Here is a 72,089-nt window from a genome sequence, read left to right on the forward strand (position 1 = left end):
AAGATCATAAGAAGTATCATTATCTTCCACAATTATATTTTCATGAGGCACAATAGTAATAGGAGCAACACTATTTGGGAGAGATATCTTTTTACCTCTCTTCCTTTTTCTTTTCTTCTTATTCACCACATCATGTGTGGGTTCAATCCTCTTTTTGGAGCTCCTTATTAATGAGATTAGTTGAATAGGAGGCTCCACCTCATTACCTGATTCGTCATAAGAAATAATAGGAGGATATTGGGAAATCTCTTCCGTTTCATTAGTATTCTCTTCATCTTCTATTTGTTTTCTTTCCTTTATGTAGTTGGCAATATAAAAATTTTCAATACAATTCACCACACAATACATATAAATTTCCTCTAGATCAAAATTAAGAACTCTATCAAGGGAAAATTTTGGAATATCCTTAGTTATACGTTCCATTTCTTCATAACCCAAGAGCAAACTAAGTTCATTATGATGTGCAAGGGAAATCAAGTCATCACAATTTTTGGACACGATACGATCATGAAACAATTTGCATTGGGTATTGAAATGATCATGTTCATTGCAAAGCTCACAAGTATGGCCAAGATAATTTAAATTTTCAGCACATTCATCTAGCCTTTCTTGCAACAATTTAGTTTCTAAGTACTTATGCCTCTTGCAATATCTATCTTCCCTATTTGGTGTGTACTTACAAACCCAATGTACTCCACAAAAATTGACATGTTTATAGGAGACATTTTCATCATAACTAGTGCAATCATCATTAGTATCATGGATATTCAAAGAATTCGTACTAACAACATTGCAATCATGCTCATCATTCACATATTTTATGCCAAGCATTCTATGTTATTCTTCTTCTAGCATTTGAGCACAATTTTCCTTTCCATCATACTTACGAAAGATATTAAAAAGGTGAAGCGTATGAGACAAACTCAATTCCATTTTTTTGTAGTTTTCTTTTATAAACTAAACTAGTGATAAAACAAGAAACTAAAAGACTTGATTGCAAGATCTAAAGATATACCTTCAAGCACTCACCTCCCCGGCAACGGCGCCAGAAAAGAGCTTGATGTCTACTACACAACCTTCTTCTTGTAGACATTGTTGGGCCTCCAAGTGCAGAGGTTTGTAGGACAGTAGCAAATTTCCCTCAAGTGGGTGACCTAAGGTTTATCAATCCATAGGAGGCATAGGATGAAGATGGCCTTTCTCAAGCAACCCTGCAACCAAATAGCAAAGAGTCTCTTGTGTCCCCAACACACCCAATACAATGGTAAATTGCATAGGTGCACTAGTTCGGCGAAGAGATGGTGATACAAGTGGTATATGGATAGTAGATAAAGGTATTTGTAATCTGAAAATATAAAAAACAGCAAGGTAACTAATGATAAAAGTGAGCGTAAACGGTATTGCAATGCGTGGAAACAAGGCCTAGGGTTCATACTTTCACTAGTGCAAGTTCCCTCAACAATAATAACATAATTGGATCACATAACTATCCCTCAACATGCAACAAAGAGTCACTCCAAAGTCACTAATAGCAGAGAATGAACAAAGAGATTATGGTAGGGTACGAAACCACCTCAAAGTTATACTTTCCAATCAATCCGTTGGGCTATTCCTATAAGTGTCACAAGCAGCCCTAGAGTTTGTACTAGAATAACACCTTAAGACACAAATCAACCAAAATCCTAATGTCACCTAGATACTCCAATGTCACCTCAAGTATCCGTGTGTATGATTATACGATATGCATCACACAATCTAAGATTCATCTATTCAACCAACACATAGGACCTCAAAGAGTGCCCCAAAGTTCCTACCGGAGAATCACGACGAAAACGTGTGCTAACCCGTATGCATAGGTTCATGGGCGGAACCCGCAAGTTGATCACGAAAACATACATCAATGAATCACGTGGTATCCCATTGTCACCATAGATACGCACGGCCAGACATACATCAAGTGTTCTCAAATCTTTAAAGACTCAATCTGATAAGATAACTTCAAAGGGGAAACTCAATCCTTTACAAGAGAGTAGAGGGGGAGAACACATCATAAGATCCAACTATAATAGCAAAGCTCATGATACATCAAGATCGTGCCAAATCAAGAACACTAGAGAGAGAGATCAAACACATAGCTACTAGTACATACCCTCAGCCCTGAGGGAGAACTACTCCCTCCTCGTTATGGAGAGCACCGGGATGATGAAGATGGCCACCGGAGAGGGATTGCCCCTCCAGCAGGGTGCCGGAACGGGTCTAGATTGGTTTTCGGTGGCTACGGAGGCTTCTGGCGGCGGAACTCCTGATCTATTGTGCTCCCCGATCGTTTTAGGGTATATGGAGATATATAGGCGGGAGAAGTACGTTAGGGGGGTCACGAGGGGCCCACGAGGGTGGAGGGCGCGCCCAGGGGGGTTGGGCGCGCCCCCCTACCTCGTGGCCTCCTCGAAGCTTCCCTTACGTGGACTCCAAGTCTCCCGGGTTGCTTTCCTTCCAAAAATAAGTTCCGTGAAGTTTCAGGTCAATTGGACTCCGTTTGATTTTTCCTTTTCTGCGATACTGTAAAATAAGGAAAAAACAGAAACTGGCACTGGGCTCTGGGTTAATAGGTTAGTCCCAAAAATCATATAAAATAGCATATAAATGCATATAAACATCCAAGATTGATAATATAATAGCATGGAACAATCAAAAATTATAGATATGTTGGAGACGTATCAAAGCCATCTAGCTAATAACTACGGACCCGAAGGTCTACAAAGAAATACTCGCGCATCATCGGAGAGGCACCAATGGAAGTGGTGAACCTGTCAGAGTGATGGGCCACGGGTAGCCTAACCCGAGTCCCTGAGCCTTTCAAGACATCGGGGCTGGCTGCGCCTCCCAAGACATCAAGAAGAAGCACCGCCTTCTGGTGGCCGGCTGTCCTGACCGGCCGGCTACTAGAAGGTGGCCAAGCTCAATAAGGCGGCTCCAAGATAGGCAGACTTCTTGCAGGCGGCCTCCAAAGAGGTCGGCTCCTTGCCGGCAGCCCACAGCGCTCTCAAAGTTTGTGTAACACCCCGGATGTAATTTACCTTAATTGTATTCCAACTCTTGCTGTTTCCGGCACTAGGTTATTTTATTTTCTCGTTGTCGGGTTTTTGTCTCCGTGTGTTTTCTCTTTGTCATGCATCTCATATCATGTCATCATGTGCATTGCATTTGCATACGTGTTCGTCTCATGCATCCGAGCATTTTCCCCGTTGTCCGTTTTGCATTCTGGCGCTCCTATGTCCTCTGGTGGTCCTTTCTACCTCTTTTCGTGTTTGGGGGTTAAACGTCTTCGGATTGGACCGAGACTTGTCATGCGGCCTTGGTTTACTACCGGTAGACCGCCTGTCAAGTTTCGTACCATTTGGACTTCGTTTGATACTCCAACGGTTAACCGAGGGACCGAAAAGGCCTCGTGTGTGTTGCAGCCCAACACCCTTCCAAATTGGCCCAAAACCCATCTAAACCTCCTCTATCATCTAGAGCGTTCGATCACGATCGCGTGGTCGCAAACTGCACCTCATTTGGAGCTTCCTAGCTCCCTCTACCTCTATATATAGACCCCCCATTTCTAAATTCCGGATCCAAAACCCCCCTAACCCTAGTCCATCGGCCCCGCCGCCGCCGGACAATGTCCGCCACCAAGCGGACAGACCACCGCCGCCAATCGTTGCACGCCACCTGTCGCCGCCTCCTCCCTCCCGCCGCTGGCCCGGGCAAGCCCGCACCGGGCCCTACAAGCCCATCAGGGCGCAGCGCCCTTCGGCCTCCCGCGACGCCCGTGCGCCGCCCTCACAGCCCTGCCTCGACGCGCCGGCGAGCCGCCGCCTCGCCGCCCCCGATGCCACTCCGCCGCCCGCCGGCGTCGCGCTCCACCGCCACCGCAAGCTCCGGCGGCCGGAGTCCGTAGCCTCCCCGCCTCGTCACCGGTGCCGTCCCCAAGTCCGGCGAGCTCCACCGCCTCTCCCTCGGATCCGGCGATCCTCGACAACTCCGGCGCCGATCCGACGAACCTCGACCTCCATGAAGCTATAGTACCCCGGATCTGGATCTGGGACGAGAGTTGACTTTTTCCATCCGAACCCTAATTTGTATGCAATCTTCATCATGCCATAACTCTGCATCCGTAGCTCCAATTCGTGCGTGTAGCATATCAAAATGTTCGTCTCAACGAGTACATCATTTCATCTCATTGCATCATTTTCATTTGATCTCATCTTGATGCCCGAAATGCTGTTGGAAGAGGACTATGTGACGATTATGTTAGATCTGTTTCAGCAAATGGCCTTTTGTCATTTTGGCCATGATTAATGTGTGCATTCTATGATCCTGAGCTCTACATGTGTTTTGTAGAATGCCATACCATCTTTAAAGTGGTGTATGCCATGTATTTTTGTGATCTTTGTGGTGACTAGCACAAGCATGCAAAGTAGCTTACTCAATGATCCTGATTTCAGGGACTTAGTTTTCACCAAGTCCTTGTCCTGTTTTTTATTTTTATTTTTATGCCATATGTTCATGTTGTTTCCTAGTGATCTGTGTCTCTTTTGAGCATGATCAGTAAGGATGTTTTGTAGATAATGTTGTGCTCTATCCATCCATGTCTTTGTTTGCTATTATGGAGCACCCTAGCTTGAGTCAATCGAGCTCTACTTTTGCGATAAAATGTTCCTGGCAGATTGTTAACATGTTTAGCGATTTTGCCGAGCTTGTTGTAGTTGATCCGTGCATGCTATGTTGTTGTTATTGCCATGTATTCTTAGATTATCATGCAATGCCTCGTGGTGAGTGCATAGAGCTCGTGAACATGCCTACTTGTTAACTGTTTTGCCACGCTCCAGTTTTTCACCAAGTCTGAATCTGTTTATGTTTTTGCTATCTTCACATGCTTGCAATTGTATTTTCTGATCCCTTTTGGCTTATGGTCCCTAATGGACTTTTGTTATATGATTTGAGTAGCTTCATGCCATGCCTTGATTTGCCATGATATGTTCCTGTAGCATGTAGTTATCATGCTCTAAACATTGCTTCCTGATGATAAATTCCTGACATGCTGTTAATTTCACCAAGTCTGAAACCTGTTATCTTTTGCACTTTTGCCATGCTTGTTTGGACCTGTTAATGAGTGAATTATTCGTAGCTCAGTGTTCATCTTTTTTCAAGCATCATGATTGGATCCCTTCCATGTATTTTGTTGTTACGTTTGAGTGCTCTAGCATATTTATCTTGATGCATTTAGTTGGTCACTTGCTGATTATCGCAGACCAGTGCCATATTTGTTTTGCTTGCCATTTCCAAACCGTGCATCCAATTCCGGTGATCTTTATATCGATTTCAACCGAAATCAACTCCCCTTTCCAGTGGAACTCTTGGTTTTCCAAGTTGAGGCCAGGTTCAATCATTCCTTTCCTAATCTTGCATATGCATCACATACCACATCCCGCATACCATACCTTGTTTGCATCATGTTGTTTGAGCATTGCACGTGGTTGATTGTGTTCCATTTGCTTGTTGTTCTCGCTTGGGAAGATCCGAGAGATGAGTACGTGAACGAGGAGCCCGTTGAGTACGCTTTCGAGAATCAAGGCAACTCTGAGAACTTTGTAGGCAAGATGACCATACCCTCGAAATCACTTCTATCTTTGCTTGCTAGATGCTCGCTCTTTTGCTATGCCTATGCTACGATACCCACCACTTGCTTATCATGCCTCCCATATTGCCATGTCAAACTTCTAACCCACCATGTCCTAGCAAACCGTTGTTTGGCTATGTTACCGCTTTGCTCAGCCCCTCTTATAGTGTTGCTAGTTGCAGGTGAAGATTGGAGATCGTTCCTTGTTGGAACTTGTTTATTGTTGGGATATCACCATATTATCTTGTTTATCTTAATGCACCTATATACTTGGTAAAGGGTGGAAGGCTCGGCCTTATGCCTCGTGTTTTGTTCCACTCTTGCCGCCCTAGTTTCCGTCATATCGGTGTTATGTTCCCGGATTTTTGCGTTCCTTACACGGTTGGGTTATAATGGGAACCCCTTGACAGTTCGCCTTGAATAAAACTCCTCCAGCAATGCCCAACCTTGGTTTTACCATTCGCCACCTAGCCTCTTTTTTCCCTTGGGTTTCCGGAGCCCGAGGGTCATCTTTATTTAAACCCCCCTGGGCCAGTGCTCCTTTGAGTGTTGGTCCGACCGAGTAGACTGCAGGGCCACCTCGGGGCAACTTGAGGGTTGGTTTTACTCGTAGGATGTCTCATCTGAGTGTGCCCTGAGAACGAGATATGTGCAGCTCCTATCGGGATTCGTCGGCACATTCGGGCGATGTTGCTGGACTTGTTTTACCATTGTCGAGGATGTCTTGTAACCGGGATGCCGAGTCTGATCGGAATGTCTTGGGAGAAGGAATATCCTTCGTTGACCATGAGAGCTTGTGATGGGCTAAGTTGGGACTCCCCTGCAGGGATTTGAACTTTCGAAAGCCGTGCCCGCGGTTATGGGTAGATGGGAATTTGTTAATGTCCGGTTGTAGATAACTTGAAACTTAACTTAATCAAAATGCACCAACCGCGTGTGTAACCGTGATGGTCTCTTCTCGGCGGAGTCCGGGAGGTGAACACGGTGTTGGAGTAATGCTTGATGCAGGTTGTTCTAGGATCACTTCTTGATCATAGTTGTTCGACCGTGCTTTTGCCTTCTCTTCTTGCTCTCTTTTGCGTATGTGAGCCACCATATATGCTAGTCGCTTGCTGCAGCTCCACATCATGCCTTTACCTTACCTATAAGCTTAAATAGTCTTGATCGCGAGGGTGTGAGATTGCTGAGTCCCCATGACTCACAGATTACTTCCAAAACCAGATGCAGGGACCGATGATACCGCTCCAGATGATATGACCGAGCTCAAGTGGGAGTTCGATGAAGACTCTCGTCGTTACTATGTGTCTTTCCCAGATGATCAGTAGTGGTGCCCAGTTGGGGCGACCGGGGACTTTGTCGCATTTGGGGGTTGATCTTTATTTTGGTTCCGTAGTCGGACCTTGAGTGTATTGGATGAATGGAATGACTTATTAATGTATTTGTGTGACGTGGCGAGTGTAGGCCAACTATGTACCTTTCCCCTTTATTTATTTACATGGGTTGTTGTGAAGATTACCTCACTTGCGACATTGCTTTCAATGCGGTTATGCCTCTAAGTCGTGCTTCGACACGTGGGAGATATAGCCGCATCGAGGGCGTTACAGTTTGCGCCCCTATTAAGAAGACAAGACAGGGTAGGGCCATAGTCTAGCCCATCACCCCCGTATCCAGGGCCTGGCATGGTCACACTTCTCCGTACAGGCGGAGATCTCTGCCTGGCATGGCACTGTTGCCACTCCATCCCTGACATCACTGCTGGCAGGTGGAGCCCTGTTCCCACGACGACCTGTCGGTATGGCCTGCAGGCGGTGGGCCCTACTGGGCAGCGTGAGCCCGGAAGACGGCGGAAGCCTGACCAGTCGGACCTGAGGGAGGCCGGCTCCCAGCAGGCGGCCCGTTCCTTCCTCGGGGCCCGTGCATCATTAACCAGATGAGACCCAGAGTGGCTACAATGATCTCCCACTAGGCGGTGGGACTGTAGCCACACTCCCTTGACCAAGCATGCATCATTGGCATCGCGGCTACAGTAATCAGCAGCCGTCAAGACCCGCGAGCGGCGGGAGCGGCCTGTCGGCTCCGTACTAGACCATTCGGCGGGGCCCACCAAGCGGCATGCCCTAGCAGCCGGCGGAGAAGCCGGCGACTAGAGACACTGACAGCCGGGACCTACACCCGGCCAGATTACCATTGTACCCCTGGGGGGTAGGCCTATATAAACCCCCCGGGGCACCCATGCAATGGGCTCCCAACCTGTTAGAACTAGACTCATACCTAGAGGAAGGAGAGAGCGTGCCTGACTTCTTCTACCTCTAGCATACAGCTTGAGGAGCACCATTTGTACTCACTAGTGCCATAGTGATCATGCGAGCACCCCACAGAGCAGGACTAGGGGTGTTATCTCCAAGGAGAGCCCCGAACCTGGGTAAAGTGCGGCGGCGTTCGTGTCTACGCCTCATGCCGCTTCCAGGCAGCGACGACGTTCTACTCGCTCCCACCATGATAAGCCATCCATTGGCATATGTCGCACCCAACCCCCGACATTTGGCGCCCACCGTGGGGCAAGGTGTACCGTCTCCCGGAGACCAGTTCTGGATGGGAACCTTGTTCCTTCCTGGCGAGCGCAGCCAGCCCGGCATGCCAGACGGCGTCTGCGCCGACGCGCTGCACGACGCGGAGGTTGCCTGTGCGGCGAGCTGCCTCGTCGATCTTGTTGGCGGGATTCGCCTCTCCGACGAGCCCGCGTCTGATGCGGGCACAGAAGGCCCCGAGAGCCGCCTTGTTAGCCTCCTCGATCAGCTCCACGTCGCTAGCAAGCCTGCTGCAGACTTGGAGTCGGTTGGCTCCACTGAGCCGATGCTTGTTGACTCCGACACGGCGTCGCTTGACGCGTTCCCCACCAACGTGGTGGTCTATGACGAACCGCTTCCTCGCGCAGATAGCGGCGGAAACACCGTCACTGAGGTGCTCGTCATCAGCCACGGCGAGCACTCTGGCGGAGGTGGCCAGGATCCGTTGCAGGCGGTGATGCAAGACCTGACCGCGCCCATCCCGGAAGACGCTGACACGGAGACACTGGAGGCACACCGTGTCCAGCTCGTCGAAAGCGCCAATCGGCTGGCCAACATGAGACGCCTTTCGGAGGCCTACCGGCGTGAGGTGGACCGTGCTGTCAGCAGCACGCCGGCTCCTGTTGGGCCTAGCCGCATTGGCCCGATCCGGCAGCGTGGCGCGACCATCGCCAGCATGTTTGGGATAGATCGTCCCGTCTACGCCACGCCTGCAGAGAACATACGAGCTGCCCAGGCGGCAGCACACGAGCTAGACAAGCTCGAGGACGACGAGCGTCGCCACATGACGGAGCGCGTCCAGTGGCTCCTTGACGCGGCTACTGAACAACAAGAGGCCGGTTGCCGCATTGAAGCGCCCAACCGGCGAAACGATGATCCGCCTCCTCGCCGAGACCAAGGCGCGACATCCCAGACGCTGACTGGTGGCGTTCGCGATAGGAGATACAAGGAGCCGGCTGCCAGCCGCAACTGGACTCGCATCACCATCGAGCGCGACCAAGACGGCCACCCAAGAGCTGTGCGGCGACGAGATGACTGTCCGCCTTCCCCTCCCCGCAGGGAGAGGCACATTTCCCTGCCGCCTGTTGACCACCTGACACTCGGCGACCGCCTCGGTCGATGAGAGGGAGTCGGAGAGAACGACGCCCGCCACCGGATCGACCGCCTCAACCAATCCCTGTCACTAGAAGAAGAAGACGAGCTGGGTCCACCTTGTTTTGGATCCCGCATCAGAGATGAGCCCTTCCCCAAAGGGTTCATGCTCCCGAGAGATACGCCCAAGTACACTGGCTCCGTGAAGCCGGAGGACTGGCTGGTCGACTACTCCACAACCGTCAGCATCGCCAACGGCAACAAACGTGTTGCCGTGAAGTACGTTCCGCTCATGCTCCAGGGCACAGCCCGGACGTGGCTGGACAGCCTGAAGCCCCGCAGCATCAACAGCTGGGTTGATTTCACTGAAGCCTTCATCCGCAACTTCACCAGCACGTGCAAGCGGCCGCCCAAGCCTTGCCAGCTCTCCTTATGCGTCCAAGGCCCCAACGAGTCAACTCGTGACTACCTCACGCGTTGGGCCGAGCTGCGCAACTCCTGTGATGGCATGCATGAGGTGCAGGCCATCAAGTACTTCACTACCGGGTGCCGAGAAGGCACCCTCCTCAAGCACTAGCTTCTTTGCGACGAGCCGGCGACCCTCGATGAACTGCTGATCATAGCAGACAAGTACGCCACAGCTGACTCCTCCATGAAGGCGGAAATCCAAGTTGACGCATCTGGCAAAGTGGCTCCTCAAGCTCCTTGGACTCCGGCTGGAGACACCAGTCGGCGTCAGCAACCGAATGACAACAAGCGCAAGGCCACACAAGATCAGCAGCCGGAAGGGCAGCCTCCACCGAAGCATCAGAAGGGCGGCAAGCCCAACTGGTTACCCGCCTTCTCGTACGAGCAGACTCTCGATGCCCCCTGCAAGTTCCATAGCGGCGCGAAGCCGTCCAACCACACCACTCGGAAATGCCACTGGCTCACCAGGATCACCAAGGGTGATGGACTCCTGCCTCCCCCGCCTGCCGGCCCACCGCCTCCTCCTCCCCAGCAGCCGGTGGTTCGGCCAGTCGGTGCCATCCAAGATGAATACCCTGAAGAGCATGGAGCTTATGTCGTGTTCACCAGCGTGGCTGACGATAGGCACAACAGATGGCAGCAATGACAAGAAGTAAATGCAGTCACATCAGAGACCCTCGAGTTCATGCATTGGTCGGAGAAGCCCATCAACTGGAGCAGAGCTGACCACCCGGAGGTGATGCCCAATCCCGGTTCTTTTTCCATGGTTTTGGATGCCACTTTCGCCACAGAGAGGCGGGCTGCTCGCTTCTCCCGAGTCCTGATAGATGGCAGCAGCAGCATCAACATCCTCGACCGAGACACTATGGAGAAGTTAGGAATCAGACAGAGGCAGCTTCAGCCCAGTCGGACTGTATTCCATGGCATAGTTCCTGGCCTTTCCTGCTCACCAATCGGCAAGACTCAAATTGACGTCCTCTTCGGAGACAAAGAACACTTTCGCCGAGAGCTAGTCTGGTTTGAGGTGGTGGACCTTGAGAGCCCTTATCATGCACTGCTTGGCCGGCCTGCTCTGGCCAAGTTCATGGCGGTCCTCCACTATGCCTACCTCAAGATGAAGATGCCAAGCACCAAGGGAATCCTAACCATAACTGGGGACTACAAGAAGTCGTCCGCTTGCGCGGTAGATAGCAGCCGGCTAGCCGAGTCCCTCGTGATCGCGGCTGAAAAGCGGCTCCTTAACCGGGTTGTGGCAATGGCAGGCAAGCAGCCGAAAATGTCACCCAACCCCAGTCGGAAGCTGAGGGCTCGTTCAAGCCGGCCAAAGAAACAAAGAAGATACCCTTGGACCCGGAGCACCCGGATACGCACGCTGTCATAGGTGCGAACCTTGACAGCAAATAGGAAAGTGAGCTCATCGATTTCCTCCGTGAGAATTGGGACATCTTCGCATGGTCTCCTAAGGACATTCCGGGTGTTCCGACGGATTTCGCCGAGCACAAGCTACATGTCCAACCTGATGCCAAGCCAGTCAGGCAACCCTTGCACCGCCTGTCGGAAGAGAAGAGAAGAGTTATTGGAGAAGAGATTGCCCGGCTTCTAGCAGTCGGCTTCATCATGGAGGTGTTCTTTCCCAAATGGTTAGCCAACCCAGTCCTTTTGCTGAAGAAGAATAAGCAGTGGCGCATGTGTATTGATTATACTAGCCTCAACAAAGCTTACCCCAAAGACCCATTTGCTTTTCCAAGAATTGACCAAGTAATTGACTCCACAGCCAGATGCGACCTGTTGAGCTTTTTGGATGCATACTCGGGGTATCATCAGATCAAGCTAAACCTGGTCGACAGGCTGAAGACCGCCTTCATCACGCCATTCGGAGCCTTCTGTTACCTGACCATGACGTTCGACTTGAGAAATGCCAGTGCCACGTTTCAGCATTGCATGCAGAAGTGTCTCCTCGAGCAACTCGGCAGAAACGCCCACGTCTATGTGGACGATGTTGTGGTGAAGACGGAGAAGCGTGGAATGCTGCTAGAAGACCTCAAGGAGACCTTTGAAAACTTGCACCGATTTCAGATCAAGCTCAACCCGGAGAAATGCATCTTTGGAGTACCAGCCGGCCAGCTTCTTGGCTTCCTGGTCTCAGAGCGCGGCATAGAGTGCAACCCTGTGAAGATCAAGGCCATCGAGAGGATGGAGGTGCCCACCCGACTGCTGGACGTGCAAAAATTCACCGGCTGCTTGGCATCCATCAGCCGTTTCATCAGTCGGCTGGGCGAAAAGGCTCTTCCCCTGTACCAGCTCATGAAGAAGACCACTTTTTTGGAGTGGAAAGACAAGGCGGATGAAGCTTTTCTCCAGCTCAAGAAGATGCTGACCACTCCGCCTGTCCTGGCGGCTCCGACTACTAAGGAGCCCATGCTTCTCTACATTGCCACCACCAGCCGGGTGGTCAGCACAGTCATAGTCGTGGAACGCAAGGAAGAAGGCAAAGCACTACAAGTCCAGAGGCCGGTGTATTACCTGAGTGAAGTGTTGTCCGCCTCCAAGCAGAACTACCCGCACTATCAGAAGATGTGCTACGGCGTACACTTCGCCACCAAGAAGCTGAAGCCATACTTTCAAGAGCACCCAATCACTGTTGTCTGCACTGCTCCTCTCGCTGAGATCATTGGAAGCCGAGATGCTTCGGGCCGAGTGGCCAAATGAGCCATAGATTTGGCCCCCTACACCATCTACTACCAGCCTCGCACCGCCATCAAGTCACAAGCACTGGCCGACTTCCTCGTTGACTGGGCCGAGACCCAGTACCTACCGCCAGCGCCAGACTCCACCCATTGGCAGATGCACTTTGATGGTTCCAAGATGCGCACCTGTCTGGGAGCCGGCATCGTCTTCACCTCTCCCAAAGGCGACAAGCTTAGATATGTGCTGCAAATCCACTTTGCCGCCTCCAGCAATGTTGCTGAATACGAAGCACTCATTCATGGGCTCTGGCTTGCCAAGGAACTCGGCATTCGCCGGATCCTGTGTTATGGAGACTCTGACTTGGTGGTCCAGCAGTCGTCAGGCGATTGGGACGCCAAAGATGCAAACATGGCAAGCTGCCGGTTCCTCGTCCAGCAACTCAGCTGATACTTTGAAGGGTGCGAGTTCCTACATGTGCCAAGAAATGACAATGAGCAAGCAGATTCCTTAGCACGAATCGGCTCCACCCGGCAAGCAATACCAGCCGGCGTCGCCCTGCAACGCCTCCTTAAGCCGTTTGTCAAGCCATCGCTAGAGTCATATTCCATCTTCGTGTCGGCTCCTCCTGAAGCAGTCAGATCTGACTTGAGGACCTCAGCAGCCGGCGCGGGGAATTCGGCAGGCGGCCCGAGGACTGCAGCAGCCGCGCCCGGCCCGGGGACTTCAGAACCCGGCCCGGGGACTGCAGCAGTCGGCCCGGGGACTTCATCAACTCAGCAAGCGGTAGCTGACTCCAACCCGCCGCCTCCCGGCCCAACCGCCCTTGTGCAAGTTGCAGTTTTGGCAGTCGAAGAAATAGCAGCACCTTCATGGGCGCAGCCCATCCTCAACTTTCTGGTGAACAAAGAGCTGCCGACTGATGAGATCTCGGCCCAGCAAGTCCAACACCGGGCAGCAGCATACACCATTGTCAATAGAGAACTTGTGAGGCGCAGTGTCACTGGTGTGTACCAGCGCTGTGTGGAGCCAGAGCAAGGTCAAGCAATCCTCAAAGATATCCACCAAGGCGAGTGTGGCCACCACGCGGCTTCAAGGGCACTTGTTGCCAAAGCTTTCCTCCATGGGTTTTTCTGGCCGACTGCTCTAGAAAACGCCAAAGACTTGGTCTAGAAATGCAAAGGGTGCCAGAAGTTCCGTTCCAAGCCACATTAGCCGGCTTCTGCACTCAAGACCATCCCCATTGCCTAGCCCTTCGCTGTCTAGGGGCTGGATATGGTGGGACCATTCAAGACAGCACGCGGCGGCATGACTCATATGCTTGTCGCGGTGGACAAATTCACCAAGTGGATAGAAGCAAAACCAATCAAGAAGTTGAATGGTCCGACTGTTGTGACTTTCATCGCCAACATCACCATCCGGTATGGCATACCACACAGCATCATCACCGACAACGGCACAAACTTTGCCAAAGGCGCCTTGGCCCGTTTCTGGGTGACGCAGGGCATCCGACTGGACTTAGCATCTGTTGCCCATCCGCGGTCAAACAGCCAAGTGGAGCGGGCGAACGGCCTCATTTTGTCCAGCATCAAGCCCCGACTGGTCGAGCCTCTGGAGCGCTCGGCCGGCTGTTGGCTCGACGAGCTGCCGGCCATCCTCTGGAGCCTGCGCACAACTCCGAACAAGTCAACCGGCTTCACTCCCTTCTTCCTCGTCTACGGTGCTGAAGCCGTCATCCCGACGGACATAGAATTCGACTCCCCTCGAGTCACCATGTACACCGAAGAGGAGTGCTACCTCTTTTAGCACTGCGTTGGTTTTCCCCGAAGAGGAAGGGATGATGCAGCAAAGTAGCGTAAGTATTTCCCTCAGTTTTTGAGAACCAAGGTATCAATCCAGTAGGAGGCCACGTGCAAGTCCCTCGTACCTGCACAAAACAAATAAATCCTCGCAACCAACGCAAATAGGGGTTGTCAATCCCTATAAGGCCACTTACGAGAGTGAGATCAGATAGATAAGATAAAGATAATATTTTTGGTATTTTTATGATAAAGATGCAAAGTAAAATAAAGGCAAAGTAAATAGCAAAGTAGTAGGAGAACAATATGATGAAGATAGACCCGGGGGCCATAGGTTTCACTAGTGGCTTCTCTCGAGAGCATAAGTATTCTACAGTGGGTGAACAAATTACTATTGAGCAATTGACAGAATTGAGCATAATTATGAGAATATCTAGGCATGATCATGTATATAGACATCACGTCCGAGACAAGTAGACTGACTCCTGCCTGCATCTACTACTATTACTCCACTCATCGACCGCTATCCAGCATGCATCTAGAGTATTAAGTTAAAAACAGAGTAATGCCTTAAGCAAGATGACATGATGTAGAGGGATAGACTCATGCAATATGAAGAAAACCCCATCTTGTTATCCTCGATGGCAACAATACAATACGTGCCTTGCTGCCCTTACTATCACCAGGAAAGGACACCGCAAGATTGAACCCAAAGCTAAGCACTTCTCAAATTGCAAGAAATATCAATCTAGTAGGCCAAACCAAACTGATAATTCGAAGAGACTTGCAAAGATAACCAATCATACATAAAAGAATTCAGAGAAGATTCAAATATTATTCATAGATAGACTTGATCATAAACCCACAATTCATCGATCTCAACAAACACACCGCAAAAAGAAGATTACATCGAATAGATCTCTGCAAGAGAGGGGGAGAACATTGTATTGAGATCCAAAAGGAGAGAAGAAGCCATCTAGCTAATAACTATGGACCCGAAGGTTTGAGGTAAACTACTCACACTTCATCGGAGGGGCTATGGTGTTGATGTAGAAGCCCTCCGTGATCGATGCCCCCTCCGGCGGAGCTCCGGAACAGACCCCAAGATGGGATCTCGTGGATACAGAAAGTTACGGTGGTGGAATTAGGGTTTTGGCTCCTTTTGTGATCGTTTGGGGGTACGTGGATATATATAGGAGGAAGAAGTACGTCGGTGGAGCAACAGGGGGCCCACGAGGGTGGGGGCGCGCCTGGTAGGGTAGGGCGCGCCCCCTACCTCGTGGCCTCCTGTTACGTGCCTTGGCGTAGGGTCCAAGTCTCCCGGGTCTTATTTGTTGAGAAAATCACGTTCCCGAAGGTTTCATTCCGTTTGGACTCCGTTTGATATTCCTTTTCTTCGAAACCCAAAAACAGGCAAAAACAACAATTCTGGGCTGGCCCCCCGGTTAATAGGTTAGTCCCAAAAATAATATAAAAGTGGATAATAAAGCCCAATAATGTTTTAAAACAGTAGATAATATAGCATGGAGCAATCAAAAATTATAGATACGTTGGAGACGTATCAAGCATCCCCAAGCTTAATTCCTGCTCGTCCTCGAGTAGGTAAATGATAAAACAAAACTTTTGATGCGGAGTGCTACTTGGCATAATTTTAATGTAATTCTTCTTAATTGTGGTGTGAATATTCAGATCTGGAAGATTCAAGACAAAAGTTCATATTGACATAATAATAATAATAATAATAATAATAATAATAATACTTCAAGCATACTAACTAAGCAGTTATGTCCTCTCAAAATAACATGGCCAAAGAAAGTTATCCCTACAGAATCATATAGTCTGGCTATGCTCCATCTTCACCACACAAAATATTTAAATCATGCACAACCCCGATGACAAGCCAAGCAATTGTTTCATACTTTTGACATTCTCAAAACTTTTTCAATTTTCACGCAATACATGAGCGTGAGCCATGGACATAGCACTATAGGTGGAATAGAGTGGTGGTTGTGGAGAAGAAAAAAGGGAGAAGATAGTCTCACATCACCTAGGCATATCAACGGGCTATGGAGATGCCCATCAATAGATATCAATGTGAGTGAGTAGGGATTGCCATGCAACGGATGAACTAGAGCTATAAGTATATGAAAGCTCAAAAAGAAACTAAGTGGGTGTGCATCCAACTTGCTTGCTCATGAAGACCTAGGGCATTTTGAGGAAGCCCATCATTGGAATATACAAGCCAAGTTATATAATGAAAAATCCCCACTAGTATATGAAAGTGATAACATGAGAGACTCTCTACTATGAAGATCATGGTGCTACTTTGAAGCACAAGTGTGGTAAAAGGATAGTAGCCTTGCCCCTTCTCTGTTTTTCTCTCATTTTTTTATTTGGGCCTTTTCTCTTTTTTATGGCCTCTTTTCTTTTCTTTTCTTTTTTATTTTTCTTCGGAGTCTCATCCCGACTTGTGGGGGAATCATAGTCTCCATCATCCTTTCCTCACTGGGACAATGCACTAATAATGATGAACATCACACTTTTATTTATCTTACAACTCAAGAATTACAACTCGATTCTTAGGACCAAATATGACTCTATATGAATGCCTCCAGTGGTGTACCGGGATATGCTGTATGTCTGGCCACAGGGCGGAGATCGCCTGGGTGCCGACGCGTTGAAGATGGCGCAGCATCCGATGAGCCGGCCGAAGACGGGCCTGGATGCTGAGAAGTTGTTCACTAAGGGTCCGGGGGGCGTTGGCAGCAATCTGCGCACCTTCCGCCCTCCGTCTTCACGATCCGCCTCGATGGCTTGATTGGCGGCGTCAGAGTGACCAGGGAAGAAGTCTGCTCAAACAGAAAGCAGGAGAGCTAAAGTTAGAGATAAGAAGCTGGTTCGGTCAAGCAGCCGGCAGCTTGAAGAAAGAAAAAAGAGGGAAGCTTACCGTCAACCATGTCTTCAATCTTGCCGAAGCCGGCAGTCAGTAAAACCTCCTTATCGGTCTAGGCAGAGCGTTCGGTCTCGAACTCAGCAAGGAGACCGGCCTCCTTCTCCTCTGCCTCCTTCTAGGCTTTCTTGAGAAGCTCTGCCTGCTCCGCCAGTTGCGTGACCAGCCGATCACGCTCCTCGGCCAGCTTCCTGTAGTCTTCCTCCTTGGCACACAGCACGGTGTTGGCTTCACCCAGCTGCTGCTGCAGGGCCGCGTTGGCCTCTGCAAAAAGAGAGAAAGAAAAAGGCATCAGTAGCCAACAGAGAATAAGAACAGTTGCCGGGGAGATCCAGCCTGACCGCTCAGCAGTCGGCCCGAAACTCGGGGACTACAGCCCGCGGGTGCGCCAGCACGCCCCCGCAGAGAAAGAAAACATGGACTTACTCCGGCTCTCCGACAAGTCGACAGCCCGTCGGTCTAGCTCTCGGACGTTAGAGTTGAAGGCGACTGCGCGGAGGTTGTGATAGTCCTATAATGAAGATAGCATATGAAGTTAGTACTCGGAGCTCGCCAATTAAAGTTTCGAGCCGCCTGCTCGGCAGCCGGCCCGAAACTCGGGGACTACACCTAGTGGGTGCGCTAGCGCGCCCCCACAGAGAAGTATAAGAAATACAAGAATCAAAGATGAAGAAACATACCTGGATGGCTGCTCGTGACTCCAAGAACGCCTGGTTGCACCGCTTCAGGGCCTCGGCTTCGGCTCGAAGTTTGCCTTGGACGTCCAGGATCACCTGGTTCAAAGGGCCCGTCCCGCCTCCCTGCACCCAATCGGCGGGCACGACGCTGGTCGCCTCGGCGTCCAGGATCGAAGAGCTCGCGGCACCGACTTCCAACGGGCGCGGCGCCGAAGCCGCCTTTGAAAGCCGGTGGAGCGATGGTGTGCGGACCTTGGGAGTTGGGCCCATCACCATCTCGCTTTTGGCTGGTGGCGCTGGCGGGTCAGCCGACTGCTTGTCCCGCGTTCCCTCAGATGGCGGTGGTTGGGGCACGACTACGTCCGGCATGACGATGTCGCCGCCTTCCCTCTCCATGATCAGGTGATCATCGCCGGCACCCCCAGTCGGTGCCACAAACTCTGGCGGTGGCGACGCGGAGTTCAGGGGGACGACGAATAGCGGCTCCTAGCGGCATGCGGCCTCTTCAAGACGCTTATTCGCGGCGGCATCGGCCTCGGCCTCCGCCAGCTTCTTCAGCGCGGCGGCCTCCGCCTTGTCTGCCTCCGCCTTCTCCAGGCGGGCGGCCTCCTGCCCCTCACGTGCCTCGCGTGTGTTTCGTTCCTGCGCCTCCCGGAGGTCGGCCGCAGGATCGATTAGCCGGCTAGTGGTGGAGGCCTCCACCGGCCCGATAACGGAGGCGGCGGCCGACTTCTCGAGTGAGAGTGGAGCCCTAAGTCAAAAAGACAAGGAGAGGAGGCTCAGATAGAATCAACAAGAAAGGAAGGCATGGGAAAAAGATACTTACGCCGACACCATGGGAGGCGCCTTTGAGAGTTTCTAAAATTTGGCAGCCTTCACGGCGGCTTCCTTCCGCCTGGTTGCGGCAGTCGGGTTCCGGGCCTTCTTCAGTGCGCTGTCGAACAAGGCAACGCCCTGTTTACGCTTTCGTGTACCACCCTAGGCGGTCGGCTCGACAGAGGGCCCGCGTCCGCCTTGCCGGCGCCTCGTGAAGGGCGCGGCTCCTCCTCCTCAAAGTCGTCTGGCCACGTCTCGACGCAGCCCCCCTCTTCGGAGCCGCCTACTCCGTAGACGCCGCCTGTGGCGTCATCTTCCAAGGCGGCCGCCCCCAAGTTGGGGTCGTCCGCGTCGCTCACAGATCGGTCCGGCAAGTAGGGGCCGCCCGCCCCCACGATGGCTGCCGCCGCCTCGGACATATAGATCTGTTCCAAAAAGTAAGAGGCCGACTGGTCAATACAACAAGACGGAATCAAGATGAAGCACGGAAGAGGGAAAAGGTTGAAGAGCTTACGGCATGCGGCGGGTCCGCACGGGAGTACGACTGCTTGCCGAATCGCCAAGACCCCTCCATCTTGAGGTCGGAGATCTCGTTCACCAAATTGGCCACCTCGGCAGCTGGCATCTCCTTGGTACTCAGCCGGCACGGGTCACGGTGCCCGCTCATCCGGCTGATCAAGTGAGGCCGGCCTTTGAGGGGAAGAACCCGGCGCGCGACAAAGGCGACCAGCAAGTCAGATGCTTTGAGGCCATCGGCTTCGGTCAGCACCCGGAGTCGGTTGATGGCGGCGGCGCCGTCTGCTGACACAGGCTTCGGCTTGTAGCCCCAGTTGGCCCGAGGCTCAGCCGGTGGGCCGGCTTCGCAGGACGGCAGGTTGATGAAGTCGACGGCCGGGTTGACGTTCTCCACGTAGAAGTAAGATTGTTGCCACATCTTGACCGACTGTGGAAGCTTGATGACGGAGAAGACATTCTGCGGTGACGGCCGGCGCACCGCGACGAAGGCACCACATTGGGCCGCCTTCTCCCTGGCGGAGGTGCCCAACTTGGTGTAAAAGAACGCTCCCCACAACTCGATGATGGGGAGGATGCTGAGGTAGCCTTTGCACATCGTGACGAAGGCGGATAGAAGCATCACAGTGTTGAGCGTGATGTGATGAGGTTGGAGATGGTAGAACTCGAGGAACGAGCAGAGGAAGCTGCTCGCCGGCAGGCCGAAGCCGCGGATGAAGTGCGAGCGAAAGACGACTCGCTCACCCTCCCCCGGCGCCGGTGAAATCTCCCCCGCTGGAGGCACGCGCACCTTCACGTAGCCTGCACCGAGAAGGCGCCGCGTGTCGCGGAGGAAGGTGATGTGCTTGTCGTTGACGTTCGACCCGTCCCAATCTCCTCCCCGCTCGCGCGCCATGAAGAGCTCGACGAGGCAAATGGCGTGACAAGGGAGCTGAGGATCGAAGCAGGGCCAAGAGGGCTCGGGACGGAAGAGCTCGACGGAAACTAGCGGCGGCGGCACTCCGGTGGAGCTCGGGGGCACTGCGGCGAGAGGAGGAAGAAGAAGACGAGAATGGGGCAAGATGGCGCGCGAGCTCCGCCACTTCCCATCCGTCCCCTACTTATAGCCAACGGGCTATGATGCCGAGGGTCGGGCATGGGATCGTGGGATTAACTGTGCCCACGACCCCATGACCCCACGTACCCACAAGTATAGGGGATCGCAACAGTTTTCGATAAGTAAGAGTGTCGAACCCAACGAGGAGCTAAAATCAGAACAAATATTTCCTCAAGTTCTATCGACCACCGATACAACTCTACGCACGCTTGACATTCGCTTTACCTAGAACAAGTATGAAACTAGAAGTACTTTGTACGTGTTGTTGGATAGGTTTACAAGATAATAAAGATTACGTAAATAAAAAGTAGGGGCTGTTTAGATAAAGACACAACTAAGTTAGGTTTAGTAGAGAGCTTGTTGTCACGAGAAAGTTATTTGTCCCTAGGCAATCGATAACTAGACCGGTAATCATTATTGCAATTTTATATGAGGGAGAGGCATAAGCTAACATACTTTCTCTACTTGGATGATATGCACTTATGATTGGAACTCTAGCAAGCATCCGCAACTACTAAAGATCATTAAGGTAAAACCCAGAGCATTAAAGCATCAAGTCATCTTTATCCCATACGCAACAACCCCCTTACTCGGGTTTGTGTTTCAGTCACTCATGCAACCCACTATAAGCGAATCATGAATGTATTGCAACACCCTACAGCGGGGATCCCTCACGCTTGCGCGACACGGAGAGCACCATAGGATAGCACCAATAATAAAACATGCAACTCAAACCAATCTTGAAAAATCAAATAGCCCATAGGACCAAACGGATCTACTCAAACATCATAGGATAGCCATACATCATTGGGAAATAATATATAGCATTGAGCACCATGTTTAAGTATAGATTACAGCGGGTAAGAGAGAGGTTACACCACTTCATAGAGGGGGGAAGAGTTGGTGATGATGGAGGTGAAGTTGTTGGTGAAGATTGTGGTGATGACGATGGCCCCCGGCGGCACTCCGGCGCCACTGGAAGCGAGGGGGAGAGAGCCCCCCTCCTTCTTCTTCTTCCTTGACCTCCTCCCTAGATGGGAGAAGGGTTTCCCCTCTGGTCCTTGGCCTCCATGGCATGGGAGGGGCGAGAGCCCCTCCGAGATTGGATCTGTCTCTCTATCTCTCTCTGTTTCTGCGTTCTCAGATTCTTCCCTTTCACCGTTTCTTATATTCCCGGAGATTCGTAACTCCGATTGGGCTGAAATTTTAACACGATCTCTACGCGGATATTAGCTTTCTTGCGGTGAAAGAAGGGCATCAACCGCCTTATGGGGTGGCCACAAGGGTCAGGGGCATGCCTGCCCCCTGCCTCGTGGCCCCCTCGGGCATCGTCTCGCATGGATTTTTCTTCCCAAAAATCAAATATATTCCAAAAAAATCTTCACCAATTTTTATCCCGTTTGGACTCCGTTTGATATGGATATTCTGCGAAACAAAAAACAGGCAACAAACAGGAACTAGCACTGGGCACTGGATCAATATGTTAGTCCCAAAAATAGTATAAAAAGTTGCCAAAAGTATATGAAAGTTGTAGAATATTGGTATGGAACAATCAAAAATTATAGACACGATGGAGACGTATCAGCATCCCCAAGCTTAATTCCTGCTCGTCCTCGAGTAGGTAAATGATAAAAAAGATAATTTTTGATGTGGAATGCTACCTAGCATAATCTTGATCACATATCTAATCATGGCATGAATATTAAGATACGAGTTATTCAAAGCAATAGTCTATCATTTGACATAAAAACAATAATACTTCAAGCCTACTAATAAAGCAATCATGTCTTTTCAAAATAACATGGCCAAAGAAAGTTATCCCTACAAAATCATATAGTCTGGCTATGCTCCATCTTCTCCACACAAAATATTCACATCCTGCACAACCCCGATGACAAGCCAAGCACTTGTTTCATACTTTTGACGTTCTCAAACCTTTTCAACTTTCACGCAATATATGAGCGTGAGCTATGGACATAGCACTATAGGTAGAATAGAATGGTGGTTGTGGAGAAGACAAAAAGGAGAAGATAGTCTCACATCAACTAGGCGTATCAATGGACTATGGAGATGCCCATCAATAGATATCAATGTGAGTGAGTAGGGGTTGCCATGCAACGGATGCACTAAGAGCTAAGTGTATGAAAGCTCAAACTGAAACTAAGTGGGTGTGCATCCAACTTGCTTGCTCATCAAGACCTCGGGCGTTTGGGGAAGCCCATCATCGGAATATACAAGCCAAGTTCTATAATGAAAATTCCCACTAGTATATGAAAGTGATAACTCAAGAGACTCTCTATATGAAGAACATGGTGCTACTTTGAAGCACAAGTGTGGTAAAAGGATAGTAACATTGCCCCTTCTCTCTTTTTCTCTCATTTTTTTGGCTTTTTGTTTTGTTTTTTTGGTGGGCTTCTTTGGCCTCTTTTTTTTATTTGGGCTTCTTTGGCCTCTTTTATTTATTTTTAAAGTGTGGAGTCTCATCCCAACTTGTGGGGGAATCATAGTCTCCATCATCCTTTCCTCACTGGAGCAATGCTCTAATAATGATGACCATCACACTTTTATTTACTTACAACTCGATATTACAACTCGATACTGGAACAAAGATATGACTCTCTATGAATGCCTCCGGCGGTGTACCGGGATGTGCAATGATCTAGTGTAGCAATGACATCAAAAAACAGACAAGCCATGAAAACATCATGCTAGCTATCTTACGATCATGAAAAGAAATATGATAATGAATGCTCAAGTCATGTATATGATGATGATGGAAGTTGCATGGCAATATATCTCGGAATGGCTATGGAAATGCCATGACAGGTAGGTATGGTGGCTGTTTTGAGGAAGGTATATGGTGGATTTATGGTACCGGCGAAAGTTGTGCGGTACTAGAGAGGCTAGCAATGGTGGAAGGGTGAGAGTGCGTATAATCCATGGACTCAACATTGGTCATAAAGAACTCACATACTTATTGCAAAAGTCAATTAGCTATCGAAACAAAGTACTACGTGCATGCTCCTAGGGGGGGTAGATTGGTAGGAAAAGACCATCGCTCATCCCCGACTGCCACTCATAAGGAAGACAATCAATAAATAAATCATGCTCTGACTTCGTTACATAACGGTTCTCCATACGTGCATGCTACGGGAATCACAAACCTCAACACAAGTATTTCTACTAATCCACAACTACCCACTAGCATGACTCTAATATCACCATCTTTATATCGCAAAACTATTGCAAGGAATCAAACATATCATATTCAGTGATCTACAAGTTTTATGTAGGATTTTATGACTAACCATGTGAATGACCGGTTCCTGTCATCCCTCTAAATAGATATAAGTGAAGCGAGAGAGTTTAATTCTTTCTACAAAAGATATGCCCACGCTCTAACAAATATAAGTGAAGCAAAAGAGCATTCTACAAATGGCGGTTTTCTATGTAAAGAGAAACAGGCAATCAAACTTCAAATGATATAAGTGAAGCACATGAAGCATTCTATAAAGCCATACTCAAAAGATATAAGTGAAGTGCATAGAGAATTCTATAAATCAACCAAGGACTGTCTCATACCAGCATGGTGCATAAAATAAAAAGGAAAACTAAATGCAAAAGACGCTCCAAGATTGCACATATCGCATGAACGAAACGAATCTGAAAACATACCGATACTTGTTGAAGAAAGAGGGGATGCCTTCCGGGGCATCCCCAAGCTTAGATGCTTGAGTATCCTTGAATATTTACTTGGGGTGCCTCGGGCATCCCCAATCTTGAGCTCTTGTGTCTCTTCCTTCTTCTCATATCGAAACCTTCTCGATCATCGAACACTTCATCCACACAAAACTTCAACAGAAAACTCGGTAAGATCCGTTAGTATAATAAAACAAATCACTACTCTAAGTACTGTTGCAAACCAATTCATATTTTGTTTTTGCATTGTGTCTACTGTAGTATAACTTTTTCATGGCTTAATCCACTGATATAAATTGATAGTTTCATCAAAATGAGCAAACTATGCATCAAAAACAGAATCTGTCTAAAACAGAACAGTCTGTAATAATCTGAAAATTCACCATACTTCTGATACTTTAAAAATTCTTAAACAATTAGGAAAAATAAAAAATTTGTATATAAAGACATTTCAAAAAGAATCAGAACCATTTAACGTTCCATCTAAAAATTTAAAATCACGCACTACAACCAAAGTTTCTGTCCTGCACCATACAAACCATCAAGCAAATGTAAACATCCTAAAGGCAAACCTTGGCACATTATTTTTATAATACAATGGAATTGTACAAGGGGATAATTATTTTTGTTGAAAAGTTTCTGTAATCAAGATTCACAAAGTTGGCGTGAGCATGAACAGAGTTCAAGGAGCTCTCCCACTTCAACAATGCTTGTCTTTCTCACTTTCACTTTTCTTTTTGAAAAAGTTTTGGGTTCCCCTCTATTTTATTTTGTTTTTAAACTATATAAAAGCACTCAACATAAATAAATGACTCTCTAAAACTTCCGGGTTGTCTCCTTGGCAGCGCTTTCTTTAAAGCCATTAAGCTAGGCATATAGTGCTCAAGTAGTGAATCCACCCGGATCCCAAGGGATATCAAAGACAATTTTAATTAGCAATGATTTGTAATTTAGTAGTGAGCACAAAGTAACATGTATCATGTAACAACGAAGTCTAACTCTCTTCCTATGCATCGGCATGTCATAAAAGAACAATTCATGCACACTTAGTAAAGGCCAATGCATAGTATAAACAGTTTCTTGCAATTTTATCATGTGGGAAACATAAAGAGGTGGAGATATAGTTCCTCTCTCATAATAATTGCAAGTAGGAGCAGCAAGCACATGCATTTTATATTCATAAAAATCATCATGTGCAACGGTATAAGGCAACCCATCAATATAATCCTTAATAAGGGTAAACTTCTCTGATATAGTGTAGTTGGGAGAATTCAAAAAGATAATAGGGCTATCATGCGTGCGTGCAATAGCAACAATTTCATGTTTAACATAAGGAACTATAGCAAGTTCATTTCCATAAGCATAATTCATATTGGCATCTTGGCCACAAGCATAGCAAGCATCATCAAAAAGGGATATTTCAAATGAATCAACGGGATCATAGCAATTATCATAGTATTCATCCTTCGATAAGCATGAAGGGAAATTAAACAATGTATGAGTTGAAGAGTTACTCTCATTAGAAGGGGGGCACAGGTGATCAATCCGCTCTTCCTCCTTTTGTTCTTTGCTCTCCTCATCTTTTTCATCCAATGAGCTCACAGTTTCATCAACTTCTTCCATAGATTCGTGCAAAATATTAGTCTCTTCTTGGACAGCGGAGACTTTCTCAATAAGTGCATTAATATCGGAATTGTATTCATAATTCTCATAACAATATTTAAGGATAGCTAAATTTTCAGGTCTATAAACCGAATCTTCAAACTCTTTAAACATAGATTCAATTTCATAAGCACCCATAAAAGCAACAAATTCTTCTATTTGTTCCACATCATAGTAATCATATATACCATTAGCATAAGAAGCTAAGGTTTCATTATCATTAAATTCACATGAAAAGGGAAGGTGTGGAGCCTTCATCCTAGAGCAACAAGTATAATCATATCTCAAGCGTAGTTGCCGAGCATACCAATACAATATATGAATTTGATCCCATAATAGTTTCCCTTTTTGTGTCAAGCGATAATCCCTAAAGTATTCACATTGATCCAACGTTACTCCTATTACATAATTGAATGGAGTTTTCTCAGGATTATTAAAGTAGTACATAATATCTTTCACATAACCAGCATCGAGGGTTTTAGGAGGTTCCCCATCTCCATGAGCAGAAAGTACACCTAATTTTTTTGGTATTTCGTGTTCCATATCCATAACTAAAGATAAAGAACAACTAAGAACAGCAAATAAAAATTACTTAGTGATAAAGCAAACAAGCACACACGAGAATATTCACCCCACGCTATTGCTCCCCGGCAACGGCGCCAGAAAAAGGTCTTGATAACCGACAAGTATAGGGGATCGCAATAGTTTTCGATAAGTAAGAGTGTCGAACCCAACGAGGAGCTAAAATCAGAACAAATATTTCCTCAAGTTCTATCGACCACCGATACAACTCTACACACGCTTGACATTCTCTTTACCTAGAACAAGTGTGAAACTAGAAGTACTTTGTAGGTGTTCTTGGATAGGTTTACAAGATAATAAAGATTACGTAAATAAAAAGTAGGGGCTGTTTAGATAAAGACACAACCAAGTTAGGTTTAGTAGAGAGCTTGTTGTCACGAGAAAGTTATTTGTCCCTAGGCAATCGATAACTAGACCGGTAATCATTATTGCAATTTTATATGAGGGAGAGGCATAAGCTAACATACTTTCTCTACTTGGATCATATGCACTTATGATAGGAACTCTAGCAAGCATCCACAACTACTAAAGATCATTAAGGTAAAACCCAACCATAGCATTAAAGCATCAAGTCCTCTTTATCCCATACGCAACAACCCCCTTACTCGGGTTTGTGTTTCAGTCACTCACGCAACCCACTATAAGCGAATCATGAACGTATTGCAACACCCTACAACGGGGATCCCTCATGCTTGCGCGACACGGAGAGCACCATAGGACAACACCAATAATAAAACATGCAACTCAAACCAATCTTGATCATCAAATAGCCCATAGGACAAAATGGATCTACTCAAACATCATAGGATAGCCATACATCATTGGGAAATAATATATAGCATTTGTCGGATTTTGGGTTCTGGCAGACCCTTGAGGTTCGAACACTGGGGTGCACGCGGAGATTTTGCCTTCTACCTACCTGCACCCCTCCGCCTCGCTAAGATCTAGGCTAAGGAAAGAACAGCACAAGAAACACAGGGTTTATACTGGTTCGGGCCACCATTGTGGTGTAATACCCTACTCCAGTGTGTGGTGTGGTGGATTGCCTCTTGGGCTGATGATGATGAGCAATACAAGGAAGAACAACCTCGCGAGGGTCTATTCTTGGCTGGGGCGATGAACTGCTGGGAGGAGTTCAATCACCCTTCTCTCTCTCTCTTCTCGATTCTCCCTCCGATTTGATCCTCTCTCCCCGGTCTCCCACCCCCTACCCTGGGGGTGGCTAGTCCTATTTATAGGCAAAGGCCCTGGGCCTCTTCCCAAATATTGAGCGGGAAGGGCGCCAACAATTGGCCATTTTGAAGGGGAACATCTGGTACACTTATCCTGACTAAAGTTGGTCCTCGCCTGCCAAAGACTCTGGTGGTGACGCTGGCTTGGGCTCCACAATGACTTCCTCCTTGCCGTTGGACTGGTCTTGGTCTCGTTGCACCGAAACGGGTGCCTTTGCTTGATGCTCTTGCCTGCGCTTGCTCCCTTTGCACCAAAGAGGAAAGGAGGACACTGCACGGCTGGCGCCCGCCTGGCGCCTTTGGTCGTCATGGCTTGCATCACGGGCACCTCGTGAGGTACCCCGCCTTGATCTCTCCACCTCCTCGCGAGCCAGCCTGATGAGGCCGTGCCTGAGGAAGCCCCGTGTCGTCCGCCCTGCAAGGCTTGGCCCCTCGCGAGGGTCTTGGGTCTGTGTTGATGAAGATGGGCCATGCTGGGCCCCTCTTTGAGCCACGCCGCAGGCCGCAGGCAGGCAAGTCTGGGGACCCCCATTCCCAGAACACCGACAGTAGCCCCCGGGCCCAAGGCGCGCCCAGACTTGACCGTGCAGGGAGGCGAAAGGGCAAGAGCGAAGCGCCGCGGGCCCTAACAGCCTGCGGCCTTGGGCGCCGCATGGCGGTTGATTGGACGTGAGCGCCTTAGCAACCACGCGAGTTGATAAAGGAGCGGCATCTGCCTAGGCTTTGCTTTTTGCTTTCTCCGGTTGCTGCTCAGATCCCCTTTCTTGCGCCTCTCCTTCCTTCCTCAAAAATTTCCAGATCTACTCCGACCGCGTGACCTAGGAAGCCATGGCGCCTCGTCAGTCCCCGGCCGTAGCTTGGTACTCGTCTGCCCTGGACTCGCCGAACGTGTCGGAGGCGAGCCTCGCCCGGTTGCGCCGGATGGCGGCGGCGCGGGGCACCGACGGGGCGAAGGTGTTCAAGGCCGGCTCCGCCACCCCTGAGGGCCAAGGGAGCACCTTCTATCCGTTCTTCGTAAGCGCCATTGCTGCTGGCCTGGTGCCTCCCTTCTCCGAGTTCTTCTTCTCTGTCCTCAGCCATTATAAGCTATAGGCTCTGCATCTCCACCCCAACTCCGTCCTTCTCCTGGCAATCTTCGCCTATTACTGCGAGGCTCATGTAGGGGTGCAACCCTCGGTGGCCTTGCTGCGCCACTACTTCTACCTCCGGACCTCTCGCGGTCCTACTTCCGCGTGCGCGAGCTTCATCACGTATGGTGGCGCCATTGCCATTTCGAACCCCGGGAAAAGGATTGAGGGCTTCAGGAGCAAGTGGTTCTTGGCGGATGCTGGGCGCATCCACCCTCGGCTGATCTTGCCCATGGAGCAACCTACGAGCTCCAGCGATTGGGGTCGAGCGGAGCTCGCAGACCCCCGCGCGAAGCTGGTGTTGGAGAAGATGGACGCAGATCTGAGGCCGGCCAACATGGTGGCGGCGAAGCTGACCGGCGCGTCGCTGCTGAGGGAATTCCTGGAGCACCAGCTGGCTCCGCTTCGGCAGTACTCACTTCCGATGTGGAGGCCCCATCCGAGCCCCGCGGCCTTGGCTGACGGAGATCTGGCAGCGGTCCTCCAATCCCTGGTCGGGGGTGACGTGGCGAGGTTGGAGGGCGCTCCTACGCCCTTGTTCCTCCGCGACGACTGGGAGCAGGTAGTGGAGTCCATGCCCGTCTTCAACGGGGACAGGCCCGTGCCCATGGAAACTCCCGGGGAATCGGTGGACGTGTCCTTCGACGACTCCAGCGAAGAGGAGGAAGGAGGGGAGCGGGAAAAAGGGCCTGACTCCGAGGCGACTGACGGAGAGTCGAGGGCTCCCCTCCCCCGGTGCAGGTCCCGCGTTCTCCGCCTCTCTCCGAGCGATGACGACGAGGATGATGACGAGTAGGACAGCGGGAGCTTGCCCCCGATCCCGAAGAAGGACAGGACCGGGCTGATCTCCCACGGGTCTGCCCCGGCCCCAAGGCGGACCGCAGACGCGCCTTCCGCTTCCAAGCTTCCCGAGGTTGACCCTTCCAGCCGGCTTTCAGGCTTCAAATTTGGCCGGAGGCCGCTTGAGCTCACTGGCGACGACCCATAGGCGATTGATTCTTGTCTTTATTTCTTGTTCTGCTTCTAAGGCTTGACGTCCGCATCTCTTGGATAGGCTGGTGCCCGCAGCAAAGAAGCAGAAGGGAACTCCTGAGGTTCCATTCGTGGCAACGCCTCTGCCCGCGAAGGAAGGTGACCACGGCGCGCGGGTTCTCCTGCCCGGTCGTCCTCGCGAGGCCTGGCTGAGCCAGCTGGGGCGAGCTCAGCCCCCATGGCCCAAGTGACTCCTGAGGTGCCTTTGCCTGCTGCCGCCACTACAGTCATTGGGGCGCAGCAGGCTCCACCTCAGGATGCTATGGTCGCGCTGCCGCCTTCTCCTCCTACTCCACCGGCTGCTGTCTCTCCGACTGAAAGTGCAACTATCCCTAGGTGGTTTTGGTAATTCATAACAACATATAGCTCATTGAGCTAATGCTATTCCAAGATAATTATTTCAGGAAAGCTCAATGATTGGCATGGCATGGATGTGAAAGTGGAACCCTCAAAATGCTAAGGACAAAGGATTGGCTCAAGCTCAAAAGCTCAAGACTCTTCATTTTATATTTTAGTGATCCAAGATCACATTGAGTCTTTAGGAAAATCCAGTACTATCAAGGAGGGATGAGGTGTTGCTTAATGAGCCTCTTGCTTCATGTGCTTAGTGATATGCTCCAAAACCCTCAACTACTTTCCCATATCCACATATGACCTAAACCCTAAGCTAAACTCGGTCCTACCGATTCTTCCTATCCGGCGCCACCGAGTTTTCATTTGTCATAAGCCACTGCCAAACCCTAGCAATTAGGTCCTACCGATAGGGATCTCGGTCTCACCGAGATGGGGTTGCAAACTCTCTGTTTCCCTTTCGTAACTTTTCGGTCTCACCGAAAGAGCGAATCGGTCCCACCGAGATTGCAATGTAAATTCAGTGTTTCCCCTTTGTAACTTTTCGGTCTCACCGAAAGAGCAAATCGGTCCCACCGAGTTTGCCTGACCAACTCTCTGGTTAGCTAATTACCAAATTCGGTCTCACCGAGTTTGTGTAATCGGTCGCACCGAGATTACATTATGCCCAAACCCTAACCATATCGGTCCTACCGAGTTGCATGTCAATCCCACCGAAAATCTCTAACGGTCACTAGGTTTACATTTTCGGTCCGACCGAGTTTATTGATCCGGTCCCACCGAGATTGGAAAACTGTGTAACGGTTGGATTTTGTGTGGAGGCTATATATACCCCCTCCACCTCCTCTTCATTTGAAGAGAGAGCCATCAGAACACATACACCATTCCAACTCATATGTTCTGAGAGAGAACCACCTACTCATGTGTTGAGACCAAGACATTCCATTCCTACCATATGAATCTTGATCTCTAGCCTTCCCAAGTTGCTTTCCACTCAAATCTTCTTTCCACAAAATCCAATCCTATGAGAGAGAGTTGAGTGTTGGGGAGACTATCATTTGAAGCACAAGAGCAAGGAGTTCATTACCTACACACCATTTGTTACTTCTTGGAGAGTGGTGTCTCCTAGATTGGCTAGGTGTCACTTGGGAGCCTCCGACAAGATTGTGGAGTTGAACCAAGGAGTTTGTAAGGGCAAGGAGATCGCCTACTTCGTGAAGATCTACCGCTAGTGAGGCAAGTCCTGTGTGGGCAATGGCCATGGTGGGATAGACAAGGTTGCTTCTTCGTGGACCCTTTGTGGGTGGTTGCTTCTTCGTGGACCCTTCATGGGTGGAGCCCTGTGTGGACTCGCGCAACCGTTGCCCTTTGTGGGTGGAGCCCTGTGTGGACTCTCGCAACCGTTACCCTTCGTGGGTTGAAGTCTCCATCAACGTGGATGTAGGATAGCACCACCTATCCGAACCACGGGAAAAACATCCGTGTCTCCAATTGCGTTTGAATTCTCCAAACCCTTCCCTTTACATTCTTGCAAGTTGCATGCTTTACTTTCCGCTGCCAATATACTCTTTGCATGCTTGCTTGAATTATGTGATGATTGCTTGACTTGTTTTAAAACAGCTAATATCTGCCAAGAACTAAAATTGGGAAAAGGTTAAGTTTTTATTTGGTCAAGTAGTCTAATCACCCCCCTCTAGACATACTTTCGATCCTACAAGTGGTATCAGAGCTTTGGTCTCCATTTGCTTTGATCTCCATAGCTTTTGGTGGTCATAGCCTTGGTTTCACAACCTAGGAGAGTATGGCGTCTAGCGAGGGAAATTATCACCATAGAGGTCCCTACTTTGATGGTACTAATTTTGCTAGTTGGAAGCATAAAATGAAAATGCATATTCTTGGACATAACCCCGCTGTTTGGGCTATTGTGTGTGTTGGTTTGCAAGGTGACTTCTTTGATGGGAGAGAACCAAACTGTGAAGCTACCGCGGATGAGTTGAAGATGTTGCAATACAATGCTCAAGCTTGAGTATTCTATAGTCTCACCTAAATAGCTTGGCGTAATCATGGTCATAGCTGTTTCCTGTGTGAAATTGTTATCCGCTCACAATTCCACACAACATACGAGCCGGAAGCATAAAGTGTAAAGCCTGGGGTGCCTAATGAATCCAAGTTGGATGTGCTTCAAAGCCAACTTGACAAGTTCAAGATGAAGGATGGTGAAGGTGTCGCTGAAATGTACTCTAGGCTTGCTCTCATCACAAATGAGATTGCCGGCTTAGGAAGTGAAGAGATGACCGATAAATTCATCATCAAGAAGATTCTAAGAGCCTTGGATGGAAAATATGATACCGTGTGCACATTGATCCAAATGATGCCCAATTACAAAGATCTCAAGCCAACGGAGGTGATTGGAAGAATTGTTGCTCATGAGATGTCACTTAAGGATAAAGAGGAACTTCACAACAAATCAAGTGGTGCCTATAAAGCCTCATGTGAAGCCCCTACATCATCAAGTGAGAAACAAGACTTCAATGAAGAATTGAGCTTAATGGTGAAGAACTTCAACAAGTTCTACAAGAGTAGAAGCAAAGATAGAAGCTTCAAGTCAAGGTCCTACAATGACAAAAGATCTTCTAGTCGAGAGCGAAACTGCTACAGTTGTGGAAGACCCGGACACTATTCCAATGAGTGTACGGCTCCCTACAAGAGAAGAGATGATTCTCCAAAAAGAAGAAGCAAAGAATCACCACCAAGAGAGAGAAGGAGTAGAGATGATCATTATGAACGAAGATACTCACGGAGAAGCAAGGATTCGGAAAGGAAGGAAAAATCATCAAGGAGCTACACAAGACGAAGACATCAAGCTCATGTTGGTGAATGGGTATCCGGCTCCGACTCCGACAGCCACTCCGAGAGAAGTTATCACTCCGACTCCAAAGATACTCAAGATGAAGGTGTTGCCGGTCTAGCACTTGTGTCAACCAACTCCTACGACATATTTGACTCACCAAATGAAGGAATTGGAAGATGCTTCATGGCCAAAGGTCCTAAGGTAACACACCCCGAGTATGTTGATTTCAATAGTGATGAAGATGACTTGTTAGGTGATGATTTGCTTGTTGACAACTCTAGTGATGAATACTATGATGAAATGTCAATTAAACATGCTAATCAAGATAAAACGAATGACAATGATAAGGAGAAGATTGAGGCCCTAACTAAAGAACTAAACACTCTTAAGTTAGCTCATGAAACCATCTTCGAAGATCATCGAGAACTTTTAAGAGCTCATGAGAAATTACGCTTTGAAAAGCTCAATCTTGAGCAAGAGCATGAGTTCTTAAAATCAATCAATGATGATCTCCGCAAGAAAAGTTCTTCTTACATTGCCAAGCGTTTACTCTTATCCACTTACATGCCTCAAGTCAAGTCTAGTAACAAGAACAAGAAAGATTCTTCCTCTAGTAGTAACAATGATCATGCTAAATCCAATATTGTTACTTCTAGTAGCTCTCTTGATTCCACTAATGATTCTCTTAGCCAAGTTACACTTGAGCAAGAAAATAGTTTATTGAAGGGAATTATAGAGAAAGGAGTGTACAAAAGCCTTGCTGGGAGTAAGCAATTCGAGGAAATTGTGCGCAAGCAAGGAATGCACCGGAAGAATCAAGGTGTTGGTTTTGAACGAAAGTTCAATGCCAATGGAGTTGAGTGGGAAGAAGATCAATACCCCAAGACAAAGTTTGTCCCTCAACAAGAGAAGTATACTTCTTTCAAGGGGACACAAGCTCAAGATGATCTTCCACCACAAGACTACAAGCAAAAAGGCAAGGACAAGCTTCAAGAGGAAATTGATGCATTTGAAGAAGCTCCAAAGACCTTAGTCAAGTGGATTCCCAAGACTACTTCAAGTTCCACTTCATCAAGTACGACTACAACTCCAAGGATTCCCATCAAGATGATGTGGATCCAAAAGAAGAAGAACTAGAGAGTTCTTGAGGGTGACTCCGCCAACATACTTCACTCTTATCATTTTGGCAAGAACAAGTGCAATCAACTTCCACATCTTGCACTAGTTCAAGGAGTCACAAACCCTCTTGTTGGTAAGACAAGGGACAAGGTAACCTAAAATTTTTCATGGACATCATCTTTTGTGTGCATCACTCTATGTCTATGGACATCCTTGTTTGTTCCTTGTGGGACTAACCCATGTAGGTATTGAAAGTGCAATTCACTCAAATGGATAGCTCCAAGTGATCTACATCAACATTGAGCATCCACATCTTCAACATCTACATGAAGTCATCATCGACAAAACCCAAGGTTAGTTCATCCCTCTTAGGGGGGATATCACATCTAGGGGGAGCTTTACTCTAAGACTTGAGCTAAAGCAACTCTAAAGATGTGAACAAAACAATGCTTTATGTAAAAGTGGTAACCCCACTTGAGCTTAAACGATGAGTATGACCTATGATCAAGTGTTCTCACTTGACTCCTAAGTCAATATACTCATATATAGATGACCTTGTCATCGCAAATTGCTTGATAGATGCTAGAATTGGTTGTGCATGCCTTGCCACATATTTCATTTGCCATCTTATTGTGTGAGCATGCTGGTTGCATATTTTACTCATTCGAGGACATCCACTTGTTGTTTTGATTGTTTGGTTTTATCTTCTTTTGCCAAGTGGATGGACAAGAATGCCTAAGAACCTCCTCTAGCTATCTATGCTTTTCTCGTCTCAAACTCTATTCATGCTGCATCACAAAATTTGATCAAGTCAGATTCGAACCACTCTGTGTGAGGAGCGCTCGGAGTCCCCGATTCGTCATAGACTTAAACTTCCGAAACCTCTTTATGATTCTCGGTCTGACCGATACTCCACTTTCGGTCCTACCGAGATCATTAAGTTGATCTAGGTTTTCGATCTCGGTGCAACCGATTTGAACATTTCGGTCACACCGAGTTTCAGTAACTGCTTGCAGTTATGAATCTCGGTGCCACCGAGTTGTTCCACTCGGTCACACCGACAGGGTCGGGCTATATATAGTCACGGGCAAAATTTGGAAATTTCTCCGAACCCCTTCGCCCGCGCGATAGCCTGCTCTGCCAACGTGGTCTCCGAATCGTCTTCTCACCGCCAGCCGCCTCCAGTCGCTGGTCTCCGTCGCCGTCAACGGGAATTCTGCCCCGACGTTGCCGCCGTAGCAAGTCTCCGCCGAACTAGGGTATGGACTTGATCACAGTGCTATTCCCCGTCCGATTCCTAGCACATTGTGTTCTTCATGATTCTTGCCACGATTGAAACACTCCTATCCAGTCAATGCGCCCGTAGATTAGCTTTGATTCGAAAATTTTAGGGTTAGGTTTCCGCCGAAACCATCTCGGACCCACCGAGTTGAAAAACTCGGTCCCACCGATTTGGCTTATGCCATTGCACAAGTGAGACTCGGTCTGACCGAGAATTACTTATCGGTGTGACCGATTTTGGAACTCTGTGAAACCCTAGCAGTCTCGGTGCCACCGAACTGTGACTCGGTCCAACCGAGTTGACCAGTTCAGGTGCCAAAACTGCTTCGGTATCATCGAGTTTAAAAATCGGTAGATCCGAGATGATTTCAGTGGGAAACTAAAACTAAGTTTTTGGATCATTCTTTTGCAAAAATCTCTGCATTTTGTGATGCTCATCTTTTCTATATCATCTATAAACTGTTCACAGGGTCAGCAGTCAGAGTGCAGCATGTCTGATCAAAGTGATAGCCAGAATATGTCAGAGCAGCAGGTGCACATGAGTGAGGGCACTAGTCCCTCCAGCTCTTCTGATGAAGGCAGCAGGAGCACTCCTAGCAATTTGCCAAAGGCTGCCACGAGACAAAGGAAGAAGAGAACTTCAGACTCTGAAGATGAAGATTATGTGGCAGAGGAAGAGGCCACTTCCAAGAGAGTTGAGCCAGCTCAAGGCACAAAGCCAGGGCTGAAAATCAAAAGGCCAGCAGGCAGGCAGCCAATGTCAAAGGCCAGAATGTCAACTGAGAAGCCCATAGAGCCAGTTGCAGCTGAGGGCAAGAAAAGAAAGGAAAGGGTGAAGAAGACTGTGGCTAGAGTGCTTGGCAAATCTTCCATCATGGAAGAGGAAGAAGAAGAAGAGGTAGCTGCACCAGCACCCAAGGCACCCAAGCTAATGGGAGATGCCATAAAATCAGGGGGAGCTGCTTCCAAGGCCAAGCCAGCTCCAAAGCCAAAGCCAAAGAGGAACACAAGAAGCATTCTGCAGCTGAGAAGAACAAGGCCCCAGTTCCTGAGACTGTTGCTGAAGAAGAGGATGAAGAGCAAATTCTGAGAAAGCTAAAGCCCAAGATCCCAGACCACAACGATGCTCATCCTGTGGCTGAGGACAATGAAGCTCAGGAGAGATTCAGGGCTGAGGAAGTGGAGAGAAGCAGACCCATATGCTTCAAGGAGAAGGACAGCAGTTGGACTACAGGTTTCACACCAAGGAGCAGCAGGATTTCTATGAGACTGTTTTGCTTGATAAGAAGCCAATGTCTGTGATATGAGATGGGTTGATTGGCAATACATTAAGGACAATGAAGAGTACTACCCAGGAGTTCAGGACAGCTTCAAGGCGTGTGGAGTAGAGGACTTTGTTGGGCAGAAGCTCACAAAGTGGAACGAGGAACTCATCATGCAGTTCTACTCCACAGCTCACTTTTATCCAGATGGGAGGATCACATGGATGTCTGAGGGTACGAGGTACCAATCCACTGTTGAGGAATGGGCAAAGTTGATTAATGCCCCAGAGGAGCATGATGATGACATGGACATATATGCCAAGAAGAAGATGGACCACAACTCAATGTCCAATATGTACAAGGAGATCCCAAATGAAGCACTTGATACTTCAAGTTTGGCTCAGTGCATTATCTTCTGTCAGGACTGCCTACGATCAATTGGATACTAAGGCACACCTTACTGCCCAAGTCTGGAGATCACAAGATGATCAGAGGCCATGCTATCAACTTGCTACATGTGTTTGATGTGCCTCAGAAGTTCAAGGTGATGAGCCTCATAGTGGAAACAATCAAGAGGACTGCAGCAGATCAGAAGAGGAGTGCGGATATGCCCCTCAAATTCAGGAGCTCATCAACTCCAAGATGGGCACGGGCATATATTTATTGGACAAGGAACACCTGCCCATCCGTCCAGATTTTGAGGACAATCAAGTTGTCATGACTGAGAACGAGCCATCATCTGCCCAAGCATATGCAAAGAAGGAGAAGGCGAGGAAGGAGAAAGCTGCCAAGATGCCTACTCAAGAGGAGGCATCTGAGTATTTCTTGAAGACTAAACAAGAGCAGCTTGGTTACTTGATTGCATCCACGCTGAGGATTGAGCAAAGTCTGGCCACCCTCACTCAGAATCAGCAGAGCCTAGAGAGAATCATGGAACAGAAGTTCTATGACTTGGATGTCAAAGTAACGGAAGTTCAGTCTGCAGTGGAGCAGCTCCAGGAGGACATGCAGGAGAGGAGAGGCAGGACTACCACTCATGCCTTTGCCAGAGTGCCACGAGGTCCGAGGTCGTCTGCCGTGCCAGTTGCTGACACAAGAGCCACCACCTCAGCACCAGCTACAGCCTCAGTTCCACCAGCTCCAGCATCTACTTCAGCTCCAACTCCAGCGTCTACTTCAGCGTCTACAGAAGCCTTCGTCCTTGGAGTGATCCGGACTCCACCACCACCAGAAGATCAAGCCTGAGCGTCGATCTAGTGCTATGCATTTTCTAGGAACTTTTTGGTAACTTGTTGCCAAAGGGGGAGAAGATGTATAGATCATAGGCTTCGAGAGAGAGAGAGTGTGTGTGTTGCTTTTTCTCTCTTGCTTTATTTGGTGGTTTTTCAAACTTGTTTGCTTTTGAGTGCTTGAGATACTATGCTTGTGAGACATTGATGATCATGTGTTTGATCATAAGCTACACTTAATGCTTGCTTAATGCTATTATCCTATCTATCTTGTGTGATCATTCACTATTCTTGGTGATGAGTGCATGTATTTCATTCTTATCATTTTAAGCGCTCCACCAAGATGTATGTGACATGGAAGAGTAACCCATGACTCTAACTCCTTGTGCATTTGCAGTCCAAAGCAAATTTTAAATATGCACAAATTTAGGGGGAGCTCTTACTTATCACATACTTCTCAAAGCGATGATATATTTCATGCTTATTATCATTTGTCGAAGCTTTGATCTATATGTTGTCATCAATTACCAAAAAGGGGGAGATTGAAAGTGCAACTATCCCTAGGTGGTTTTGGTAATTCATAACAACATATAGCTCATTGAGCTAATGCTATTCCAAGATAATTATTTCAGGAAAGCTCAATGATTGGCATGGCATGGATGTGAAAGTGGAACCCTCAAAATGCTAAGGACAAAGGATTGGCTCAAGATCAAAAGCTCAAGACTCTTCATTTTATATTTTAGTGATCCAAGATCACATTGAGTCTTTAGGAAAAGCCAGTACTATCAAGGAGGGATGAGGTGTTGCTTAATGAGCCTCTTGCTTCATGTGCTTAGTGATATGCTCCAAAACCCTCAACTACTTTCCCATATCCACATATGACCTAAACCCTAAGCTAAACTCGGTCCTACCGATTCTTCCTATCCGGCGCCACCGAGTTTTCATTTGTCATAAGCCACTGCCAAACCCTAGCAATTCGGTCCTACCGATAGGGATCTCGGTCTCACCGAGATGGGGTTGCAAACTCTCTGTTTCCCTTTCGTAACTTTTCGGTCTCACCGAAAGAGCGAATCGGTCCCACCGAGATTGCAATGTAAATTCAGTGTTTCCCCTTTGTAACTTTTCGGTCTCACCGAAAGAGCAAATCGGTCCCACCGAGTTTGCCTGACCAACTCTCTGGTTAGCTAATTACCAAATTCGGTCTCACCGAGTTTGTGTAATCGGTCGCACCGAGATTACGTTATGCCCAAACCCTAACCATATCGGTCCTACCGAGTTGCATGTCAATCCCACCGAAAATCTCTAACGGTCACTAGGTTTACATTTTCGGTCCGACCGAGTTTATTGATTCGGTCCCACCGAGATTGGAAAACTGTGTAACGGTTGGATTTTGTGTGGAGGCTATATATACCCCCTCCACCTCCTCTTCATTTGAAGAGAGAGCCATCAGAACACATACACCATTCCAACTCATATGTTCTGAGAGAGAACCACCTACTCATGTGTTGAGACCAAGACATTCCATTCCTACCATATGAATCTTGATCTCTAGCCTTCCCAAGTTGCTTTCCACTCAAATCTTCTTTTCACCAAATCCAAATCCTATGAGAGAGAGTTGAGTGTTGGGGAGACTATCATTTGAAGCACAAGAGCAAGGAGTTCATTACCTACACACCATTTGTTACTTCTTGGAGAGTGGTGTCTCCTAGATTGGCTAGGTGTCACTTGGGAGCCTCCGACAAGATTGTGGAGTTGAACCAAGGAGTTTGTAAGGGCAAGGAGATCGCCTACTTCGTGAAGATCTACCGCTAGTGAGGCAAGTCATGTGTGGGCGATGGCCATGGTGGGATAGACAAGGTTGCTTCTTTGTGGACCCTTTGTGGGTGGTTGCTTCTTCGTGGACCCTTCGTGGGTGGAGCCCTGTGTGGACTCGTGCAACCGTTGCCCTTTGTTGGTGGAGCCCTGTGTGGACTCTCGCAACCGTTACCCTTCGTGGGTTGAATTCTCCATCAACGTGGATGTAGGATAGCACCACCTATCCGAACCACGGGAAAAACATCCGTGTCTTCAATTGCGTTTGAATTCTCCAAACCCTTCCCTTTACATTCTTGCAAGTTGCATGCTTTACTTTCCACTGCCAATATACTCTTTGCATGCTTGCTTGAATTATGTGATGATTGCTTGACTTGTTTTAAAACAGCTAAAATCTACCAAGAACTAAAATTGGGAAAAGGTTAAGTTTTTATTTGGTCAAGTAGTCTAATCACCCCCTCTAGACATACTTTCGATCCTACACCGACTCCTCCTGCCGTTCTGGATCATGCTGCTGCTGAGCTGGACCGACTGCGGCAGGATCTTCTTGGCGCCGACCCTCGCTTGGTGGCCGGGCTCTTGGAGTTGGCTTCAGGATGGGTTCGCTCCGACGCTTCGATTCGGGCGGCGCTGGTCCAGGCCTCGACGGCTTGCGATGAGGAGAGGCAGGCCGTCCTTGAGGCGAAGGCTGATCGTGACGCACCCCTGGGGGAGGCGGTCGACGTCCGTGGTCACTTCTAGGCGCTGGAGGACGAGCTGCAAGGCCTGCGGGGCCAGCTCGCGAAAGAGGTACGCCTTCACCAAGAGCAGGAAGAAGGCGTGAAGGCTCGCGAGGCGGCCGTCAAGGAGAGGGAGGTCAAGCTCAGGAAGCGCCACGACCGCCTAGGCGCGCTGGAGCAGGAGTTGGGGGCGAGGAAGGCCGAGCTGGACGACAAGGCCCAGGTTCTTGCCGAGGACCGCATGGCCTTCACGGAGATGGAGGCGAAGGCTCGCTCCTCGCTGAGGACGCTTTACGACAGCGGCCTGGAGAGCCCACTGGCTGGCGCCGAGGATGGCCCCGCCAAGCTGCTTCCCTTCCTGGTTCATGCTCTTGAAGATGTCGCCCTTGGCCTTGGCCCCACGGCCGAGGCCGAGGCGTGTGTCATGTCTTCTACAGCGCTGACGCGGGTCCTCACCCACATCTACCTTCACGATCCCGGTGTTGACCTCGACAGCCTGCTGGAGCCAGTAAGCGGCGAGCGTGCCGCTGCCGCTGCCGAGGCCGTGAAGGGTCGCGCGGAGGCTCTGCTGGGGAAGTTCCGGGCCTTCAGCACCAAGCCGAAGCAAGGTGCTGCCGACCCCACTGCTCCATGAGGCGAACCCACTCCGCGCTGCTCCACCGCCGACAAGTGACTCTGTTGCGGCTCCTGTCCTGCCTTTAATTCCTGCACATGTATCATGCCTCGGGGAGGCGTTTAAACTTGCGTTTGGCATTGAGATAACAGTGTGGACTGTAATATTTTCTTTTGAATTCCTTGAAATTTACGCTTTTCCTTCCTACTTGCTTATGTTCTACGCCGACAGAGCCCAGCCCCGCGCATACCTCAGCCACCGTTAGCCCCGACCGGAAACCAGGATGGGACCAAGGAGTGAGGGGCTACGTGACAAGTTAGGCTCCTGAGTCGCGATGCTCAGGAGTCCCCCTTGGTGCATGAACAGCAAGTAGGGAGGTGTGATGTGGGTGGATCTACCGTTCTACGTCTGCAGAGCCCGGCCGCGCGCATACCTCAACCGCCGTTAGCCTTTCGGAACTAAGGAGTGAGGGGCTACGTGACCAGTTAGGCTCCTGAGTCGCGATGCTCAGGAGTCCCCCTTGACGCTCAAACGGCCTTCGTACCTTGGCTCCGCTCGGGAAGAGACGCGCGACAAACCAGGCCCGGGGGGGCCTGGCCGGGCGGCGTGCGTCTGGGCGTGACCCAGGCGCAGCCCCCGTGCCCCGCCCCCCCCCCCCCCCCCCCCCCCCCCCCCCCCCCCCCCCCCCCGCGCAGCACTCCTGAGGGGAGGCGTTATGATGAGGCTAGACACTAAGCTCTGGGCTCCCTGAGGTTGATGCGGCCCGGGGGCCACCCTCAGTTGTTTATCACCAGCGCGGAGCATAGCGCTTTCGTATGTGTACGGGCATAGCCGCTCCTCGGCAGTGTCGTCAGCCAGCGCGGAGCATGGTGCTTCCACTGGTACGTGGGAGGGGGCTCCCCTTCGGGAGGAGCCCCCGGGGCGTGTACAGCCCCGCCATGACACGTGGCTGGCACGATAGGGCCTGGCGAGGTGTATCTGGGCACCCGTGAGCTAGCGCGGGACTCACGGGGCCCTACCTCTAGGCGGGTTGCGCCTGGCACTGGGCCTTATCTTGTGATGTGTCCCTGAAAATTTGGTTAGATGCCGGCACTCTACGTCCTCGGGTCCCGGCCCTCGAGCTGGTCTCAGCCGTCGCTGGTATGCCAGGTCGCGATGCCGTGGACAAAACCAGAGGGTGAGGGCTGGAGAGCCAGTAAGAGCCCTGAGTCGCGATGCTCAGGTACCCCCCCTTTAACGTGCAAGTGGTCGGCATGGAGAAGAAGAGGTGCCGTGGACAGGCATCAAATAATCAAGCATGGTGGGTCGAACGCATAGCCGGAAATAAACGCAAAAGGGATACATGCCGCTGGGTCTGGCTCGAGCGACTTGGGGAATGATGCAGCCCGAGGGGCGCCCCCAACAAGGTAAGCTAACAACATGAAATAAAAGGGATACATGCCGCAGGGACGGACCCATGCGGCCTGGGAATAATGCAGCCCTGGGGGGCGCTCCCAGCTGGAAATGAAACTTGAAAGATGTCACCTGATGATGTTGAGGACGAAGGAGTGTTGGTGTAGCAGACTCGGTGGGCTGCGGAAGTCGATCCTCACGAGCCCCCAGGCCCAGGGGCCTCGGGAGGCTCCGGAGGCGCTGGTGGCTCCTCGCGGACCATCTCCATCTCCGCCGGGGCTGCGGAACGCCTGGCCTCTTGAGCCTCCACGATGTCCCTCATGAGGCTCTGGTACGTGGCAGCCGCGTTCGGCAAGCCGTAAGACATGTGAACGTAGCTGTGGGGTGGACCTTCGCAATGCCCCACTCGCGAGGGTCAAAGGCGCTCCAGAGAGGCGACTCAGTTGAGCCCTGGTATGTCGATGCAGACGCGCAGCCCACCATCCTCGCTTGGATGGGGAGCCACTACTGGTAGGCGGCGGCCGCCTTTCATGACTCTTGACTCATGTAGCTCCTGAATGGCCTTGCTGACGAACTCCTGAGGGTCTGTCTCTCCTTGACTTACTCCTTCTTGAGGGAAACGTGCTTCGAAACACGCCTCCATGTGGTGCCCAAGCGCCTCCCTCGTGACCCTAGCCAGGTCGGTGGCCCTCCAGGGGAGAGCCCCCGAGCCCTTCCTGAGGAGGGCGCCGGGCGCACTTTCCTATGCGATGGAAGGAGGTTCCCCCTGGGCAGGCGCGTGCCCAGAGGGGCCTGTCTCCTGAGGGGCCGGGCCGGACGATGTCTTATTCTTCTTGGGGGCGGTCTCGGGAAGCCTCCTGCTTCCGCGATCCGGGTCTTCCAGTGATGCGGCCTGAAAAGCTCGTTCCAGGGAACACACCGCGTCCTTCTCTTCACAGGGCACCGTGATGAATCCGCCACTTCCTGGCATCTTGAGGATGTTGTAGCCGTGATGAGTTACGGCCATGAACTTGGCCAGCGCTGGGTACCCAAGGATGGCGTTGTACGGCAGGCGAATGTGAGCGACGTCGAAGTCCATGAGCTCGGTGCGGTAGTTGTCGCGTGCCCCGAAGGTGACAGGGAGGCGGACCTGCCCAATCGGGACCATGGAGCTGTCGATGACTCCGGAGAAAGGCTTGGTTGGCTGAAGCTGGCTATAGGGCACTTGGAGATTGTTGAATGTTTCCATGGACAGGACGTTGAGCCCTGCCCCGCCATCGATGAGGGTCCTGGTGACCACCACGTTGCTGATGATTGGGGAACAAAGCATCGGGAGGACTTCGGCTGTAGCCGCACACTTGAGATGATCTGCTGAGCTGAACGTGATGGCGCATGCCGACCACCTGAGAGGGCGCATGGCTTCGAGCTTGGGGAGGACTGCATTCACTTCGCGGGCGAACTGCTTGAAGATGCGTTGAGAGGCTGGGGCTTGAGCCCCGCCCAAAATGCAGGCGATCGCGCGCGGCTCCTGGAAGCCCCCAGCCCCCTCGTCCTGATGGCGGTCCTCGTTTCTCCTTGGCTGCGGCGGTAGCGGAGGGAGGCCTGCGTTGCCTTGCGGGCGATCCTCGCGAGGCTGATCCCTCCAGTCTCCCTCGCGAGGCGGGTCTTGCCAGCAATCCTCGCGAGGTTGATCGCGCCACCCTTGGCGCGGGCCACGGTCTTCCCAGCGTCCTGCCGTTCCTTCCTCCTCCTCGACCGTAGCCCCGGTCACCGCGGTCGGGGCGATGGCCGATCCTTCCTTCTCGCACGGCTCGGAGCTCTTGACATTCATTGGTGCTGTGGGTGTGGAGGTCGTGGTACACACAGTACCGATTGCCCTTGGAAGGTTCGGGCTGATCTCTGCCCCGCTTGGTGTCTGGTTCTGCCGCGAGCACGGCAGCCCCCTTGCGCTTCACATCCTTGGCCTTGGGCTTCTTCTCTTCTGGGTCTGCGGTAGGCAGCTCGAGGAGGGAGAGACGCCCTTCCTCAGCCCTGGCGCACTTGGTTGCCAAGTTGAACAACTCCAAGGAAGTGCACAGGTCTTCATGCATCGCCAGCTCCTCCTTCATCTTGACATCGCGCACGCCGTCGGAGAAGGCTGAGATAATGGCCTCCTCAGTCACCTTGGGAATCTTGAGGCGTGCGTTGTTGAAGCGCTGGATGTACTTCTGCAGGGTCTCTCCGGGTTGTTGCTTGATGCGGCGCATGTCGCTCACGGCGGGTGGCCGGTCACGAGTACCTTGGAAGTTGGCGATGAAGCGGGTGCGCATCTCGTCCCAGGAGGAGATCGTGCCTGGAGCCAGGTTCAGGAGCCAGGTGCGGGCCCCGTCCTTGAGCGCCATGGGAAACCAGTTCGCCATGACCTTCTCGTCTCCGTTGGCAGCTTCGATGCCCAGCTCATAGAGCTGGAGGAACTCCGCAGGGTCGGCCGTGCCGTCGTAACGAGGAGGCAGGTCTGGCTTGAACTTGCCGGGCCACGCGATGCTGCGTAGCTCGGTGGTGAAGGCACGGCAGCCTTTTGTGGCCACGAGAGGCCTTGGGTGATGGAGAGCTTGGTCTTGCATGTCCCCACGCGCTGCAGCTGGGAGCAGCGCGGGGTCTTGACGTGCGGGAGCAGGAGCATGGTCGCGACATGCTGGAGCAGGGAGCGCCCAGGCAGCTTCTTGCGGGCGAGGGACTTCTTGGCAGCTCTGCTCTTGTCGCGCTGGCACCTGACGGAGCGGGTTCCGCCCAGGAGCCATGGCGCCTTCTTTAGGAGGAGGTGGTCGGGGCGCCGCCGGAGCTTCGTCGCTCGCGCGGGGCGGGGTGCGGTGCGGCGGAACGGACGGCGCAGGAGAGCCCCCTGCGGCGAGGACGAGCTCGGCGACGCGGTCGAGCCATTCTTCGTAGACGTCGTCGAAGGGACGGTAGCGCAGGAGCTCGTTTGCCGCGATGAGTGCAGCTCGAGCCTCCATGGGTGCGCGGAGCGCGCGGGACGAAGAACCAGCTGGGGTGAACGAGGGAGTAGCGATGCGGCCGTCTTGCCGCACAGACGGATGCTGAGACGATGCTTGTTGCTCGTCCCCTGCCGGGCCGGTGGCGGCGTTAACGGCAGGTGATGGGGGACTGCGAGGACGCCCGCCGACAGGAGCCTTCTGGGCGACGCAGGAAGCGAGAGCGGCCCGGCGCTCGGCGCGGGCCCGATGAGCGTCAGACATGGACGCGATGGTCGGAGGAGAACGGGGTGGTGGAAGATGAATTCCGGCGCACCCCTACCTGGCGCGCCAAATGTCGGATTTCGGGTTTCGGCAGACCCTTGAGGTTCGAACACTGGGGTGCGCGTGGAGATTTCGCCTTCTACCTACCTGCACCCCTCCGCCTCGCTAAGATCTAGGTTAAGGAAAGAACAGCACAAGAAACACAGGGTTTATACTGGTTCGGGCCACCGTTGTGGTGTAATACCCTACTCCAGTGTGTGGTGTGGTGGATTGCCTCTTGGGCTGATGATGATGAGCAATACAAGGAAGAACAGCCTCGCGAGGGTCTGTTCTTGGCTGGGGCGATGAACTGCTGGGAGGAGTTCAATCACCCTTCTCTCTCTCTCTCTTCTCGATTCTCCCTCCGATTCGATCCTCTCTCCCCGGTCTCCCACCCCCTACCCTAGGGGTGGCTAGTCCTATTTATAGGCAAAGGCCCTGGGCCTCTTCCCAAATATTGAGCGGGAAGGGCTCCAACAATTGGCCATTTTGAAGGGGAACATCTGGTACACTTATCCTGACTAAAGTTGGTCCTCGCCTGCCAAAGACTCTGGTGGTGACGCTGGCTTGGGCTCCACAATGACTTCCTCCTTGCCATTGGACTGGTCTTGGTCTCGTTGCACCGAAATGGGTGCCTTTGCTTGATGCTCTTGCCTGCGATTGCTCCCTTTGCACCAAAGAGGAAAGGAGGACACTGCGCGGCTGGCGCCCGCCTGGCGCCTTTGGTCGTCATGGCTTGCGTCACGGGCACCTCGTGAGGTACCCCGCCTTGATCTCTCCGCCTCCTCACGAGCCAGCCTGATGAGGTCGTGCCTGAGGAAGCTCCATGTCGTCCGCCCCGCGAGGCTTGGCCCCTCGCGAGGGTCTTGGATCTGTGTTGATGAAGATGGGCCGTGCTGGGCCCCCCTTTGAGCCACGCCGCAGGTCACAGGCAGGCAAGTCTGGGGACCCCCGTTCCAAAAACGCCGACAGCATTGAGCACCATGTTTAAGTATAGATTACAGCGGGTAAGAGAGAGGTTACACCGCTGCATAGAGGGGGGATATTTGGTGATGATGGCGGTGAAGTTGTTGGTGAAGATTGCGGTGATGATGATGGCCCCCGGTGGCACTTCGGTGCCACCGGAAGCGAGGGAGAGAGAGCCCCCCTCCTTCTTCTTCTTCCTTGACCTCCTCCCTAGATGGGAGAAGGGTTTCCCCTCTGGTCCTTGGCCTCCATGGCATGGGAGGGGCCAGAGCTCCTCCGAGATTGGATCTGTCTCTCTGTCTCTCTCTGTTTCTACGTTCTCAGATTCTTCCCTTTCACCGTTTCTTATATTCCCGGAGATCCGTAACTCCGATTGGGCTGAAATTTTAAACGATCTCTATCCGGATATTAGCTTTCTTGCGGCGAAAGAAGGGCATCAACCGCCTTACGAGGTGGCCACGAGGATCAGGGGCGCGCCCCTGCCTCGTGGCCCCCTTGGGCATCGTCTCTCGTGGATTTTCTTCCCAAAAATCAAATATATTCCAAAAAAATCTCCGTCAGTTTTTATCCCGTTTGGACTTCGTTTGATATGGATATTCTGCGAAACAAAAAACATGCAACAAACAGGAACTGGCACTAGGCACTGATCAATATGTTAGTCCCAAAAATAGTATAAAATTTGCCAAAAGATATGAAAGTTGTAGAATATTGGCATGGAACAATGAAAAAATATAGATATGACGGAGACGTATCAAGGTGCCAGAGCTCAAAGCGAAAAAACTGAGATAAAAACATTTTGGGAGGTGTATCCGTCCCACCAACAAAAACGACTTAGAGCTCCCAATACTTTCCATGCATAGATATATCATAGGCGGTTCCCAAACAGAAAATAAAGTTTATTCCTTTTTCCACCATAACTTTCACTTTCCATGGCTAACCATATCCATGGGTGCCCTCCATACCAACACTTTCCAAGGAATTTATTATTTGACAACATAAAGTAAATTCATTTGTTTTTGCATTTCAGAACTGGGCATCCCTAATACCTTTGCCTTACTCTAGTGCAATGACAAGTGAATAAACACTCATCTTGAGAATAACACATCTAGCATGGAAAATATTAGCCACCCCTCACCGCTCCACGAGCGAAACAAACACACAAAAGAGAAGTTTATTTTGAAAATTAGAGATGGCACATGCAAATTTGCTTAGAACGGCAAAAGAATGCCGCATATAGGTAGATATAGTGGACTCATGTGGCAAAACTGGGTTAAAGGTTTTGGATGCACAAGTAGAGGTCATACTTAGTGCAAAATGAAGGCTAGCAAAAGATTGGGAAGCGACCAACCAAGAAACGAATAATCTCATAAGTAAACATTAAGCATAATAAACATCGAATAATGCACCACAAGTAGGATATAATTTCATTGCATGATTATTGACTTTCATGCATGCATAGGGAATCACAAACCTTAACACCAATATTCTTACTAAATCATAATTACTCATCAAGATGACTCACATATCACATCATCATATCTCAAAACTATTACTAAGAATCAAGTTTATTTTGTCCAATGAACTTCATGACATTTTTTTCTTTCTTTATCCTTCTTGGATATCTATCACTTTGGGACTAATTTTCATGTGTTGCTTTTCATAAGCTCAAACAAATATAAGTGAAGATCATGAGCATATCAAATTTTCTTTCTCTCAGAATAATTCAAGTGAAGCAAGAGAGAATTTCTTCAAAATTTTACTAACTCTCAAATAAATCTAAGTGAAGCAAGAGAGAATTTCTTCAAAAATAACAAAGCATACCATGCTCAAAAAGATATAAGTGAAGCACTAGAGCAAGTCCATTACTCATAAAAAATTTAAGTGAAGCATAGAGAGCAATTCTAACAAGTCATGAAATAATTTTGGCTCTCTCAAATAGGTGTGTCTAGAAAGGATTGATGACTTAAAACACAAAATAAAACAAGCAAAGACACATATCATACAAGACGCTCCAAGTAAAACACATATCATGTGATGAATAAAAATATACTCTCAAGTAAAATACCGATAGTTGTTGGAAGAAAGTGGGGATGCCACTCGGGGGCATCCCCAAGCTTAGTTGGTTGATCATTCTTGGATAATAGCTTGGGATCCCGGGGCATCCCCAAGCTTAGGCTCTTACATCCTTCCTTCATCCATCGTAAGATAACCCAAAACTTGAAAACTTCAATCACACAAAACTCAACAAAGCCTTCGTGAGATCCATTAGTATAAGAAAAAATAAACCACTACTATAAGTGATGTATCAAACCAATTCGTATTTTGTTTTTATATTATATCTACCGTATTTCAACTTTTCTATGGCAAAAACTCATCAAAGAAAACTATAGAGCCATCAAAATAAGCACACAACACAAAGAAAATAGAATCTGTCAAAACAGAACAGTGTGTAGCAATCTGACTATTTCGAATACTTTTGTAACTCCAAAAATTCTGAAAAATTAGGAAGGCCTGAGAAATTTGTATACTGATCTACCTCAAGTGGAATGGGTATTTTATCGCCCTCTGGTTAAAAATGAAAATTAATTCCGTGAACACAAAAGTTTCTGTTTTTCAGCAAGATCAAACAACTATTACCCAAGAAGATCCTAAAGGCTTTACTTGGTACAAAAACTAATTAAAACATAAAAAACACAATCATAACATTAGCATAATTGTGCTAAAACTCAAAAACAGGAAGCAAAAGGCAAAAATAAATTTTATTCATTGAGTTGCCCAAGCGCTATAGTTTTACGCCCTTAGCTAGGCATAAAGCAAGGATCTAAGTTTTGTCATCTTTGTCCAACTCTTCAATCAAACACTTAGAATCCTTCAAAGATTTAACATAAAGAATTTCAATATCAATACTTCCAGGAGTAAATTTAAAGATTTCATTCTTGCAAAAAGGATCTCTTATCACTTCAACAGAATCAGGGTGGATACTAATCATCTTAAGATCTCCTTTATTGCTATCACTAGAAGTTGTACCCTTGTTTCTGGATCTCCTACTCTTTACGGGGGTTTCCTCAATAATTTTAGTGGTAGTAAAAGCCGTGCTTAGATTACTAAAGATTTCTTCCAATTTATTGATTCGAGACGGACTTTCTTCTATTCTTTCATGGATTAAGGTACCCCTCTCTTTTAACAAATTAAAAATATCGCCCACTTTTGACCCAAGATTAGTAGCAAAATTATGCATATTTTTATGTATAATTTCCATATGATCTTCAGTGAGCATTTTCTTTTTGATAGCATCTAGTCTTTCCATAACATGCTCAAGAGTCAAAATTGTTTCATTAACCATAAGAGGTGGTGAGCCCACTAAATTTCCCATAGAATTAAGAGCATCAAAAGGAGGACTCATTAAGAAATTTCCACCGGTAATCGTATCAAGGACGAATCCATAGCAAGTGGTGATGCCAACATAAAAACAACGCAGAAGCACAATAGTAGATTGCTTACGGATAGATCTATTATGAGCATTGCAAATTCTATACCAAGCATCTTTCAAACTTTCTCCTCCCCTTTGTTTAAAGTTGAGAACCTTGTTCTTGGGAGTGCAAGCAATAGAGGAGGAATTATCCATAACGGCAAACAATATCTCACACACAAAAACAGATCCGGCAAGAAAACGGCGAACGGAAAAAGAGAGGCGAATAAAATGACAAATTTTTGTGAAGTGGGGGAGAGGAAAATGAGAGGAAAATGGCAAATAATGTAAATTGCAAGGAGATGAGATTTGTGATTAGGAACCTGGTTATGATGAAGATCCTCCCCGGCAACAGCGCCAGAAATTCCTTTTGATGTCGCTTGAAGCTACGTCGGTTTTTTCCCCAAAGAGGAAGGGATGATGCAACACAGCGGCGGTAGGTATTTCCCTCAGTTATGAAACCAAGGTTATCGAACCAGTAGGAGAACCAAGCAACACAACGTAAACAGCCCATGCACACAAATAACAACACCTCGCAACCCGACGTGTTAAAGGGGTTGTCAATCCCTTTCAGGTAATGGCGCCAGAAACAGTGCGTGGACGGGAGAAAGTTGTAATAGATTGAATAAATAGATCGCAAATAAAATAAAGTGTAGCAAAGTGTTTTGGGGTTTTTGGTTTAATAGATCTGAAAATAAAAGAAAGAGAAAAATAGATCACAAAGGCAAATATATAGAAAGAAGATCCGGGGGGCCGTAGGTTTCACTAGTGGCTTCTCTCGAGAAAAATAGCAAAGTGTGGGTGAACAAATTACTGTTGGGAAATTGATATAACCTCAAATAATTATGAAGATATCCAGGCAATGATAATTACATAGGCATCACGTCCAATATTAGTAGACCGACTCCTGCCTGCATCTACTACTATTACTCCACACATCGACCGCTATCCAGCATGCATCTAGTGTATTAAGTTCATGTAAAAACGGAGTAATGCAGTAAGAGCGATGACATGATGTAGACGAGATTTGTTTATCTATGGCGGTAGATATAGATCCCATCTTTTTATCCTTAGTAGCAATGATACATACGTGTCGGTTCCCTTTTTGTCATTGGGATCAAGCACCGTAAGATCGAACCCACTACCAGGCACCTATTCCCATTGCAAGATAAATAGATCAAGTTGGCCAAGCAGAACCCAAATATCGGTGAAGAAATACGAGGCTATAAGATATCATGCATAAAAGAGATCAAAGAAACTCAAATACTTTCATGGATATAAAAAGATAGATCTGATCATAAACTCAAAGTTCATCGATCCCAACAAACACACCGCAAAAGTGTTACATCATATGGATCTCCAAGAGACCATTGTATTGAGAATCAAGAGAGAGAGAGAGATGAAGCCATCTAGCTACTACCTACAGACCCGAAGGTCTACAAAGAACTACTCACGCATCATCGGAGAGGAGCCAATGGAAGTGGTGAACCCCTCCGTGATGGTGTCTAGATTGGATCTGGTGGTTCTGGACTCTGTGGCGGCTGGATGAATATTTCGTCGACTCCCCTAGGGTTTCTGGAATATTGGAGTATTTATAGAGCAAAGAGGCGGTCCGGGGGGCACCCGAGGTGGGCACAACCCACCAGGACGTGCCTAGGCCTCCTGGCGCGCCCTGCTGGGGTTGTCCTGATCTGGAGCATCCTATGGACATCACCATGTCAAGAGTACATTTGGCGAGTGACACGTGCGACATCTACTTTACATACCCAAAGGTGAATCATCTCCTTTACACGTGCTCACTTGACCCCTTCGAGGATGGTATACTACTTGACACTCCCCTCGTGTGCATGCATAAGTATTGTTGGAACACTACGGACGATGAGGAGGAGTGCAAGTGCCAAGGAACAACTACACCATCCGCGAGGGAAGCCCGGAAGCAACGACGGAAGAATACGGAGCTGCTGAAGCTACAGCGGCCGGACATTCGGCGCCTGGGCAGACGCGCAGGGGCTGCCCCAACAGACGGCCAACGGCATCAGCGGCCGGACATCTGGCGCCAGCCCCGGACATCCGGCGCCTCGCCAAGTCCCGGACATCCGGCCTCGGCCCTGGAAATCCGGACACCACCGAACCCGAGAGCAACAAGACCAACCCCGCCAGCCCGGACATCCGGCCCCTCCAGTCCGGACATCCGGCCCTCCGCGAACGCCCGGACGTCCGTCCTCCCCTGCCTGCGTGTAGTGCATCTGGGCCGAGGCCATGTACCCCTTCGCCCCTTAGACTATATATACTCCCCCTCCACCTATGTTTTAGGGTTAGCGTTGTGATAGCTCATTTGAGAGATAGAGCTACGCTCATCCATATCGGATCTACTCCACGAGAGAGACCGTGGCCTCTACGGAGAAGATCCCTTTGGATTCAATCCCCCTTTCTAAGGGAAGATCCCGCCGTGGATTCAAGACCTCCTCACGGAGAAGACCGGTTACCTCTTGTATCGTTCGTTGTTGACTTTGGATCTTGTATCTCCCTTTGTGTTCATGGATCTAGCGCATGTGTGATCATTCTTGTTGGTTTGAGTGTTCTCTTGTGTACCCCTCGTGATTTTCCCCTCGTTTCCCTCCTCGTGTTCTTCATGTTCATCACGGGATTCGCTCCTTTCGTGAAAGATCGGGCCACTAGGGTTCTACCCTACATCATCTTGGTATCATGAGCCATGTTGATCATGATTTCGGAACCTCCCCTCTTTGTTTTCTAGCCTAATTTTGTTGATTTCGTCCTAAATTCGAAAATCCCCACCGAAAATAGCCCCAAATTTTTTTGGTGATTTGTTGGTTTGATGAAGTTTTGTTGATTTTGATCCATGGATTTGCTTGGTTTCAAGTGGATCTAGCATATCCCCACTTTCCCCCACTTTCCATCCACGAAATCTCTCCAATTTTGCCTTTGGAATCATCTATTTCTGCCCCCAAATCGAGTTTCGAAGTCCAAATCCCGATCTGGAATCGTCGGGCCGGACATCTGGGCCATCGGGCCGGACATCCGGGCCCCAAGCCGGACATCCGGCTCCTGGAGCACCAAATCTGCTTGGTTCTGGACATCAGGTCCCGGATTTCCGGCCCCGAGCCCGGATGTCCGGCCCCTGACATCTCACCCATCCCCGTTTCACCGTTTTGTCCGTAACTAATTCATCCGGAGTCCGTTTTTGACGTTCTTTAGCTCATTGAAAAGCTCTTGACATCCCCCTTCGCACAAAAATACTACCATCACCATTTGACTCCATCAAATTTTTGGAAATTTGGCATCTTTGCCTAGGGCTTCCACCACAACCTCCGCATAACCACCACCGACTCCCGCAACCTAACCAATTTTGTTCCTTATAGCATTTGTGGTTGCTTGAGTAGTGATTCGAGTCTCCTAAGGTGTTTAGGCTACTTAGGGATGATTGCTTCTTCATCAACCACCACCACCACCATAACTCCCACATAGGCTTGTCCACCATACACTTCCACCACCCCAACTTAACCCAATTTTGTTTGTGTTGTGAGTTGTGTCTCCTAAGGTGTTTAGGCTACTTAGGGACCGTGCTTCCAACTCCGACACCGTATATAGCCAACCTTACCCTCCACTTCCGCATTGCCTACTCGTATAACCCATCATTGCACTTCCACAAAACCACCACCGCATTCCCGCTACCACCATTTGACGTTTGAGATTTTGAGTTCGCGGTTTTTACGTTTCCTAAGGTGTTTCGGCTACTTAGGGACGAGTCTCCATCATCTTGATATCTCCATCAAGATCACTGCCACTCATCATCGCCAAGGACGGTAACCTCCATATCATCTCGGTATCGTGGTATCCCTCCATTGTATATCCATTCGCCATTGCATTGATAACCCCTAGCCCATTTTGCGTCACTTACCTATCGAGACTACCAATTGAGTATTGCCGGCAACATTACTTTTGCACATTAGTGATCTACACCTTCCATTGCATACATACCATATCATATTGGTATCATCATATCATCTCTTGTGCCTCAAGTTTGTTCCCGCATATATACAATTGCTATCTTGGTTTGTGCATCGTGCAAAAGTGGCCATACAAAAAAAAGAAGGAATAAGCTGTTAAGCAAAAGAGAAAGAGCAAAGAAGCTTGTAAGCAAGAGCCATAGCATCATACCACATTGCATATAAGATTTTCATATCCGATCATCTTGGATCATACCACCGGAACATCATACATATATAGCATACTTGGGATAGAAAGTCAATACATTTTGCATATCATAGGTTGTGCACAAGTGTCGTATCCGCCTATAGAGCAATCGTGCTAGCATCTCTCTTGAGTTGTGCAACACGAGCATTTTCCGTGGATTCCACATTTTGTGCTCATCCTTGGTTGCACGACCCCATTTATCTATCCATGTGTGTGTTTCCGTGTGCCATTCATTGCTATTGGTCTACTTGTCTCACTTGCGAATTTGTGAATCTTTTTCAACATTATTGACTCTTGCTAACATTTTGCATTAAATTTTTGTGCCACTATCCTCACCGAGCTCCACCATAAGCCTTATTTGTGTAGGTGTGAGAAACCGACAAGAATTGGTACCAATTGTGCTATTTCCTTGTCCACATTGGAGTGATCATTGATCCACTTTCAACTTCGGTCAAGGTACATTTGGTATTCGTTCTTCTCTTTGTCCCACTCATATTTGCTCGAGTCTTGTGATGGATAGGCAAGGCATTTCATCTTCGGTCTACAACAACAACGAAGAGTTCGATGCCACGAACAACTCCAACGACGCCAAGATGCAAGCTCAAATGGAGGAGATCAAAGCCCTCATCAAGTCCTACAAGCGGTCTTCCTCATCTTCGAGAAGACGCTCAAGAGCACATGCCTCCGAGCTACCATCTCCGGCAAGGTCACATCGGCATCGACACCATCACCACCATGAACGTGAAGGTCAAGAGCTCAACACCAACAACCGCTCAACGACTTCACCATCTCCCTTGGCATCTTCACCAAGCAACTTCAAGGCATCTTCGCCTACGGACATACGGCATCTTCGCCCACAAGCACTTCAATAGAAGCTCCCCAAGCTCAAGTCCGTGACTTCCACGAGCTACTACGACCTCGACATAGACCGTGAGATTCCTTTCTATGGGACTCTAGAACCCGAGGAGTATCTCGAGTGGTAGCGTTTTATGGACGACTACCTCAAGCTACATCAAGTTCCTCCCGAAGATCAAGTGAAGTGCGCCACAAGGAACTTCCACGACTACGCGTCCACATGGTGGCTTCACACACCCTCGGAGACCTACACATGAGTTGTCCCAAGACGAAGAGAGCTTTGCGGCATGAGTTTGTGCCCCCAACCTACATGGAACAACTTCAACGCCAATTGGAGAACACCATACAAGGATCCAAGTCCATCGACGAGTACTTCAAGGAGATGAAGAAAGCCTTGCGACGAGCCGGCGTGGACGACCCCATTTCGATGAAGTTCCACTTCATGATGGGATTACACAACGACATCTCCAAGACAATCTTCCTCGAGAACTACAAGTCCCTCGACGACAACTACATTGGTGCTCTCAAGGCGGAAGAAGAACTCATGAAGGCCAAGGCTTCTCCACCCCAAGCTCACTTCGCGACGACCAAGCTCCATGAGAACGGGCATGAGGCTAGTACCACCACGATGTCCAAGCCCGACGAGCTCCAAGAAGATGCTCCCAAGTTCGACTTCACCGCCCTCCCTCTTTGTGGCATTGATGATGTTGAGTCCTCCATGACTCTTTTTCAATATGGTGCGGCGATGAGTACGACTACGGAGACCCTCAAGGAACAAGCTTTGGAGGCATGCGACATGGTGACGAGCAAGGAGGATGCTTCCATCTTAGGAGGCGAGAGTGATGATGTGCCATCTTCGGCCTTCATCCACGGCGACAATAATGAGATGGTTGAGCATGGGATTTTCCCTTCGACCACGGCGACGTATGATGACTTGAGTGACTTGTGCCACCATATTGAGAGTGAGAGTGACTTCACCACTAGCCCCATATATGTGTTGCCATAATTCACATGTGAGGAGAGCCACAACCCCCACCACTTGAGTGAGATGAGTGACTCCACCATATATGAGTTTGAGTGCACCTATTTTGAGGGAGTGAGTGAACCACCACATAGAGAGAGTGAGATAGTTGATAGATCATGTGAGGCCACTTTCAACACTAACGACTTGACCTCTACCTCTATTGTGTGTCCTCATTTGTGCTAGGTCCCTTATATGATGACGCGCCGATTCTCGACGACTTCGTCCTACCTTTGGACAAGATGATGGCCATGGTGGAATATGATGCACCCCCCACATGGTTCCATCAAGATGAAGATGACCACCATTTGGTCTTTCCCACCTGACCTACACCACTTGAGTGGAATGAACAAGGTAACATAGGTGAAGGTGATGCTCTAGTCCCACTAGTGGACATTCTTGACATTGATTGCTTGCATGATGTTGATCAACCTATTTCCATGCTTCATGCTAGTGTGACTTCCCCATGCGATGATTTACCCATTTATGATGACTATGATGATTGCCATGTGGAGTCTGTTAGTTGTGATGCCATGTTACATAGAATTTATTGTGCTAATTCTCTCGGTCACATCATGTTTGCCAATCCGCTTGACTTGTCATATGCTATGCATGAGATCAATCATATGTCATATTTGCAATCTCTTCATAGTGACTATGCATATGCTATTAAAATAAACCCAATTTGCACATATGGCATAGATGACAAGCCTATGGTTATTGGCATTTGTTTCTCTTGTGATGATATTGACATGCTACTTTTGCATCATTTATCTCATATGCCATGCCATAACCACCTAGCTTCGGATATGCATTGTTTTGGATGTTGTCCATTTTCTCCATATGATGTTTCCGATATTGCTCATGAGGAGACCCCCATAGTTTCCTAATGCATTTTAGGAGATTTTGATTCATCCCATTCATTGCATGATCCCAATACTTGTGTGCACAATATGCTCCCCATGAATAAAAATGCTATTGTTGTGCCTTATACTTGTATGCTCAATTTGCATCCCCATAGTGTTATACACAATAACTATTCTTTCATGATGGATGACATGTTCTTATACCATGCATCAAATTTCTTTGATCAATGTTACCTTGTACTAACTCTCACGTGCACATACACATCATGATGGATGATGTGTACATTTCCACACACACAATCTCTTTCGTTTGTGTCTCTTTTGTGTAGGTACCCATGAATTCTTATCAACCTCGCAATCGCATGAGTTGACAAAATGAGATCTAGAGAGCAATGATGACTTGGGATCCCATGGATTTTCTTTCCCACCGCTCTATTCGCGCAAAGACTTCACGCATTTCTTCTACATGACCCTCACTTGGCTATGGGTTATTGTTCATTACATATTCTATGCCCACCTTGCCATGTTCACTTTGCATGATATGCTCATTCCTATACCTTTGCCATGCATTTGTGACCCATGCTTTGCATTGCACATGATGATTGATTCTACTACTTGTATGTGTATTTGCAAGCTTGGTGGAGATATTGCTTGCCATTGCCATGTTTGCTTTGTACCCCATGCCTATGATGATACTTTCATCTTGCTTTGTGTTCGTGCTTGCGATATGTCATGTGCATTGTCTATGCCTATTATTTGCTCACATGACTTGATTGCCATGATTTCCTCTAGTATGTTGCATCTTCGCACTACTAGCTTGCACGACTTCATTACTATGATTGCTTGGCTTATTGCATCATCGATGATTCATACTTGCTCATTTCATGCGATTGATGACAACCATCTACATGCATTGCACGACATGATTGTTATTGCTTCTTGTCATCTCTCTCCATATGTTGCCTCTCTCATGCTAGATGATTTGCCATGTATTGAGTGCAATTATGCCTTTAGTCTTGATAATGAGTTTGCCCCCATAGCATTCTCACATATATTTGGAGATTTTGATATATTTCTTGTGAATCATGCTTGCCTTCCTTCTTTGAACCATATACCTCGTGCCATGAATATTGCCATTGTTGCATCATATTATTCATGCACTTGTGCTTCTAATGGTTATGTGCAAAACAAGAGAACCATCATGATGGATGATGTGTTTATCTACCATGTGCATACATTCTTTGCCTTGTTTTGTGCATGTGTAGGAAACTTGGACCTCGTGTCACGTGAGTTGACCATTCGAGCTCTTGAGAGCGAACCACCTCCTACCACGACGATTCTACATCGCACTTGCTTGTACTTCGGCATTGTGAAGGATGCACGAGGACACGCTTTCAAGGTGACATCTTTGTTGAGCATGGATATTGCGGATCATACTACTTGTGTTGCTTGCACCATGAGACTTATTGTTCATCTTGGACCACTTGATTGCACACATATTAGAGATCTTGCTTCGACTTGTCATTTTCACCGTTCCATGCATCATGATATATATGCCTTGTGTGTTGCATCCAATTCTTGGATTACTTGCTCCTCTCATATGTTTGGTTGCAACAATGCCATCACTTCACATATGCCATGTCCCATTGATTGCTACATGCTTGCCTTGATTGCCTCACACATGATGAACAATTTCTCTTTCCATCGTATTGAGTGCCACACGATATTCAATACACCCCATGCACATTATGCTTGGATTGTCTTGCACTTGAACCATGTGTTTAGACACTTCATTCTATTTGGTGTTGATATGTTTACTTGTGCTCGATTGATATGATTACATGCCATGTCACAATCCTTTGTCACACCATATGCTTTGCATGATGACGACACTTGTTTGGTGACTCACCTCTCGAATGCTTGGTTTTGCACTAACGCTAACCACATTTGTTTTTCCAAGTGTTTGTTGTCCTTACTCCTTTTGAAGGAATCACAAGACGGTGCGACATTGGAGAGTGCCTATTTCAAGCTTCAAGATGACACGTACTTGGTGAACGTCCACTTCTACACAGCGAAGCCATCTCTTTCCCATGGTGATTTGGTTTCCGATCCGAGGACGGATCTTTCCCAAGGGAGGGGAGATGATGCGGAGCATCCTATGGACATCACCATGTCAAGAGTCTGTTTGGCGAGTGACACGTGCGACATATACTTTACATACCCAAAGGTGAATCATCTCCTTTACACGTGCTCGCCTGACCCCTTCGAGGATGGTATACTACTTGACACTCCACTCGTGTGCATGCATAAGTATTGCCGGAACACTACGGACGACGAGGAGGAGTGCAAGCGCCAAGGAACAACTACACCATCCGCGAGGGAGGCCTGGAAGCGACAATGGAAGAAGACGGAGCTACTGAAGCTACAGCGGCTGGACATCCGGGCTAGAGGCCGGACATCCGGCGCCTGGGAAGACGCGCAGGGGCTGCCCCAACAGACGGCCAACGGCATCAGCGGCCGGACATCCGGCCTCGGCCCCAGAAATCCAGACACCGCCGAACCCGAGAGCAACAAGACCAACTCCGCCAGCCCGGACATCCGGCCCCTCCAGTCCGGACATCCGGCCCTCCGCGAATGCCCGGACATCCGGCCCGACGCCCGGACGTCCGGCCTCCCCTGCCTGTGTGCAGTGTATCTGGGCCGAGGCCCATGTACCCCTTCGCCCCTTAGACTATATATACTCCCCCTCTACCTACGTTTTAGGGTTAGCATTGTGATAGCTCATTTGAGAGATAGAGCTACACTCATCCATATCGGATCTACTCCACGAGAGAGACCGCGGCCTCTACGGAGAAGATCCCTTTGGATTCAAGCCCCCTTTCTAAGGGAAGATCCCCCCGTGGATTCAAGACCTCCTCACGGAGAAGACCAGTTACCTCTTGTATATTTCGTTGTTGACTTCGGATATTGTATCTCCCTCACGGAGAAGACCATGTGTGATCATTCTTGTTGGTTTGAGTGTTCTCTTGTGTTCCCCTCGTTTCCCTCCTCGTGTTCTTCGTGTTCATCGCGGGATTCGCTCCTTTAGTGAAAGATCAGGCCACTAGGGTTTTACCCTATATCATGTCCCCTCCTCGGGACTCCCCCCAGGTGCAACCAGGGACCAACATCTTCCTTTTGGTCCATAAAAAATCTCCGTAAAGTTCGTGGCATTTGGACTCCGTTTGATATTGATTTTCTGCGATGTAAAAACATGAAAAAAACCAGCAACTGGCACTTGGAACTATGTCAATAGGTTAGTACCAAAAAATGACTATAAAATGATTATAAAACATCCAAGATTGATAATAAAACAGCATGGAACAATCAAAAATTATAGATACGTTGGAGACGTATCAGATTACTGTAAGGGCATATTTCTCCCTAAGTGATTTTGGTGATTGATGACAATGCATTTGCAGACTAAGCGTGTGCATTGAGCATTTCTGATATCTCATGTCTAGGCACAAGACGATTAGGTGCCCCTCGGAACCTATCGAAGACGGCATTTCTCTATGTTTCTTTTCGGTGGATTTGAGTCGTAGGAAAGCAATACTATTAAGAGGGGGTCTGCTTTGGAAAGGTTAGGGTGGAATCAACATGTACACATCTGTTCCTTTGCACCACCTTTCCTTGCTTCATTGGAGCACCGGTTGTTCCCCTTGTCGTTGCAAAGATGAAGGCTTTCTAGTGTTGCTGATCCATGGCGTGCGGTAGTACTGCTCAAGGGAGCAGTAGTACCGCAGCTGCCCACGGTAGTACCGCCCATGGCAGCGGTGTACCGCAAGAGGGGTAGTACCGCTCCTAGCACGCGGTAGTACCGTGGCCTCTGGCCCAGATTAGTGGCGTGAGCGGAAGTAGGGGCGGAAGTAATTTTTACTTCCGCGCCCTACGCGGTAGTACCGCTCCTGTGAGCTGTAGTACCATGTCGGATTTTTGCATTGACCAAAACTCAGCGGAAGTAGTCACGAATGTAATTTTATTAGTCCGTGCCTTCCCAGCCCTGGATGAGCCCTGCCTTGCGGTATTACCGCAAGGGTGAACGGTAGTACCACTCCAGCGGTTCTACCGCTCATTGCCTTGTGCAACAGGGCCTCACCTGGCTCCTGCCGCACGAGCGGTAGTACCGCAAGCCTGTGCGGTAGTACCGCGTGTATGTGCGGTAGTACCGCATGTCGCGGGCTGAGTAGGTGGGTAACGGTTGGATTTTTCCTCTCACTATATACGGGGGTGTTCTTCCCTAAGTTGACTACCTCTTCCTTTCCCAAGCTCCATTGTTGCTCAAAGCTCCATTTTCGCCCGATCTCTCTCCGTAGCCAATCAAACTTGTTGATTTTCTAGGGATTGGTTGAGAAGGCCCCGATCTACACTTTCACCAAGAGAAATTTGATTCCCCCTACTAATCCCTTGTGGATCTTGTTACTCTTGGGTGTTTGAGCACCCTAGACGGCTGAGGTCACCGCGGAGCCATATTCCATTGTGGTGAAGCTTCGTGGTGTCGTTGGAAGCCTCCAATTAAGTTGTGGAGATTGCCCCAACCTTGTTTGTAAAGGTTCGGTCACCGCCTCCAAGGGCACCAATAGTGTCGTCACGGCATCTTGCATTGTGTGAGGGTGTGAGGAGAATACGGTGGCCCTAGTGGCTTCTTGAGGAGCATTGTGCCTCCACACCGCTCCAACGGAGATGTACTTCCTCTCAAAGGGAAGGAACTTCGGTAACACACCCTTGTCTCCACCGGCTCCACTCTTGGTTATCTCTTACCTTTACTTGTGCAAGTTTATATTGTGTTGTATCCCTTGCTTGCTTGTGTGCTTGTTGTTGTTGCATCATATAGGTTGCTCACTTAGTTGCATATCTAAACAACCTACTTTGATGCAAAGTTTAAATTCGTAAAGAAAGGCTAAAAATTGTTAGTTGCCTATTCACCCCCCTCTAGTCAACTATATCGATCCTTTCAATTATCGTACCACTCTGGTGCGGACCGTACTCTGGTTGACCTACGAGGTTCAGTAGTAACTTGATATGAATTTCATGATCATCATCATTAACTTCCTCACTAATTGGTGTAGGCATCACTGGAACTGATTTCTGTGATGAATCATTTTCCAATTCGAGAGAAGGTACAACTACCTCATCAAGTTCTACTTTCCTCCCACTCACTTCTTTCGAGAGAAACTCCTTCTCCAGAAAGGATCCATTCTTAGCAACGAATATATTGCCTTCGGATCTGTGATAGAAGGTGTACCCAACAGTTTTGTTTGGGTATCCTATGAAGACGCATTTCTCTGATTTGGGTTCGAGCTTATCAGGTTGAAGCTTTTTCACATAAGCACCGCCCCAAACTTTAAGAAACGACAGCTTAGGTTTCTTGCCAAACCACAGTTCATATGGTGTCATCTCAACGGATTTACATGGTGCCCTATTTAACATGAATGTAGCCGTCTCTAAAGAATAACCCCAAAACGATAGTGGTAAATCGGTAAAAGACATCATAGATCGCACCATATCTAATCAAGTACGGTCACACCATTACGTTGTGGTGTTCCAGGTGGCGTGAGTTGCGAAACTATTCCACATTGTTTCAAATGAAGACCAAACTCGTAACTCAAATATTCGCCTCCGCAATCAGATCGTAGAAACTTTATTTTCTTGTTACGATGATTTTCCACTTTGCTCTGAAATTCTTTGAACTTTTCAAATGTTTTAGACTTATGTTTCAATAAGTAGATATACCCATATATGCTCAAATCATCTGTGAAGGTCAGGAAATAATGATACCCTCCGTGAGCCTCAACACTCATCGGACCGCATACATCAGTATATATAATTTCCAATAAGTCAGTGGCTCGCTCCATAGTTCCAGAGAACAGAGTCTTAGTCATCTTGCCCATGAGGCATGGTTCGCAAGCATCAAGTGATTCCAAAAGCCCATCAGCATGGAGTTTCTTCATGTGCTTTACACCAATATGACCTAAATGGCAATGCCATAAATAAGTTACACTATCATTATTAACTTTGCATCTTTTGGCTTCAATATCAAGAATATGTGTATCACTACGATCGAGATTCAACAAAAATAGACCACTCATCAAGGGTGCATGACCATAAAAGATATTACTCATATAAATAGAACAACCATTATTCTTTGATTTAAATGAACAACCGTCTCGCATCAAACAAGATCCAGATATAATGGTCATGCTCAACGCTAGCATCAAATAACAATTATTCAGGTCTAAAACTAATCCCGAAGGTAGATGTAGAGGTAGTGTGCCAACGGCGATCACATTGACCTTGGAACCATTTCCGACGCGCATCGTCACCTCGTCCTTAGCCAATCTTTGTTTAATCCGTAGCCCCTGTTTCGAGTTGCAAATATGAGCAACAGAACCAGTATCAAATACCCAGGCACTACTACGAGCATTAGTAAGATACACATCAATAACATGTATATCAAATATACCTTTCACTTTGCCACCCTTCTTATCTGCCAAATACTTGGGGCAGTTCCGCTTCCAGTGACCAGTCCCTTTGCAGTAGAAGCACTCAGTTTCAGGCTTAGGTCCAGAATTGGGCTTCTTCCCGGGAGAAGCAACTTGCTTGCTATTCTTCTTGAAGTTTCCCTTCTTCCCTTTGCCCTTTTTCTTGAAACTAGTGGTCTTGTTAACCATCAACACTTGATGCTCCTTCTTGATTTCTACCTCCGCAACCTTTAGCATTGCGAAGAGCTCAGGAATTGTCTTTCACATCCCTTGCATATTATAGTTCATCACGAAGCCTTTATAGCTTGGTGGCAGTGATCGAAGAACTCTGTCAATGACACTATCATTAGGAAGATTAACTCCCAGCTGAGTCAAGTGGTACCCAGACATTCTGAGTATGTGTTCACTGACAGAATTGTTCTCCTCCATCTTGCAGCTAAAGAACTTGTTGGAGACTTCATATCTCTCAACTCAGGCATTTGCTTGAAATATCAACTTCAACTCTTGGAACATCTCATATGCTCCATGACATTCAAAACGTCTTTAAAGTCCCGATTCTAAGTTGTAAAGCATGGCACACTGAACTATCGAGCAGTCATCAGCTTTAGTCTGCCAGACGTTCATAACGTCTGGAGTTGCTCCTGCAGCGGGTCTTGCACCTAGTGGTGCTTCCAGGACGTAATTCTTCTGTGCAGCAATGAGGATAATCCTCAAGTTATGGACCCAGTCCGTGTAGTTGCTACCATCATCTTTCAACTTAGCTTTCTCTAGGAATGCATTAAAATTCAAGGGAACGGTAGCACGGGCCATTGATCTACAACAAGATAGATATGCAAAAACTATCAGGACTAAGTTCATGATAAATTTAAGTTCAATTAATCATATTACTTAAGAACTCCCACTTAGATAGACATCCCTCTAGTCATCTAAATGATCACGTGATCCATATCAACTAAACCATGTCCGATCATCATGTGAGATGGAGTAGTTTTCAATGGTGAACATCTCTATGTTGATCATATCTACTATATGATTCATGGTCGACCTTTCGGTCTTAGTGTTCCGAGGCCATATCTGCATATGCTAGGCTCGTCAAGTTTAACCCGAGTATTCTGCACGTGCAAAACTGTCTTACACCTGTTGTATGTGAACGTAGAGCTTATCACACCCGATCACCACGTGGTGTCTCGGCACGACGAACTATAGCAACGGTGCATACTCAGGGAGAACACATATACCTTGAAATTTAGTGAGGGATCATCCTATAATGCTACCGACGTACTAAGCAACATAAGATGCATAAAAGATAAACATCACATGCAATCAAAATATGTGACATGATATGGCCATCATCATCTTGTGCCTTTGATCTCCATCTCCAAAGCAACGTCATGATCTCCATCGTCACTGGCTTGACACCTTGATATCCATTGTAGAGTCGTTGCCATCTCGCCAACTATTGCTTCTACGACTATCACTACCGCTTAGTGATAAAGTAAAGCAATTACATGGTGATTGCATTTCGTACAATAAAGCGAAAACCATAAGGCTCCTGCGAGTTGCCGATAACTTTTGCAAAACATGATCATCTCATACAACAATTTATATCTCATCACGTCTTGACCATATCACATCACAATATGCCCTGCAAAAACAAGTTAGACGTCCTATACTTTGTTGTTGCAAGTTTTACGTGGCTGCTACGGGCTTCTAGCAAGAACCGTTCTTACCTGCGCATCAAAACCACAACGATTTTTCATCAAGTGTGTTGTTTTAACCTTCAACAAGGACCGACTATAGTCAAATTTGATTCAACTAAAGTTGGAGAAACAGACACCCGCCAGCCACCTGTGTGGAAAAGCACATCGGTAGAACCGGTCTCATGAACGTGGTCATGTAATGTTGGTCCGGGCCGCTTCATCCAACAATACCGCCGAATCAAAATAAGACGTTGGTGGTAAGTAGTATGACTATTATCGCCCACAACTCTTTGTGTTCTACTCGTGCATATCATCGACGCATAGACCTGGCTCGGATGCCACTGTTGGGGAACATAGCATGCAATTTAAAAAAAATCCTACGATCACGCAAGGTCTATCTAGGATATGCATAGCAATGAGAGGGGGAGAGTGTGTCCACGTACACTCGTAGACCAAAAGCGGAAGCGTTAGGTTAATGCGGTTGATGTAGTCGAACGTCTTCATGATCTAGTACCGAACGTACGGCACCTCCGAGTTCAGCACACGTTCAGCTCGATGACGTCCCTCAAACTCTTGATCCAGCAGAGGGTCGGGGGGGAATTTTAGTCAGCACGACGGCGTGGTGACGGTGATGGTTATGTGATCCGCGCAGGGCTTCGCCTAAGCACTATGACGCTATGACCGGAAGAGTAAACTGTGGAGGGGGCACCGCACACGGCTAAGAGAACAATTGATCTACTATGGGGTGCCCCCTGCCCCCGTATATAAAGGAGGGGAGGAGGAGGCAGCCGGCCAGAAGGGGCGCACCATGGGAGGGAGTCCTACTAGGACTCCACTCCTAGTAGGATTCGCTCCCCCCCTTTCCTTTCTCACCGGAGGGGAAAAGGAAGGAGGAGGAGAGGGAGAGGGAAAGGGTGGAGCCGCCCCCTCCCTAGACCAATTCAGAATGCCGTGGGGGGCACCCCTTGCGACCCTCCTCTCTCTCCACTAAGGCCCATCTAGGCCCAATACTTCCCCCGGGGGGTTCCGATAACCCCCCCCCCCCCCCCCCCCCCCCCCCCACCCCCCCCCCCCCCCCCCCCCCCCCCCCGGGGGGGCCCCAAACCCCCCCCCCCCCCCCGGTACTCCGGTAAAATACCCGAACCACTTGGAACCATTCTGATGTCCGAATACTACCTTCCAATATACGAATCTTTACCTCTCGACCATTTCGAGACTCCTCGTCATGTCCGTGATCTCATCCAGTACTCTGAAAAAACTTCGGTCACCAAAACACATAAGTCATAATACAAATCGTCATCGAACATTAAGCGTGCGGACCGTATGGGTTCGAGAACTATGTAGACATGACCGAGACGCATCTCCGGTCAATAACCAATAGCGGAACCTGGATGCTCATATTGGTATGTACATATTCTACGAAGATATTTATCGGTCAAACCGCAATAACAACATATGTTATTCCCTTTGTCATCGGTATGTTACTTGCCCGAGATTCGATCGTCGGTATCATCATACCTAGTTCAATCTCGTTATCGGCAAGTCTCTTTACTCATTCCGTTGTGCATCATCTCGTAACTAACTCATTAGTCACATTGCTTGCAAGGCTTATAGTGATGTGCATTACCAAGAGGGCCCAGAGATACCTCTCCGATACTCGGAGTGACAAATCCTAATGATCTATGCCAACCCAACAAACACCTTCGGAGACACCTATAGAGCATCTTTATAATCACCCAGTTACGTTGTGACATTTGATAGCACACAAGGTGTTCCTCCGGTATTTGGGAGTTGCATAATCTCATAGTCAAAGGAATATGTGTAAGTCATGAAGAAAGCAATAGCAATAAAACTTAACGATCATTACGCTAAGCTAACGGATGGGCATTGTCCATCTCATCATTCTCTAATGATGTGATCACGTTCATCAAATGACAACACATGTCTATGGTCAGGAAACTTAACCATCTTTGATTAACGAGCTAGTCAAGTAGAGGCATACTAGGGACACTTTGTTTTGTCTATGCATTCACACATGTACTAAGTTTCCGGTTAATACAATTCTAGCATGAATAATAAACATTTACCATGATATAAGGAAATATCAATAACAACTTTATTATTGCCTCTAGGGCATATTTCCTTCAATTTTTGTCTGCAAAAGAAGGGATTTTACCCAGTTAAAATTAAGCAACTCAATCTCATATTGTAGACCTCAATTGAATGACTGGGCTCCAAAATTAGGGAACTAAGTGAAGTTACGAGAGATAATCATTTCAGAACAAACTTTTTCAAGACGAATTCAGAGAAATTAAGAACAAAGACTAAGTAATAAACAGTTCCCTAACAATCACAAGGTCATCCCTTGTGGAATCAGTAGATACATCCAGAACACATGAAAAATGTAAACTAACACACCTTTCTGGCACCAGCTGTTTCCGTGGATCACCTTTTGTAACGCCCCGAGACCGTTGCGCCAGGTGTCTTCCAGTTATTCGATGTTGTTGCCTTGTCATTTGCTTGCGTGTCATGCATTTTATATCATGTCATCATGTGCATCGCATTTGCATATGTGCTTGTCTCATGCATTCGAGCATTTTTCCCGTTGTCCGTTTTGCATTCCGGCACTCCTATGTCCTCCGGCGCCCTCTTTTGCCTCTTTTTGTGTGAGGGTGTTAAATGTTCTCGGTTTGGACCGAAACTTGCCAAGCGGCCTTGGTTCACTACCGGTAGACCGCCTGTCAAGTTTCGTGCCATTTGGACTTTGTTTGATACTCCAACGGTTAACCGGGGTACCGTAAAGGCCTCGTGTGTGTTGCAGCCCAACACCCTTCCAAAGTGGCCCAAAACCCATCCAAACCCCCTCCATCCTCTCGGTCGTTCAATCACGATCGCGTGGCCAAAAACTGCACCTCATTTGGACTCTCCTAGCTCCCTCTACCTATAAATATGTGTCTCCCTCTGAAATTCTCGCGTAGACAAACCCTAGATCCAACTCCCTCCGCGCCGCCGGACATGTCCGTCCGCGCCGGACGCGTCCACCGCCCTCAGCCACGTCGCCCTGGCCAATGGCACGCTGCCACGTCGCTCCGCCGCCGCCACGTGCGCGCCCACCGCCCCGCGCCTCCCACCGGCCCGCGAGGCCCATGCCTGGCCCGCGGGGCCCGTTCCCTCGCCGTCGCCTGAGGCGCCCCGCGCCGCCGCCGCCGTCCTTCGTCGCCGCGCTGCCCGCCGCCCTCGGCCGCCGCGCCGGAGCGCGTCCCCGCTGGCGCGCCTCCCTGCCGACCTCGCCGGCGTGCCCTGCTCCGCCCTCCGCGCCGTCCGCCGCTGCCGTTCAACCACCACCGCGCCGCCCCGGCCAGATCCGGCCGCGGGAAGGCCGGATCCGGCACCCCCCTCGACGGCCCCTCCTCTTTGGCCATCTTCTTCCCTGGCTCCGGTGAGATCCGCCGCCACCTCGCCCATTGACTTTTCCCCGAGGTGCTAATTTCCACCAAGTCCCGAGGATCTCAGTAATTTTATAGCCCTGTTCATCGCATCATAACTTTGCATCCGTAACTCCGTTTTGGGCATGTAATATATCAAATTGTTCGTCTGGATGTGCTCTTCATTTCATTCCATTGCACCATGCCTGTTTGAGTCCATCTTGATGCCCTAAATGTTGTAGCAAGAGTGCTATAAAATGTTAGGTGTTGATTCTTATCAGTTTATGAGCATTTGTCATTTTTGCCATGTTTATTGTGTGCCTCATATGAGTATGAGCTCTACATGTGTTTTGTTATATGCCATGCCATCTTTACAGGGGTGTATGCCATGTATTTTTGTGATCAATATGGTGACTAGCACAAGCATGCAAAGTAGCTCTCGTGATGTTGCTGATTTCAGGGACTTAGAATTCTTCTAAGTCATTTCCCTGATGTTATTTTTATGCCATGTATTCTTGTTGCTATAGAGTGATCCATGCCTCTTTTGAGCATGTTCACTAAGGATGATTTTGAGATATTGTTATGTTCTATCCATCCATGTCTTTGTTTGCAATTATGGAGTACTCTAGCATGACTCAATCTTACTCTACTTTTGCTATAAAATGTTCCTAGCAGATTGTTTACGTGTTAAGAAATTTTGGCGAGGTTGTTGTAGTTGATCCTTGCATGCTATGAGATTGCTCTTGCCATGGTTAGCTACTTTAACATGTCTTCTTGTTGGGTGTATTCTTATTTTGTCATGCAATGCCTTGTGTTGAGTGCATCGAGCTCGCAAACATGCCTACGTAACTCTGTTTTTGCCATGTCCAGTTTTCTGCTAAGTCTGAATCTGTTAACGAAACTTGCTATGTTTACATGGGTGCCATCATATCTTCTGATCCTTTTTGACTTATGGTCAGTAAGGGACTTTTGTTATATGCTTTGAGTAGATTCATGCCATGCCTTTGTTTGCTATGTTCTGTTCCTATAGCATGTTGTTATCTTGATCTAAACATTGCTTCCTGATGTTAATCCTGACATGTTATCTTCACTAAGTCTGTGAACCTGATATCTTTTGCACTTTTGTCATGCTTGTTTGAACCTGCTATTGTATGATTTAGCCGTAGCTCAGTGTTCATATTTTGTCAAGCTTCTTGAATGGATCACTGCCATGTGCTTTGTTGCTATGTTGGAGTGCAGTAGCTTAGTTTCTTGTTGCATTCTTGATGGCATCATGTTATTAATCGCAATTTAGTGCCATTATTGTTTTGCTTGCCATTTGCAAACCGTGCATCCATTTCTGGTGATCTTTATATCGATTTCGACAGAAATCAACTCATCTTTCTAGCGGCACTCTTGGTTTTCCAAGTTGATGCCTTGTTTAATATTTTTCTCCCGGAGCTCGCATATGCATTGCATATCACATCCCGCATATCATGCCATGTTTTGCACCATGTTGCTTGCGCATTGCACCGTGGTTGATTGTTGTTTCCTTTGCTTGTGTTCTTGTCTTGGGTAGAGCCGGGAGACGAGTTCGTTGTTTGAGGTACCCATTGAGTACGTTTACGAGGATCAAGTTTTCGTCTTCTCGGAGAACTTTGCAGGCAAGATGACCATACCCTCGAAATCACTTCTATCTTTGCTTGCTAGTTGCTCGCTCTATTGCTATGTCTATGCTGGGATACCTACCACTTGCTATATCATGCCTCCCATATTGCCATGTCAAGCCTCTAACCCACCTTGTCCTAGCAAACCGTTGTTTAGCTATGTTACCGCTTTGCTCAGCCCCTCTTATAGCGTTGCTAGTTGCAGGTGAAGATTGGAGTTTGTTCCATGTTGGAACATGTTTATTGTTGGGATATCACAATATCTCTTATTTAAATTAATGCATCTATATACTTGGTAAAGGGTGGAAGGCTCGGCCTTATGCCTGGTGTTTTGTTCCACTCTTGCCGCCCTAGTTTCCGCCATACCGGTGTTATGTTTCTTGATTTTGCGTTCCTTAAGCGGTTGGGTTATAATGAGAACTCCTTGACAGTTTGCCTTAAATAAAACTCCTCCAGTAAGGCCCAACCTTGGTTTTATCATTTGCACTAACAACCTATCACCTTCCCTTGGGTTCTGCAGACTCAAGGGTCATCTTTATTTTAACCCCCCCCCCCCCCGGGGGCCAGTGCTTCTCTAAGTGTTGGTCCGAACTGAGTAGACTGCGGGGCCACCTCGGGGAAACTTGAGGGTTGGTTTTACTCGTAAGATGTCTCATCCGGTGTTGCCTTGAGAACGAGATATGTGCAGCTCCTATCAGGATGTCGGCGCATCGGGCGGCTTTGCTGATCTTGTTTTACCATTGTCGAAATGTCTTGTAACCGGGATTCCGAGTCTGATCGGGTCTTCCTGGGAGAAGGAATATCCTTCGTTGACCGTGAGAGCTTGTGATGGGCTAAGTTGGGACACCCCTACAGGGTTTTGAACTTTCGAAAGCCATGCCCGCGGTTATGGGCAGATGGGAATTTGTTAATGCCCGGTTGTAGAGAACTTGAAACTTATCTTAATTAAAATGCATCAACCGCGTGTGTAGCCGTGATGGTCTCTTCTCGGCGGGGTCCGGGAAGTGAACACGATGTTGGAGTTATGCTTGAACGTAAGTAGTCTAGGATCACTTCTTGATCATAGATTCTCGACCGTGCTTTGCTTCTCTTCTCGCTCTTATTTGTGTAAGTTAGCCACCGTATGTGCTAGTGCTTGCTGCAGCTCCACCTCACTACATTTTCCTTCCCATAAGCTTAAATAGTCTTGATCGCGAGAGTGTGAGATTGCTGAGTCCCCGTGACTCACAGATTACTTCCAAAACCAGTTGCAGGTGCCGATGATACTGTGCAGGTGACGCAACCGAGCTCAAGGAGGAGCTCGATGAAGATCTTGTTCATTGTGTTGTTTCGTTTCAGTTGATCAGTAGTGGAGTCCAGTCGGGGCGATCGGGGATCTAGCATTAGGGGTGGTCTTCTTTTATTTTGGTTCCGTAGTCGGACCTTGCTGGATGATGTAATGTTATATTCATATATTGTGTGAAGTGGCGATTGTAAGCCAACCCTATACCTCTTTCTTATTCAGTACATGGGATGTGTAAAGATTACCCCTCTTGTGACATGCCTACAATGCGATTATGCCTCTAAATCGTGCTTCGACACGTGGGAGATATAGCCGCATCGTGGGTGTAACACCTTTGGACTGCGATTTAGCGAGTACTTCTACAGCAGATCGGTGGCTTGCAAACCACATTAGAATCGTTGAATTAACGTGTTACGCAGTGTAAGAAGATCCCAAACCTTATAAAAACCAAATGTAGTGCAAGCATAGGAACAACCCCAGTAATTAAAATATGCTTTTTTGGACTGATGTAGTTCACAAGCAGCGCACGAAGCTTTACTGTCTACTTAAACACATATGGGGTTGGTCAGTCAGTCGCA

Source organism: Triticum urartu, chromosome 3 (genome assembly GCF_003073215.2).
Source record: "Triticum urartu cultivar G1812 chromosome 3, Tu2.1, whole genome shotgun sequence".
NCBI classification, from domain to species: Eukaryota; Viridiplantae; Streptophyta; class Magnoliopsida; order Poales; family Poaceae; genus Triticum; species Triticum urartu.